Source organism: Zingiber officinale, chromosome 4B (assembly GCF_018446385.1).
Source record: "Zingiber officinale cultivar Zhangliang chromosome 4B, Zo_v1.1, whole genome shotgun sequence".
NCBI classification, from domain to species: Eukaryota; Viridiplantae; Streptophyta; class Magnoliopsida; order Zingiberales; family Zingiberaceae; genus Zingiber; species Zingiber officinale.
Genome location: NC_055993.1, coordinates 13,922,178 through 13,994,266, shown reverse-complemented (window position 1 = coordinate 13,994,266; position 72,089 = coordinate 13,922,178). Strand labels below are relative to the sequence as shown.

Below are 72,089 nucleotides of genomic sequence, written 5' to 3'. Positions count from 1 at the left end.
CATGGTTGAGTCCGAAATGCATTTCTGCTTAACACTCCTCCATGAAATGGCTCCACCTCCTAAAGTAAACACATGGCCTGATGTAGACTTACTGTTATCCCTATCTGATTGGAAATCTGAATCCGTGTAACCCACAGGAAGCAAATCGTCTGCTTGATAAACTAGCATATAATCTCTAGTCCTTCTCAGGTACTTTAATATATGCTTTACATGTCCTGTTTTCTCGGGTTACTTTGATATATGCTGACCATGCCCACGGTAAAACAGATATCAGGTCTCGTACATAGCATTGCATACATTAGGCTTCCTACAGCCGAAGCATAAGGAACTGCTTTCATGTCCTCTATCTCTTTTGATGTCTTTGGAGACATCTCTTTAGATAGAGCTACTCCATGTCTAAAAGGTAAGAAACCTTTCTTGGAATCTTGCATGCTAAAACGAGCAAGGGTTGTATCTATATATGAAGCTTGGGACAGACACAACATTCTTTTCTTACGATCCCTTATAACTTTGATCCCAAGAATGTGTGCACAATCTCCTAAGTCCTTCATATCAAATTGTTTGGACAACCATACCCTTACGTCTGATAATACCTTGACATTGTTGCCAATTAACAAAATATCATCTACGTATAGTACAAGAAATACCACCACGTTTCCGTTACACTTCTTATATACACAAGATTCATCCGGACTTTGAATAAATCCATATGACTAGATTACTTCATTAAACCGGATGTTCCAAGATCTTGAAGCTTGCTTTAGTCCATAAATGGACCGATTGAGCTTGCACACTAGATGCTCTTTGCCTTTTTCAATGAACCCTTCTGGTTGCTTCATATGGATGTTCTCTTCAAGACTTCCATTAAGGAAAGCTGTCTTGACATCCATTTGCCAAATCTCATAATCCATATGAGCGAATGGATAAGAGTATCCAGATAGACTTAAGCATGGCTACCGTGAAAAGGTTTCCTCATAACCGATTCCTCTTTCGAGTGTACCCTTTCGCAACAAGCCTAGCTTTGAAGGTTTCTACCTTCCCGTCATCCCTCTTTTCCTTTGTAGATCCACTTGCATCCAACGGCTTTTACACCATCGGTGGTTCTACAAGCTCCTGACCTTATTAGAGTACATAGACTCTATTTGAATTCATCGCCTTTTGCCAAGATCGATCATATCTTGGAGTGCTTTCATATGATGGGGATCGGGTTCATGTTTACCCGGATCAAGTCCAAGACTCTCCCAAAACATGAATATCTCAGTGCCTCACAACCCTCCCACTACGACGAGGCACATTCGTGGTTGTGTATCATGTGTGACACGTGTTGCGTCTCTTGTGGTACTTCATCTTGTCTTGTTGGTACTCAAGTAGACGTGTCCTCTCTAAGTTCTTCTAAAACAATTTTACTCGGGCTTGTGATCCATTATATAGTCTTCTTCTAAAAGCGGGCATTGGTGCTAACAATGACCTTCGGTCTTTAGGACTATAAAATAAACCTCATTTCGTTCCTTTGGGATATCCCACAAACACGCGAACTTCTGACGAGATTCTAACTTATCAGCATCTGTTTAGACATGTGCTGGACTACCCCAAATCCGAATATGTCTTAGACTGGGTTTCGCCCATTCCACAATTCTATGGGAGTAGAAGAAACTGATTTAGAAGGTACTAAGTTCGGAACGTGCTGTTTCCGGATCATATCCCCAAAACGAATTTGGTAATTCGAATAATTCATCATTGATCTAACCATCTCCATAAGAGTCCTATTCCTTCGCTCGCCACACGTGTTCCAGGTGAGGACAATTGGGATTGAATCCCGACCTTCGATAAGTAATTCCTAAACTCTCCTAAGAGGTATTCGCCACCACGATCGATCGTAGTGTCTTGATACTTTACCTAATCGTTTTCCACATCAACCTTGTATTCTTTGAACTTATCAAAGCACTCGGACTTGCGCATTAGGTAAATATATCCATATCTTGAATAATCATCTATAAAAGAGACAAAATATTCAAAACCTCCTCTTGCCTGGACAGACATAGGACCACACAAATCAGAGTGAACCAATTCTAACACTTCTTGGGCTCTATACCCTTGGCCTTGAACGGCCTCTTGGTCATTTTACCTTCTAAGCAAGATTCACAAGTTGGAAAATTTTCAACTCTAATGAACTTAAAGTCCATCGGCTATAAGCCTCTGAATCCTACTTAAGTTAATATGACCAAGCCTTAGATGCCAAAGATATGCTTGGTTCATTTCTGAAGGTTCTTTTCTCTTATTAGAATTAGAAGATGAATTATAAATTTCCATGTTTTGCTTTGTGGAAGAATTTGGATTTAAAATATACAAATTGCCAACTAATGCACCGTAACGTATAATCACTTTATTTCTTTTAATAACTACATCGTTCTAAAGAAAAACTGAATATCCATCCAAAAACAGTTTAGAAATTGAAATTAAATTCTTTCTAAAACTGGGTACATAAAGACAATTTCTTAAAACCAAATTTCTATTCCTATTAAAAGATAAGTAGACGTCTCCCACTGCAACAGCTGTCACCTTAGTAGCATTGCCCATGTAGACGGTAATCTCTCCTTCAGTTAGTCGTCGGGTTTCCTGGAACCCCTGCAAGGAATTGCAAACATGATCAGTGGCTCCCGTATCTACACACCAGGTGCTGGTAGATAACACCGCTAAACATGTTTCAACAACTAGAGCATGAGATATACCTTTTTTGTTTTGATTCCTACGAGGACAGTCCGCCTTCCAATGTCCCGTTTGCTTGCAGAATTTGCCCTTCGGCTTCTTCACTCCGACTTTAAATCCGTACTCTAAGATTTATTCACTTTCTTTGGTACCGACTTGTTTCTTCTTCTTCTTTCCTCTCGGTTTAGAAGTAGAACCATTTTCAAAGAAAGTGAATTTGAGAATTGTGATGAAATAATCCTTGAAGTTCTGTCAGTAGTTCCCCTAATGAATAAATCCTTTTATTCATATTATAGTTCAGGCGGAACTGCTCAAAGCTTCTAGGTAGCGTTTGGAGAATCATATCGATCTGGGTTTCCCCATCAATTTCTCCTCCAATGATCTGTATCTCGTTCAGATAAGCCATCATCTTTAGGATATGATCCCTTACAGGAGTACCCTCTTGCATGGTGGCAGTCATTATCTTTCTCATGGCTTCTTGCCTAGAAGCCCTATCCTGATGACCAAAGAGTTCCTTGAGATTGTTCATAATATCATAAGCTGTTGGTAAATCTTTATGCTGATGTTGCAATACATTTGACATTGAAGCCAAAATGTAACACCGCGCCATCTCATCTGCCTTTACCCATCTCTTATGATATTCAATCTCCTCTTGGGAAGATTCACCAGTGGGTGCATCAGGACAAGGTTCAGTCAGTACAAATTTATAGCTTTCAGCAGTCAGAACAATATCCAGGTTTCTTTTCCAATCTATGTAATTTGGTCCAGTAAGTCTATTTTGTTGAAGTATGATGGATAGTGGGTTGAAAGTCATCCTAAGAATCACAAATAACTTTTGGTCAGAACTCTAAATTTAGAATAATATTGATTCCTCAAACAATACTATTTTAAATTAACCAACACCTCATAACACCGTGAATTTTGTATGCCACGTTAGTGTGGACGTATACAATTTCAACATTTGTAAAAGGAGGGTTTTAACCCATTAATTTTATTATCTTGTCAACCTAACTTTTTGACAAATAAAATTAATAGTTGGTATTATTTGGTCACACAAATAATAGCAGTGACTCCGTTGGGGAGGATACTATTAGATGTGTCTAAGTGTACACCATTACTTGACACTAAGTCCATTAATAAGATTATGCCCCTTCCGTTGGGGAAGATCACACGCTCTTAATTAACTTCCTATAGTCATCCAAAAATGGAAGTCTGTTCTAGTAATCCACAAACAAGCTCATCCGTTATGGAGGAAGGAACTCAGAGCCAACGCGCAAGCTTGTTTGCATCACTTACAAACCAGTAATAGAGACCATGGGATTTACTTAAAAATCCCTCTCCCACTTAGTTATTTATAAATGAGGAATTTTAACTATGCTAGCCTACTAAACTTGTAAACTAACATGCACACACAGCACAATATAAAAGCAATAAATAGAAAATCTAATTTTCAACTATTATGGCTTTTATCTTTAATTGTCCTCCGTGTGTTGTCATCCGAAGCTGCTGCCATATTTGGCCACCGCCACCGGGTCTAACTGTCGCATCCATCTTGCTCCTAGTTCCGCTGCGCCTCTGGTCCTTAGAAGGTTCCACGCTTTGCAAGATTCGATCCGCGACATAAATAGAATTTTACATTTTTGATCCTATATTCCATAAAAGGAATGTACATGTATCTAGATCAAAAATAAAATCCTAATAAAACTAAATACAGCTCCTGCTGTATTTTAATACAATCATGCACACACATATAAATGCCCTTGACATGTCCAAGGGTCCAATCACACACATAATAACTAAAAGCCATAATAGTTGGATCCTGCATCCATAGAGTTAGCACATCCTACTATTAACCTGCCTAAATTATGTATGACATGTGCATAATTAACCTAATACCAAATACACAGAGGCAAAACCTCGCTCTGATACCAATTGTTGGTTGCTACTTGAAAAGCCTATAGGTTCCACTGCACAAAAATTTTGTACAAAGGTCTGAACCTTTTCCTAGCTACCATGTGTTCTTTTAAATTAAATTTTGGATCGCCTGCGGAACTTAACACGTTTGATCCAAAACTTAATCTATTTGTTCTTTTAGGTTTTGACTTGGATCTCCTGTGGAACTTAACACGTTCGACCCAAGTCTCCTTAAGTTATTAATTCCATTAAATATTAATTTCCATAAAAGGTTCCCAGTACTGACGTGGCGAGGCACATGGCCTTCTTGGATATGGGAGCAACCACCACCGACTAGACAAAACCTTTAATAGAAAGCTAATATTTAATTTCCTAAAATAACTTTAGGTTAACCAAAGAGAACAATCAAATCACAAGGAAAAGAAAGAAACAAAAGAACACAACATCGAAAAACATATTCGAAATACTAGAACGTAAGCCTCTTGTATTTGATATTATTTCCATAAATAACTAGCATGATGCGGAAAAGGAAAAACTACTAGTTATACCTTCTAGAAAGACCTCTTGATCTTCTACCGTATTCCTCTTCTAACCTCGGACGTTGTGTGGGCGATCTACCAAGATGAGAAACCACCAACCACCTTCTTCTCCTCCAAGCAAGGTTCGGCCACAAAGGAAAACTTCACCAAGGAGAAAAACCAAAAATACTAACCAAGCTCCAAGAGATGCTAGCTTCCTCTCCTTCTTCTTCTCCTAGTAGTATCCGGCCACCACAAGAGCTCCAAGGGAGAGGGAGAGGTTCGGCCACCACAAGAGGAAGAGAAGGAGATGATGGCCGGCCACACCAAGGAACAAAAGAGGGAGAGAAATAATAGATGTTGTGTCTCATGAAGGCACCCTCACCCCTTCTTTTATATTCCTTGGCCTAGGCAAATTAGGAAATTTAATTACAATAAAATTTCCTTAATTTTCCTTGACATGAATTAATTGAGAAAAAAAAAATAAAATTTCCCAATCAACTTGTAATGGCCGGCCACAATCAAAAGGAGCAAATTAGGAGAGTTTCAATCAACAAATTAAAACTTCCTAATTTGTTTCCGGAAATTTTAAAAAATAAAATTTCTCTTTAAAAATCTCTTCATGGTTAATAAAAGGAAATTTCTATAATTTTAATTTTATTAACATGTGAATAATTTTAAAGAGAAAATAAAACATCTCTCCAATGTACAAATAAGGAAAGAGATCTAATCTCTTTCTTTAATCTTTTGTAGATCTTTTACAATAGAGATATTTTAATTTTAATTCTCTTTAAATTATATCTTCCACATAATAATAAAAATTAAAATTAAATTTCTTTTTTAATTTAATTTGGCCGGCCCCCACTAGCTTGGGTTCAAGCTAGGGCCGGCCACCCAAAATCATACCTAGGCCGGCCCTAGCTTGATCCCAAGCTAGCTTGGCCGGCCCCTATTGGGTGGGTATAGAAGGTGGGTATAGGTGGGTATAGAACTCTATAAATAAGAGGCTACGATAGGGACCGAGAGGAGGAATTGGTTTTGGTCTCCCGATAAAATTAAGCATCCCGTGTTCGCCCCGAACACACAACTTAATTTTATCAATGATAATTCATTCCACTAGAGAACTATCATTGAACTACCGCACCAATCCCAAATTACATTTTTGGGCTCCTTCTTATTATGAGTGTGTTAGTCTCTCTGTGTTTAAGATATCGAATGTCCACTAATTAAGTGAGTTACTGACAACTCATTTAATTAATATCTAAGTCCAAGAGTAGTACCACTCAACCTTATTATCATGTCGGACTAAGTCCACCTGCAGGGTTTAATATGACAATCTTTATGAGCTCCTCTTGAGGACATTATCAACCTAGTATCTCTAGGACACAATTTCCTTCTATAATCAACAACACACACTATAAGTGATACCATTTCCCAACTTATCGAGTTTATTGATTCATCGAACTAAATCTCACCCATTGATAAATTAAAGAAATAAATATCAAACATATGTGCTTGTTATTATATTAGGATTAAGAGCACACACTTCCATAATAACTGAGGTCTTTGTTCCTTTATAAAGTCAGTATAAAAGAAACGACATCTAATGGTCCTACTCAATACACTCTGAGTGTACTAGTGTAATTGTATAGTCAAGATAAACTAATACTTAATTACACTACGACCTTCTAATGGTTTGTTCCTTTCCATTTTAGTCGTGAGCTACTGTTTATAATTTATAAGGTACTGATAACATCATCTTCTGTATGTGACACCACATATTATGTTATCTACAATATAAATTAAATGAACAACTACAAACAAATGTAGACAATTAGACCAAATGTGATTCTTTATTCATAATGAATGTTTACAAAGCTTAGGCTTTCAGTATACACTCCAACAATCTCCCACTTATACTAATGACTAAGCTGCCATATCTTCTACCATATATCTGATTCCCATTCCCTCCACATGCCGATCGAAAGCTTTCGCCGGAAGGGCCTTAGTGAAAGGATTTGCCAGGTTATCCGCTGATGCAATCTTGGCGATGACAACTTCTCCTCGCTTCACGATATCTCGTATCAGGTGGTACTTGCGCTCTATATGTTTACTTGCCTTATGAGCTCGTGGTTCCTTCGAGTTTGCAACTGCACCACTATTATCACAATAAATTGTGATGATTTTGGGCAAACCAGGAATCACATCTAAATCCATTAGAAAGTTCCTGAGCCATACTGCTTCTTTAGCTGCCTCAGAGGCTGCTACATACTCAGCTTCCATGGTTGAGTCCGAAACGCATTTCTGCTCCCAATGAGTATTATGTCATCCACATACAATACAAGGAAGACAACTGTGTTCTCAACAATCTTCTTGTAGACACAGAGTTCATCTTCATTCTTGATGAAACCAAACTGTTTGATCGCATCATCGAATCGAAGATTCCAGCTCCGAGAAGCTTGCTTTAGTCCATAAATGAACTTATACAGCTTGCATACTCTGTCAGTATGCTGTGGATCTATAAAACCCTCAGGTTGTGTCATGTACACATCCTCGAGCAAGTTTCCATTCAGAAACACGGTTTTGACATCCATCTACCAGATCTCATAATCGTGGTATGCTGCAATAGCAAGCATGATTCGAATGGACTTAAACATCGCTACTGGAGAAAAGGTTTCATCATAGTCAATACCATGAATTTGTTTGAAACCTTTAGCTACCAGACAACCCTTATATATAAGTCTATCCATGTCAGTCTTTCTTTTAAAGACTCACTTACACCCAATGGGTTTGACCCCTTCAGGTGGATCAACCAAAGTCCATACTTGGTTGGTGTACATGGATTGCATCTCGGATCTCATGGCCTCTAGCTACTTCTCAGAATCCGGTCTCATCACAGCCTCCTGATAGGAGGTAGGCTCATTCTCAACGAGCATAACGTCATCATGGTAAGACAAGAGAAATGAGTATATCTCAGGCTGACGACGTACCCTATCAGACCTGCGAAGAGGTATGTCTACTTGAACTAGTTGTTGTTCCTCAACTCCTTGTGGAACAATCTCATCATCCACAACACTTTGTGGTTCCAGTTCAACTTCCATCAAGGCTTTAGTGCTATGGTCCATATCTTGAATTTCTTCAAGATTGAACGTACTCCCACTAGTTTTTCTAGAAACAAAGTCTCTTTCTAGAAATACCCCAGTCTTAGCCACAACTACTTTGTGTTGACTAGGAATGTAAAAGTAATATCCCTTCGTTTCCTTGGGATATCCAATAAAATAGCACTTATCGGATTTGGGTCGCAGTTTGCCCGAGACTTGACGTCGAACGTAAGCCTCACAACCCCAAATCCTCATAAAAGACACCTGGGCATTTCTCCCAGTCCATATCCTATATGGTGTCTTTATCACTGCCTTGGATGGAACACGGTTGAGTATGATGACTGCTGTGTCCAGAGCATAGACCCAAAGAGATATAGGAAGATCTGTGTGACTCATCATAGATTGCACCATATCTAATAGGGTACGATTCCTCCTTTCGGATACACCATTCCACTGTGGTGTTCCAGGAGGAGTGAGTTGGGATAGAATCTCACACTCAGCTTGATAGTCACGAAACTCATGGCTAAGGTATTCACCACCTCGATCTGATCGAAGTATCTTAATACTCTTGCCAAGCTAGTTTTGTACTTCATTCTTGAATGCTTTGAAATTTTCAAAGGATTCTGACTTATGTGTCATCAAATACACATAATCATATTTACTGAAGTTATCAGTAAATGTAATGAAGTACCTATAACCACCTCTGGCAGTGACATTGAAAGGGCCACATACATCATTATATATAAGTCCTAAAAAGTCAGTCGCTCTCTCGCTGTGTCCACTAAAGGGAGTCTTGATCATCTTGCCCAGTAGGCATGACTCACATGTCTCATATGATTCAAAATCAAATGAGTCCAGCAAACCATCCTTATGGAGCTGGGATAAGCGTTTGTCATTTATATGACATAAGCGACAATGCCAGAGATAGGTTTGGTTCATTTCATTTGATTTGAACCTTTTGGTACTTATGTTATAGATGGGGTTCTCTAAGTCTAGAATGTAGAGTCCATTGATCAAAGGTGCACTACAATAGAATATATCGTTTAAATAGACGGAACAACATTTGTTCTTTATTATAAATGAAAAATCTTTCTTGTCTAAACAAGAAACTGAAATGATGTTCTTAGTAAGAGCAGGCGCATAACAACAATCATCTAATTCTAGTACAAGCTCAGAAGACAGAGATAAATAGTAAGTTCCTACAGCAATAGCAGCAACCCGTGCTCCATTGCCTACTCATAGGTCCACCCCGCCCTTCGTCAATGCTCTGCTATTTTTCAGCGCCTGCACATTAGTACAAATGTGAGAAGCACATCCGGTATCCAATACCCATGATGAAGAAATAGATAGATTGATTTCTATAATATATATACCTGAAGTAGAAGTCTCACTTCTTTTCTTCTTAAGATCTTCCAGATATACTTTGCAGTTCCTCTTCCAGTGCCCGGTCTAATCGCAGTGGAAGCAGGTAGCATCCTTGGCAACCCTTCCTTTGGGTTTCAGTGTCTTGCCTTTGCCCTTGGTTTAGGACTTTCCTTTACCTTTAGGCTTGCCCTTGCCTTTGCCCTTTTTCACCATCAAAATGGAGTTGGGTTTTACCTTCTTAAGGTTGAGCTCAGCAGTTCTTTGTTGGGATCTTAGATGGCTAGAGGGGGGGTGAATAGCCTCTTTGAAAAACACTAAACAGAAATTTCTTCAAGAACTTTGTTAGCACAGCACAGCGGAAGTAGAAAAACTTAAAACGAAAGAAAACAAACACACAGCAGACACAAGGATATACGAGGTTCGGGGATAACTTGCCCCTACTCCTCGGCGTGTCCGTAAGGAGGACGACTCCTTGATCTTTCGGTAGATCACACCCCGGACAAGATCCGGCTAAAGATGTCTCCTTCTCGGTGGAGCAACCTCTCAACAAAGTCTCAGATGATTATAGATTTAAGCACAAGACTTACAGTGGCTGAGAAAAATATTAAGATGAGCTTACAGCCACGCGGAGAAGAGAACAGAGCAGAGAGCACACAATCAACCTTCTCAGCAAAGAGCTCACAGCTTCACCAACTTGCTTTCTCGAAGGCTTGATCACAAAAGACAGAGAATTCAGAATGCCTTTCTGAACTCCTCTTCTTCCTTCTTATGTCTCTCTGCTTCACTGGCTCGAATCACCGCCGTCTGCAGAATCGCTGCTGCCAGCCAGGCGTAGCCAATCACACCTCCTCCTCTTCTGATTCTCTGAACCCATGCCAATGGAAATCACTGGCGTCTCTGGATACGAACCAATAGCTAGAGGTCAAACTGAGCAGCCCAATCGTAATCAGATTTCGTCAGTGAACGTTGATGCCTCAAATGCATCTGTTGCAGCAAATTACAGTGAAAAGGGTACTTGTCTCCTTCTCTTAATGAAGCTTAATTTGAATCCAAACATGAGAATGTGACCTGCAACCTGCAAGCTAGAAAGACTCACAGCAAATGATTAAAAACAGATAGGTGAATACAAATACGGCAATCAGAAAAAGCGCATGCAAAGCAAACAATACCGTGGGTCGGTCTGCAGACCGAACCACGCTTTCTGGATCATCGCTGATCGGTCTGCGGACCGATCAGGAACTAATCTGATCGGTCCCCAGACCGATCAGGCGTCGCTCTTTCCGAAGGTGCGCAGCTTCTGATCGGTCTGCGGACCGATCAGGTACTAATCTGATCGGTCCCTAGACCGATCAGGCGTCGCTCGTCCCAGTTCTTAAAGCCTCCTGATCGGTCTCCAGACCGATCAGTAAAATCTCAGTAGGCTACTGATTGATTTCTGATCGGTCCGCAGACCGATCAGTAAAATCACAGTGGGCTACTGATCGATTTCTGATCAGTCTACAGACCGATCAGTAAACGTTCAGTAGCCACTGATCAATTCCTGATCGGTCGGCAGACCGATCCAGCTTCTTGACTCAGTCCGGGTCGAGCCCTCTCTGACCTAGTCCGGAGAAATGAGCTCCCTAGCCCTCTCCGACTTCATCTGGTCCTAGAGAACGAGCTACCGAACCCTCTCTGACTCCGCATGCCAAGTTTCCTTCTTGGACTTTTCAACACCAGATGTCCGATCACCCTTGATCCATCTGGATTTTCCCTTGCCCGGCTTCACTCACCAGGACTTGCACCTAGCTTCACTCACTAGGGTTTTCACCTGGCTTCACTCACCAGGACTTTCCAACTGCTTCAATCAGGTCAACCTAGTCAACCTGGATTAGTAATTAATCTGAGTTAATTATCTGATACAAACTTAAATCAGTGTCAACAGCAAAACAACATCCAGGTCAGACTGTATCAACAATCTCCCCCTTTTTGTTGTTTGACAACACGATTTAAGTTTAGATCAGAAATGCTCATATACCCATAATTTTAGGGAAATCAGGATCCTCCCCCTAAGACGGATACACCACCAAGTCAAGGACGGGAATCAAGATCCTTCCCGTTATCCTCTCCCCTAAAATCTTTAGATCATACATTTCTAAACTTAGGTATCCTCTCCCCCTTTGTCAAACACCGAAAAGGTGCAAATGAGGTGACAAAAACTAAAAAGGCTCCCCCTTAATCCATACTGCCTTCTTTTAACTGACCTAGAGTTCCCTCTAAGGTCACAATACGACAGTAAGAAAGACAAAAGATACAATCAAATCATGGCATAGGAACAGCATATTATTAAAAAAAAACATAGAAAATGAAGCATAATAAGGAGCAAGCAAATATAAAACCGAGTAGCATAAATATATGAGTAGCATCAGAAGTGCAAACATCCAGATCAGACTAACAAATAACATCCAAAATACATACAGACAAGGTATATCAATCAATGTCCTCAACATGAGGAGCATCATCATCATCGGCGGGAAGGGTGAAATCCTGAGGCGGCACGCTGGAGGATGGATAGCCTGGGTAAGACTGCGGAGGCGGGTAGCGTGCCATCCATCCGAGTAGCAACTGCTGTGTCACCACCTGATGACTGCGCATATCATCGAAGCGCTGGTCAATATGCCCGCGCAGGTCATCGTAGAGCTGGTCAATCCGTATGCGTAGTCCATCGAACTCAGCAACCACCATCTCCTCGTGACGATCAAATCGGCTCTCCAACTCAGCGATCTGCCAGCGCAGGTCTGGATCCGCCTCGCCAATGTCAGCAGGAGCAGCTGCAACCTGTCGTGGAGGTCCCCGTGGCAACTCACCTAAAGCTCTCCCATCCTTCCACTAAACATCCCCATTTTGCCCTATGATTCCAGACTTGGAAAATGCCCGTTTCCCAAGTCGGCAATCCTGCCTGACCATTTTGATTATTCTACCCTTAGAGACATCAACCTGAAGGGTCTCAAGCCAATCAGTAATTATATGCCCATAAGGCATATAAATAGTGAACCCGCTAGGCTGAGAATATGATATGATCGAGGAGTAGATGCTCGACATGATATCAAAATCGAGACGCCGACGCAAACCATAAAGCATAAGACAATGATATGATCGGATCTCAGATAATGGTTTAGATGTGATAGGTAGAAGGCAGTTCGTGACAATTTTAAAAAGAATGTAATCTTGAGGAGATAATCTCAAGGCTGCAAAAGTAGGGAAGTCAACATCTAGCTCATCTAGCCCTTGTCTAGGCTGTCTGAAGAAGTACTCATATATATCGTCAGGTGAGATATCAAACGGTGGAGGTAACTGATCTGGTAAGTCAGGAAATATCGAAAAGACATCACCGGAACACCTCCGACAATTGAGATACTCAAAGAAAGATGAGATACTGAAATCAAGAGTCCGCTTAGCAACTCTTGTTTTAAAACCTTGATCATTAGTCTCATGAAGGTTATTATAGAACTCAGAGACCAAGTCATAGTTGATCTCCCGTTCCAAGTAGACTAGTGAATCGAGTTTGTAGTATGCTATGATTTCGGACACTTGTGGGCAAAATTCGTCCATGAATTTTCTATCCACGGACCTACAAGGGAGTAATTTGAATGTCCTTTGTTGAAAAGCTTGCTCAGACTGGCGGTTTGGGAATCTACTGGAACTAGCTGGTTGGGGTCGGGAAGAAGCAGCAGGAGTTTTGGATTTGGATGTCTTGGTTGGTTCCTTAGAGGTTCCCTCACCATCAGTGGGTTTCTTCCTAAGGGGATAGCAATGTGGTAAAATGGGGCAAAGAGTGAGCAACGGAGCCACCAATAATCAAGAACCGAGACAAACACAACAACAGAAGATGAGAAATGAAAACACAATGCCAAGTTCTATAGAGGTAAGAAGGTACCTTGGTGCCATTTGAACTTTAGGCTAGGGCTTCCGAGGGCTGGAGCTTCGGCGTGCAAAGAGAAGAGAAAAGGGAGGACTGGTGGGGAGAGTCGGCTAGGGTTCGCGTGAATGAGGGAAAGAAGGGATCGGGAGGTTTTAAGGGTTAAGATGGGTGTACAGTGAAGAAATGATCGGACGGTTGTCCGATCAGAAGGTATCCGAAGCCCCCTGATCGGTCACCAGACCGATCAGGGAACCTCCTGACCGGTCTGTAGACCGATCAGAAGGTGATCAGTAGCATTCAGCGAAGCTGATCGGTCCCCGGACCGATCAGGGAACTTCCTGATCGGTCCGTAGACCGATCAGAGATCGATCAGTAAGCCCCCTAAGTCCCCTAAGTCACAGACTTAACCAATGGAACCACTGATCGGTCTATGGACCAATCAGAAGAGCCTTATGCGTATCAGATTATCCTGATCGGTCCCTGGACCGATCAGTGAGCCGCATAAAAATAACCTGATCGGTCCCTGGACCGATCAGATTACAGACAGAAAGATTGGGAAGTTTTTGGATCGGTCTGTCGACCAATCCATCTTCTCCTGATCGGGCTGTAGCCCGATCAGTGTCTGATACTGAAATTTTCAGTGATTTCAGTAACCGAAATCTTTATATATGTTTGATAGTTCGTAGAAGTTTCTCCAGTAAAACTTTCAAAATCAATATCTAGAACCCTGAGAATCTACAAGCATAACTATGTCCTAACGATGGGCTCTTATGGTGTGAATTTGTTTATAATTTGAGACTTTCATATTCGACTACAAACACTGAGATTTCAGACAAGTTTCAAGTTTGTCAAAATAGACAACTTGTCCTAATTTGCAATCAAGGCATGAAAGCTGAAATTCTTGATTCTTGTTATGTTTAGTTTCAAGTTTGTCAAAATATATCCAATTTATTATTATTTCCTTTAATAACCTATCGTTTTATCAATCAAAAGTCATGACATGAACCAAACAACAATACCAATCAACACATTAACCATCAACCATGATTAGAAAAATTTCTAGGCAAATGTCCAACCAAGATTCCTTGGTTGGAATATATGAGTAAGATCTAGGAACCAATTACACATCAATTATGTAATGGTGTTCCCCATACTCAATTAATGTCTCTTCAACCTAATTATTCAAGAGATGCATGATACATTTTGAATAATTTGGTTGTTCCTAGCATCTCACCCCATTTCTAGCAAACAAAAATATTTTTTTTAAACCTTATAGTTTGTGTGAGATGTTCCCAAGTTGCCCAAAATCATTCCCAATTTCTTTTGTCATTTTAATTTGTCCTTATTGATCATGATGAAGTCCTAAGGACCTAAGGAGCCAAACACATCCCCAACTCCCTCCTTAAATGACTAAATTCATTTTCCGGAAGGGGTTTGGTGAAAATGTCGGCTAGGTTTGACTTTGACTCCACATATGTGAGCACAATGTCACCCCTAGCTACGTGATCTCTAATGAAGTGATGACGCACTTCAATGTGCTTGGTCCTTGAATGATGGACTGGATTTTTAGTTAGGTTGATCGTGCTAATATTGTCACATAGCACTTGTACACCCTTATAAGAAAGTCCATAATCCTCTAGGGTGTGTATCATCCACAACAATTGTGATACACTTTCTCCCATGGCAATATATTCGGCCTCGGTCATGGAGAGAGCAACACAATGTTGCTTCCGACTTGATCAACTAACTAATGATGAACCTAAGAATTGGCAACCCCCACTAGTGCTTTTCCGATCCAATTTGCACCCAGCATAATCGGAATCGGTATAGCCTATCAAGTCAAAAGACTCTGTACGAGGGTACCATAGACCTACTCGAATTGTGCCCTTAAGGTATCTCAATATTCTCTTAACTGCAATTAAATGAGATTCCTTGGCACAGACTTGATACCTAGCGCACATGCCCACAGCAAAGAGTATGTCCGGTCGACTAGCTGTGAGATATAGAAGACTACCAATCATGCTTCTATATTGCGTTAGATCAATTGGTTTTCCACTCTCATCATTGTCAAGGCGAGTGCTTGTCGCCATTGGAGTGGACACTTCCTTAGAGTCACTCATATTGAATTTTCTAAGCATCTCTTGAGTGTATTTTGCCTGATGGACATAAATTCCATCTCGAGTTTGTTTGATTTCAAGTTCGAGGAAGAACGTCAACTCTCCTACTAGACTCATCTCAAACTCACTTTCCATGTGAGAAATGAATTCATTCAAATAGCCCTTGTTATTTGAGCCACAAATTATGTCATCGACATATACTTGGGCTACAAAAATATTGTCACCATCTCTACGCAGAAATAGTGTTGGGTCTATTTGGCCTCTCACAAAACCCTTTTCTAGTAAATATGTTGACAACCTTTCGTACCAAGCTCGTGGTGCTTGTTTAAGCCCATAGAGAGCTTTCTTGAGCTTGTATACGTGGTTTGGAGCTTCGGTACTCACAAACCCCGGTGGTTGTTCAACGTAGACCTCTTCTTTAATGAAACCATTTAAGAAGGCAGATTTAACATCCATTTGATAGAGCTTGAAACCTCTATGTGCAGCAAAAGCTAGCATCAAACGAATGGACTCTAATCGGGCCACGGGAGCATAAGTCTCATCATAATCGAGACCTTCGACTTGACTATAGCCCTTGGCTACAAGTCTTGCCTTGTTTCTTACAACTTCTCCCTTTTGATTTAACTTATTTTTGAAGACCCATTTAGTTCCAATAATGGTGGTCTTCTTAGGTCTAGGAACTAAGTCCCACACTTGGCTCCTTTCAAATTGACCTAATTCGTCTTGCATAGCTATGATTCAATCAGGATCGTGCAATGCTTCATCAACTAGTCTTGGTTCAATCTCTGAAATCAATGCAACTTCATTAGACTCATTTCTAAAGAATGACCTAGTCCTAACCCCTTGTTGGATATCTCCCACAATTTGGTCTTGGGGATGACTAGTGGTTATCCTAGATTGTCTTGGTGTTTGTGGTGCCTCATGAATGGTCTCACTAGGCACAGGCAAGGACTCAATATCAGGCAAGGGATCAACCGGAGCCCTTTGTTGCCTTTGCTCATCGTCATCAGAGTCAACCTCGACTCTTTCTTCATTTTGATCATTCAAACTTAGATTTCTAAGTTCAAGTTGAATTTCTCCTACATCCCTTGATTGTTCATTTGATTTAGGGATTTCTTCAAAAGCTACATCAGAGGACTCTTCAATCAATTTAGTCCTATTGTTGTAGACTCGATAGGCTTTGCTGGTGAGCGAGTACCCGACCAGTATCCCTTCATCAGCCTTGGCCGAAAATTTTCCAAGATGGTCCTTGGTGTTCAAAATAAACACCTTACAACCAAACACCCTAAGATGTTTAATTGTAGGTGGTTTCCCAAACCAAAGTTCATGAGGAGTCTTTCCTAAAAACCTATGTATCAGGATTCGATTTTGCACATAGCAAGCTGTATTCACAGCTTCAGCCCACAAGTAACTCGGTAGTGAGTACTCATTGAGCATGCTTCGTGCAGCCTCTTGTAAGACTCGGTTCTTTCTCTCCACAACCCCATTTTGCTGTGGGGTCCTTGGAGTTGAGAACTCATGTCTATACCCTTTTGCTTGACAAAATTCTAAGAACCTATGGTTTTGAAATTCACCACCATGATCACTTCTAATGGTTTTAATTGTTGTTGATTTTTCATTTTCAGTTCTCCTACAAAAAGAAATAAAAATATCTATGGTTTGATCCTTATGTTTCAAAAAGAAAGTCCATGTGTATCTAGTAAAATCATCAACGATTACCAAGCAATATCTACTTCCATTCAATGATATTACACTATTGCAATCAAATAGGTCCATGTGCAATAAATCTAAAGCAGTAGATGTACTTACAATGCTTTTACCTTTATGAACACCTTTTGTTTGCTTACCCTTTTGACATGCATCACATAGTTTGGTCTTGTGGTACTTGATGTTGGGTAAGTCTCGCACTAATCCTTGGTTGACCAACTTCCGGATGTTCTTCATATTGACATGTGCCAACCTTCTATGCCATAGCCAAGACTCTTCTTCTTTTGACATGAAACACTTAATCAAAGCATTAGTAGCACTTTTAAACGATACTTGATAAATATTATCAACCCTTGTGCCTACTAGTACCGTGTCAAGTGTGTCAATGTGTTTAACCAAACATTGACTTGAATGAAATTCAATTGTGTAACCCGTATCACACAATTGACTGACACTTAGGAGATTAAAAGTCATCCCCTTGACTAGAAGAACATTCTTGATGTGGAGACATTCAAATATATGAATGTCTCCAACCCCTATAACCTTAAGACTACCATTATTGCCAAAAGACACATTACCTCTATTTTTATTTTGTATGGTAGAGAATAGTGACTTGTCCCCTGTCATGTGCTCAACAAACCAAGTTGATAGACGCTCCCCCTCGACCAATGCCTACAAGACACGAAAGACGGATGTTTTAGGTACCCAAATTCTGGGACCTAATGCATCTACAATGAGAGACTTAGGCACCCATGCCTTAGTCACCTTCTTCCTAGTCTCATGAACCCTAGAAACATGTGTTCTATGAAATTGGGTTCTTGACACTAAAGAAATAAAGCTAGACTCCTTAGGTTGGTATCCTAATCCAGCCTTGTTGTAAACCGCCCTTTGGGCATTTAGAATCATGTCTAAGGTCTTAGAGCTGGTTGAGAATTTCTCAAGCATTTTCTTGAGCTTCTCAATTTCACCCTTCAAGGTTTTGTTTTCATCCTCTAGGGCCTCTTGATAAAGGTCATCGACCTCATCTTCCCTAAGGGCCCTTAATTTCTCTATTTCATCTTTTAGCAGTCTAGTTTCTGTTTTTGATTTTTTAAGGGAAGTAGACAAATGTGCAATTGTTTTATAACACTTTTCTAAATGGGGAGATGTTACCTCTTCATCATCCGAAGATGATGAAGTCGCGGCTGAAGAGCTTGAGTCCTCACTCTCGGACTCGGACTCCTCTCTTGCCATGAGGGCTAACTGCCGTGTACTCTTCTCCCTCTTCTCTTCCTCAGATGAACTTGAAGAAGACTCATCCCATGTGGCTTTTAGAGCCTTCTTCTTCTTGACTCTTTCCTCCTTCTTTTTGGCTCGTTCCTCCTTCCTTTTTAATTTCGGACACTCGCTCCGATAGTGTCCCTTTTTGCTGCACTCATAACATGTAACATTAGTTTTGTCTATATTTTGTTCACTAGGTTTACCTTTCCCTTTGTATCTTCTGCTCCTTCTCATGATTCTTCTCACGAAGTTGGCCATCTCGCTTGATGATGATTCACCTTCATCATCGAACTCGGAGGAGGATGAAGATGAAACAATTTCTTTCTCCTTCTTCTTTTCTTTCTTCCTTCTTCCCTCCTTGCTCTTTTCTTCTGCAACCAAAGCAATACCTTTCTCTTTTTGCCCTTTGTTAGCAAGTTCATGTAATTCCATTTCACAAAAAAATTCATCTAACTTAACAATGGAAAGATCCTTGGATACCTTGTAGGCATCCACCATAGATGACCACAAGGCATTCCTAGGAAAAGCTTTTAGAGCATACCTTACGAGGTCACGGTTTTCTACTCGTTCATCCACCGAATGGAGACCATTGATGATCTCCTTGAACCTTCCATGTATCTCACTTACAGTTTCATTTTCCTTCATGACAAGGTTCTGTAGTTGGTTTAGGAACAAATCCCTCTTGGCGATCCGAGAGTCTCGAGTCCCTTCTTGGAGCTCGATGAGCTTGTTCCATAGATCCTTCGCACTTGTGAAAGGACCAACCTTGACAAGTTGATCCTTGGCTATCCCACATTGCAAAGTGACAACCGCCTTGGCATCGGCTTGTCCCTTGCGAGTTTGCTCGGTTGACCATCTCGATGAGTCAAGTTCCTTACCTTCTTCATCCTTTGGAGGTGAGAATCCCTCCTTGACGGAGAACCACATGGAGATATCGGTCTTGAGGTAATACTCCATGCGGCTCTTCCAATACTGGAAGTCTGCTCCATCGAAGAAGGGTGGTCTGTTAGTGCTGAATCCTTCCTTCATGGCCATCTTGTTGCTCCTTGGAATGTTAGTCCAGATGAAGAGCACCAGGCTCTGATACCACTTGTTGGGATCTTAGATGGCTAGAGGGGTGGTGAATAGCCTCTTTGAAAAACACTAATCAGAAATTTCTTCAAGAACTTTGTTAGCACAGCACAGCGGAAGTAGAAAAACTAAAACGAAAGAAAACAAACACACAGCAGACACAAGGATATACGAGGTTCGGGGATAACTTGCCCCTACTCCTCGGCGTGTCCGTAAGGAGGACGACTCCTTGATCTTTCGGTAGATCACACCCCGGACAAGATCCGGCTAAAGATGTCTCCTTCTCGGTGGAGCAACCTCTCAACAAAGTCTCAGATGATTATATATTTAAGCACAAGACTTACAGTGGCTGAGAAAAATATTAAGATGAGCTTACAGCCACGCGGAGAAGAGAACAGAGCAGAGAGCACACAATCAACCTTCTCAGCAAAGAGCTCACAGCTTCACCAACTTGCTTTCTCGAAGGCTTGATCACAAAAGACAGAGAATTCAGAATGCCTTTCTGAACTCCTCTTCTTCCTTCTTATGTCTCTCTGCTCGAATCACCGCCGTCTGCAGAATCGCTGCTGCCAGCAAAGCGTAGCCAATCACACCTCCTCCTCTTCTGATTCTCTGAACCCATGCCAATGGAAATCACTAGCGTCTCTGGATACGAACCAATAGCTAGAGGTCAAACTGAGCAGCCTAATCGTAATCAGATTTCGTCAGTGAACGTTGATGCCTCAAATGCATCTGTTGCAGCAAATTACAGTGAAAAGGGTACTTGTCTCCTTCTCTTAATGAAGCTTAATTTGAATCCAAACATGAGAATGTGACCTGCAACCTGCAAGCTAGAAAGACTCACAGCAAATGGTTAAAAACAGATAGGTGAATACAAATACGGCAATCAGAAAAAGCGCATGCAAAGCAAACAATACCGTGGGTCGGTCTGCAGACCGAACCACGCTTTCTGGATCATCGCTGATCGGTCTGCGGACCGATCAGGAACTAATCTGATCGGTCCCCAGACCGATCAGGCGTCGCTCTTTCCGAAGGTGCGCAGCTTCTGATCGGTCTGCGGACCGATCAAGTACTAATCTGATCGGTCCCCAGACCGATCAGGCGTCGCTCGTCCCAGTGCTTAAAGCCTCCTGATCGGTCTCCAGACCGATCAGTAAAATCTCGATGAGCTCGGTTGATTTCGATCGTCCGCGCCGATCGGTAAAACGATGGGCTCGATCGATTCGATCGGGCCGATCGAAACGCTCAATTCGATCGGTCGGCGGACCGATCAGGTATAAGAGCCACCGATCGGTCCGCGGGCCGATCCAGCTTGACTCGATCGGGTCGAGCCCTCTCGACCTAGTCCGAGAAATGAGCTCCTAGCCCTCTCCGACTTCATCCGGTCCTAGAGAACGAGCTACCAACCCTTCTCGACTCCGCATGCCAAGTTTCCTTCTTGGACTTTTCAACACCAGATGTCCGATCACCCTTGATCCATCTGGATTTTCCCTTGCCCGGCTTCACTCACCAGGACTTGCACCTAGCTTCACTCACTAGGGTTTTCACCTGGCTTAACTCACCAGGACTTGCACCTAGCTTCACTCACTAGGGTTTTCACCTGGCTTCACTCACCAGGACTTTCCAACTGCTTCAATCAGGTCAACCTAGTCAACCTGGATTAGTAATTAATCTGAGTTAATTATCTGATACAAACTTAAATCAGTGTCAACAGCAAAACAACATCCAGGTCAGACTGTATCAACATTCTTAACATGCTTAGCAGCTCGGGCAGGGGTTTATCTATTTTGTTCATATTGTAATTTAGAACAAATTGATTGTAACTATCCGGCAAGGATTGCAAGATCAAGTCAGTGGCCAGCTCTTGGCCAAGTGGGAATCCCAACCTCTGTAGGTTCTCTATGTATCCAATCATCTTGAGTACATATGGACCTACGGGAGTCCCATCTTGCATCTTGCACTGAAACAGTGCCTTAGAGATCTCGAATCTCTCATGCCTTGCTTGTCCTTGATATAGTTGACGAAGATGTTCAACCATATCATAAGCAGTCATCAACTCGTGTTGCTTCTGAAGCTCAGAGTTCATGATTACGAGCATGAGGCATGACACATCTAATGCGGCATCTTGATACTTCTTATAAGCATCTCGGTCAACTCACGTGGCAGTGGCAGGAGGTGCCTCCGGAATGGGCTGCTCCAGGACGTACAGTTTTCGTTCTTGTGTGAGAACGATTCTCAGATTTCTGTACCAGTCCAGGAAATTAGCTCCATTGAGCTTGTCCTTGTCAAGGACAGAACACAGGGAGAAGGTGTTCGTGTTTGTCGATATGGCAATCTACAACAGAAAATTACAGAAAATAAATATCATATTCCACTAATCATTTAATTAGGTCTTTAATCAAATGATACTCCCACTGAATTATAAAACTTTTGTAGAATCAAGCCATGGATGTGGTCAAACCACACTTACTAGATTCTAACCAATGAGCTATAATTCATGCGGGACAAGATCCACATCATACTACGCCTTGAGTTAGCTTTGGCTAAATCGCCCAAGACTTAGTATGATCGGTAGATAACGAATTTATCAATTACATCTCTATGCAACTGCTGTTTATAGGATCAAAAATCTCATTTACATTAAAACTTGAGTTAGCTTTGGCTAAATCGCCCAAGATTTAGTATAAATGTGATTTTTTATCCTATCGTCCAACGATTGGAAAAATGCCTATAGTTATATCTGATCCAATTGAGTTAACTAGTTATACTCAATCTAATTGAGTTTGTACTTACCCAAGCCTTGATAGGCGGGACTAAGATTGTCCCTCCGCACCCTACCAAGATAATATGTGTTGCTCTGCTTTGGCAGATTCAACAACATGTGATCGAGGTAGTGATGGGTATCAAACCTTGGTAGGCATTTCGAGTTGAGTTGATTTAGATCTAATCTAATCGTGGATTCGTATCTTATACGCATCAAGACACTAATTATCCTACTCTAGCATGCATCACATACACACAAGCAATGATAATTATAATTAATTGTGATAAGGTCATGACCCTTCTACGATCTTCTCAAGCCAATGAGAAGATCAGACGGTCAACCTAGGGTCAACGGCTTCTCCAAGCGCCTCCTTTGACCACCATGTGTTGACAGTGCCCTTCTCGTAACTCCTTCTTGAGTGGACCTTCCACCGCCTCATTTTGTACATTACAAAAGGTGAAACTCGAGTTACATTCAAGTGTAAAACTATTTTACAACAGGAATATTAAAATAGAGGAGGCACGACACACATGTCGCATATCAAATACAACACGCACAATCCAAAAATGGCACGCAGGCCATATTATGAATTACAACACATTTGTCCAATCAAATTGGGTTCTTGGGCCATGACTATCACAAAAATTATACATAATTCTAAATTATGTAATTTCCATAAATTTCTATAATTTTACTACTAATTTTATGATTTTATGAGTCGCAACTTCCCGACGGTCCCGTTTAGCGATTTTCAGGCGCGATCGCTAGACAATGCCCCTTGCGGGGTTAGGGGCAGCACCCCTTCTCGCGAAATGAGTCACACGAGTGTCCATTTATGATCTTACAGCGCCTTGAGCCGCTGTCCCAAAATAATTTAGGCGAGCCCTTGCCGATTCGGAAGGTTTTTCTCGGTAGTCGAAGCCTACAAGTGTCCAAACACTTGTTGCTTCACCTCTACGAGAAAAATACTCATAAAATACATAAAAATAGCAAATTTATAGAAACTTACAGATCTGATATTTTTCATAAAAATACAAAACGAAACAAGTACATGCTACGCACGTGGCTCTGATACCACTATTGGGACTTTCGGGCCGTAAAAATCGCTTTTTGTGTTACGGAAACCCCGAAGTCTTGCCACGGATCAGTGCGAAGATATATAAAAATTATCATGTACATGTTTCCTAATCCTAGATCTACACTAGATCTACAAGAAAGGGGTTTATACCTTTGAAGCGAAGCCCTTCGTAAATCCCGCTCGTCCAGAAGGGTTGCCGGATCTCGAGAGTGTCAAATGTACACTCCTCTATGTGTATCCACATGAACAATAGGTGGAGAAAAACACAACTAAGAGTGTGCTAGCACCCTTAGAAGGTCACGACAATGGAGGAAGAGAGGGAGAGAAGAGAGGAAGAGAAGAGGAAGAAGAAGACATCTTGAATGAGCACACAAATGCAATCACTCACACATTCAAGTGGTCGGCCACAATAGAGAGGTTATAAACCTCCATGGGATACCAAGAGTCATGGCTCTTGGTCTCCCTCATGAGGTGGCATTTGGTCAAGTCAATCTTGACCAAATGATATGTCTTGATGATGTGTAACACCATCATTGGCCGGCCTTATGCTAAGTCACAATGACATGACATTTAGTCAAGTCAAAGTCAAGTCAAACTTGACTCTTCATCTTCCCTCTTAAGTCAAGTCAAACTTGACTTAAATTCTCCCATGGTTGATCAAATCTAACCATTGATTCAAGCTAATTTGATTTAATGAATCTTTATTCATTAAACGAAATTGATTTAATGAGTCATAATCTAAATTAGACTCATTGGACATATGAATCAAATTGAGTCCAACTCAATTAGTTTAACTTGGATTACTCTTAATCCAATTTGGTTCATCACATGAACCTAATCCTCTTGGTTCATCATATAAACCTAATCTCCATATAATTGTCCTTTGTGTGTGACCCTATAGGTTCTTATAACGTTGGCAATGCTCCTAAACCCATTTAGAAGCATAAGTAATGAGTGGTATCTAGCAACACATCATTACTACCCAAGTTACAAGAATGTTGAGATCCAACATCACCTTGTGACTACTAATTGTGACCCTTCACAATATATGATAATGTCCTTCTATCATTGACATCTAGATTGATTAAATGAGGCATAGACCGTGTCATCCTCTAATCAATCTATATCTTGAACTCCAAGTAGACTCACTCTAATCAAATGAGCTCAATATCTCATATTGACTCATTTGGGCATGGCCATGCACTTAGTGGTCTCACTCTATCAAGAATGATGATGTCACTCCCGTCATATAGGAGGGATAGATCCCATCTACATCACTCATATTCCTCCGCATAATTTATTACATACCCAGTAATCGCCTTTATAGTCCACCCATTTACGGGTGACGTTTGACGAAGCTAAAGTATGTAACTCCTTATGTAGGGAACCATGGTGATTTCAGGTCCAAGGACTGATAGTCATACTAATAGTCACATGAGAAAGTATATGACACTCATATAACGATCCATGATACTTTCTCATGGCGGGTCATTCAATATACATTCTCCAATGCATACCCATGTGTCAACTTGATATCTCTATATCCATGACTTGTGAGATCAAGTCATCGAGTTGACCTATATGCTAGTCTCGTTGCATTAACATTGTCCCTGAATGTTAATATTTGACTAGGAATGATTAAGAGTAGTGTTCTCTATATCATCTCACTATGGATTCAACCAATCGATTGATAAAGTTAAGAACCTTCTACTCAAGGACGATATTATACTTAGTTATTTGGCACCAATACAAGTATAATAACCATAAAGAAATACCTTTATAAACATATAGGAATATGATACATAAAGTCCATACAACAATCATCACATGATTGGCTCTAGGGCTCTAACTAACACGAAGATACCGACCGGACGATCGGAAGAATGTCGATCGAGTGAATAGATACTAGGCGAATGATGCCGAACGTGCAACCGTGAAGATACCGATCGGACGATCGGAAGAATGTCGATCGGGTGAATAGATGTCGGGCGAATGATGCCGAGCGGACGCATCACCCGTGAACTGAATGGAAGCGTAGCCCAGGAAATACAGGCACACGGACACGAAAGTCTTTAGCTGAGCGGGCATAGAGCCTGTGAGATATCCTGGTCCGAAACCAGTGGACCTACTCTCGCCTGCAATCATTAAAGATGTTCGACCCCGAACGGGTGAGATAATAGATCTGATAAGATGACCCGAGCCTAGTGACGACCACTCGACCCCGGACGGGGGAGATACAATATCCGAAGCTGGTCTGAGACCAGTGACGATCACTCGACCCCGAACGAGGGAGATACAATATCCGAAGCTGGTCCGAGACCAGTGATGATCACTCGACCCCGAACGGGGGAGATATAATATCTGAAGATGGTCCAAGACCAGTGAAGGATGCTCAACCCCGAACGGGGGAGATAGAATATATCTGATAAGCTGATTCGCGACCCGTAAAGACACTCGACCCTAAACGGGGGAGATGGATGCTCTGATAAGCTCGACCCCGAACGGGGGAGAAAGAATATCTGAAGCTGATCAGCGAAGGCGGGATTTAACGATGCCGCTCGACGGTCTTCAAGCCGAGAATTTATAGTCGCCGGTTTGACTCTAGAGTTTAACGTCGCCGCTCAACGACCATCAGGCCGGGGTTTTTATAGTCGCCGGTTCGACTCTAGAGTTTAACGTCGCCGCTCGACGGTCTTCAAGCCGGGGTTTTTATAGTCGCCGGTTTGACTCTAGAGTTTAACGTCGCCGCTCGACGGTCTTCAAACCGGGGTTTTTATAGTCGTCGGTTCGACTCTAGAGTTTAACGTCGCCGCTCGACGGTCTTCAGGCCAGGGTTTTTATAGTCGCCGGTTCGACTCTAGTGTTTAACGTCGCCACTCGACGGTCTTCAAGCCGGGGCTTTTAGAGTCGCCGGTTCGACTCTAGAGTTTAACGTCGCCGCTCGACGGTCTTCAGGCCGGGGTTTTTATAGTCGTCGGTTCAACTCTAGAGTTTAACATCACCGCTCGACGGTCTTCAAGCCGGGGTTTTTATAGTCGCCGGTTCGATTCTAGAGTTTAACGTTGCCGCTCGACGGTATTCAAGCCGGGGTTTTTATAGTAGCCAGTTCGACTCTAGAGTTTAACGTCGCCGCTCGACGGTCTTTAGACCGGGATTTTTATAGTCGCCGGTTCGACTCTAGAGTTTAACGTCGCCGCTCGACGGTCTTCAAGCCGGGGTTTTTATAGTAGCCGGTTCGACTCTAGAGTTTAACGTCGCCGCTCGACGGTCTTTAGACCGGGGTTTTTATAGTCGCCGGTTCGACTCTAGAGTTTAACGTCGCCGCTCGACGGTCTTCAAGCCGGGGTATTTATAGTCGCCGGTTCGACTCTAGAGTTTAACGTCGCCGCTCGACGGTCTTCAAGCAGGGGTTTTTATAGTCGCCAGTTCGACTCTAGAGTTTAACGTCGCCACTCGACGGTTTTCAAGCATAACTCAAACCCGCCCGATCGGCCTGGGGTCTTCGATAATGAGCTCACGGCTCGGATAATATACGCCCAACCGATCGGCACGGGGTCTTCGACATCGAGCCGGTGGCTCGGATAATATACGCCCGCCCGATCAGCATGAGGTCTTCGACATCGAGTTCATGGCTCGGATAATATACGCCCGGCCGATCGGCACAGGGTCTTCGACATCGAGCCGGTGGCTCGGATAATATACGCACGGCCGATCGGTACGGGATTTTCGGCATCGAGCCCGTGGCTCGGATAATATACGCCCGGCCGATCGGCACGGGGTCTTCGACATCGAGCCCATGACTCGGATAATATACGCCGGGCCGATCGGCACAGGGTCTTCGACATCGAGTCGATGACTTGGATATGATGGAAACCCGGTCGATCAACACGAGAGTCCTCGCTCAAGAAACTATGATAAATTCTATGACCGAAAGAGAATATAACTGGAAGACTGACATGCCGACCAGCAGAAGATCTGACTCAATTTCTCGACTCCCGAACACCCGTGGAGTGAGGAGGATACGATATACTCGTCGAAACCCATCAAGGCAATGAGGATGGCGGAACTTTCAGGGTCGTCCGTCTTCACGTTCCAGACCAGGTGCGTTCCCACAGACGACGCCAATTTGATCCTGTCGGGAAGCTGAGAAGACGAACCTGCCAGAATGTCGTGTCCGGAATGTTGACCGCCTCTCCATGACCTGGATGGTGATCTGTTCTCTATGTTGACCAAGTCGTCCGAAGTCCTCTGGTCAACAATACCTGCAGCCAGCGACCGGGTTGCCCCGGCCTCTGGTACCTCGATGCTCGAGGTGGATCCCGCGAACATATAAGTAGCCTCATAAATAGAGCAATAAAATAAGTGACGGGTACGAATAAGGAGTACAATAACGTACCCTGGCCCCGGGGGGTGCCCTCGGATGGATGGGTAAGCTGATCGCGGTACTGATCGAGTCGTCGTGGCCCTGTAATCTATGTATGATGCCAAGCTCCATGCTTGCCCAGACAACCAAAGGGAGGTGCCCTTGTTCAACTCCAGTCATGAGTCAACGAGTCATCAAGAGTGTGAAAGCATGAGCATAAAATGGAAATGGTCCGTAAATGGCATCAAATTTTAATGATGCATGAATTGACTCCCAAAATGCTGGATTGCTATGAAACTGGAACTTCTCTTGAATACAAAGATGGATGTCAGTGGCCAGCAATGAGAAAGCGCGACTTTCCTAAGGAGGTAGACAGCCAAAGCAGTAAAGAATAAAACACAAAAGACTATGAATCAACTTGGCCTAGGGTTTGCGACGTAATGTCCATAGCCGATCTCGATTCGCCACCCTCATCAATCTCATATCTTCCACGCAAGGCCAATCCATAAAGGGGAGCAGGAGCTTGTGGTCGGTCTATCCGGCGGCGGCGTCGCGAGGAGAAGGGAAACGGCGGCAGTCGGCAGCCGGTGTCGACGCTGGCAAGGAGGAGAAGAGAAGAGGAGCGTCGGCGACGAGGGAGAGGGAGGGAAGTTGGCCGGCGTCGGCGTCGACTGCCGGCGCGAGAGGGCTAGCGACGCAAAAATCTCGAACTCCCTTCCTCCTGTTTCGTGGCCACCACCTCCCTCCGACCCCCATTTCCTGTTGCTACAGTGCCTTCCTTTAAAGACAAAAACCCTTATCTTATAAAAAGACCCCCTTGCCCTTCCTCTTCCCCCTATTTCCATCCTATGCCATAACTTGCATCCGGATCAATCTCTATATACAGTATTCTACAGTCATAGGTACGAGTGAGTATTATGTATACGTACAAAGATATAATCTTCTTCTGATTTTTTTTAAATAAATTCACGTAGTGTATTAATAATAAAATAAACTCATAAGCTTGGGAGATTTATTGGGTTACTAGTCAGAAGATGGGTCACGAACAGGAAGCTAGTCTCTTAGTGAATGAGTTATGATAGTATTCTAGGGGAGAGGGAGTTGAGCCTGGTAAGTAATTGACAGGCTGGACGTAGGGCTCCTGAGAACATATCCGATTGACATTAGTCGGTCGAGATGAAATGAAGAGCAAAGCCACATAAATATCTGATTGAGCAAAAACCTAAGCCCCTCAAAGTGCTCGATCGAGATAAAATAGGGAGGAGAACCTCGTATCTATCTAGCTAAGCGGAGAGCTGAGCAAGATGGGGAACTTCCACCGGGCAAGTTCCTCAATCTTTGTTCTACTTTAAACTTTTGACTATTATCTACTCCGATCCCTTTACCTGTGGATCCAAGCCATATCATATAACAAAGAATTTAGTACAAGCGTGAATGGAAAAGAGTACTTCCATGTGATGTTTCTATAATACATCATGAATATGACATAACCGAGGTAAATACCTCCTTTATATATTAGTCATTATTCCAAAGACTAATAGTCACCTATGACTTACCTTCTCTGTATTGATCCTGAGATAAATTGATAGAGATACTGAAAACGAGCATATTCATCTTTTTATCTTCATATAATAAATCATGAATGAAGATCATTTGGCTCCCCATGTAAAAGGTCATTACCTCCTTTCCAAATCATATCAGACAGTCTCGGAAGAATTAGGGTGAGGTGAGGCAATCACCATTTTACTGTAATATACATGAAAACAAAGGTTATAAGAAAATCAAAAGTAAATTAAAATCCTAGGCTCTTCTTTTCCTTCCACTTAATTTGCAATGGCCGAAATTAGACCTGTATACATTTCTCTACAACCCAAACGGATCAAACAAATGTTTGGGGAGTTGGCTCCTGTGCAGATCTTCTCCATAATACATCAGTATTCCCCTCATGTTGCCTATTGTCGTCAATCTCTACAATCCTACAATGTTCACTAAAATTCCTACTATGTTCACTATCGTCAGAATACAAAAACGACCCCCCGCTCTACCACCATCTGATCAATTTCCTTCCTGAGGAACTAGTATTTTGTCCAGGATCTGTCACTGGCATCGTGACATCTGCTTTGGAGGAATGCCGAGAGCGAGTAAATCCATCATAATTCTCAGAGATTCTCATGGGGCTACTGGGGCTGACACAGTCTGATTCGCCAGACATGTGCTCCCACAAGTCTTCTGTGGTCGTCGACTCCTTTGTGCTCACTGTACTGCAAGTGGAGCTTTCATCGAAGAGTGAAGAATTGTCACTGGCAGAATCATTCTGGTGACCATAGAGATCTGATCGATATGGATATAAGTATTCCCCATAGTCAGAAACTAATGAGCCACCAGGCTTTCCTTTACTGTCCCTTGTGATCTTCCTTGCTTGTTGTACAAACTCATGAGCCCTCGCTTTCCTCACAGAACTTGGAGCACGAGGCAAACACCTAGTTAGAAAGACATATTTAACTTAGAATTCCGAAAACTCGAAAATGAACATGCAGCTTCAGTCAATTTTACTCACCTGGAATAAAGAAGCATATATGCACCTTTTGACAAAACCTTCTCAATGTCCACAGGCTTTACCTGTACCAATAAAACGTTGAGATCCGAGGGCCATTGATTATTGGGTGCACATGTTTGCCATTAGAACAGTGATAGAAACCAGGACATTGGCTATGTAGATATATATACCACCATTTTATGAAGAAAAAACCGACACATTTTACAGGTCAGAAATCATATGCTATGGACAATTTCAAGAATTTACTTTTCAATTATCTAACAGGCATACTCATCATCTTATATTGACTAACAAGGCATATTAAATGGAATTATTCCAATATCAAATCAAATTGAAAGAGTTGATACGGAATTCAGATAACCCTAACAAAAGTCTACACCTCTATTAAATGCCACAGTCAATTTTGTCAAAAAGCAAAGCAAGCAGATTAGGAATTAATAGAATATACCTTGCTATCATCAATCTCATACCACATGCCTTGTCTATCCTTCACATAGCAGATGTAGTGACCAGAAGAGGAAGTGTTAGTGACATTCAAGTGAACAATTATCGCATAAAGCCGATAAACAGGGGATTTGTCATCGCCACTCATATAACGTGCTAAATCGAGATATTCAGGAAACTGGATAGCTTTGTTGATCTTGCAAAAATTATCAGACTGTAACAATACCACCAGAGAGTTACAAAACACAAGAAAACAAAACTCTTGCTGAACCAAATCCTGAATGTCAAACAGAAAAATGATTTTATGATTCATTACCTGAAATCTTTTCAACACAATGGTGAGGACATTAGGAGCCTCCAATATTGTCAATTTCTTTTTTGCTCGCTCATAGGAGTTGCATCTGTCAGCCAGAATCATCATGCACATTAGGAATCAAGTAATAATTGAATTTTTCTTAAAAGTAAAAAGGAATGAACCATCCAAAGAAGACTGTTTAAAATGTATAGAAACATTTCATCCAACAAAAATTAATAGATTGACCATAGAGAACGGTCATGTTCAGCACAATCATTTATAAACCATGAAAAAAATCAACCTGTCACACTTATATTTGTTTTCCCCATCCAAAGTTTCTGACGATGTAAAACGAAGTAGTGCTTCATCAAGAGTTGAAATATCGCCACCTATCTCAACAGTGAGATCCATCATCCGTTCACAATGTTCAGACTTGCCCTTGCATCTAGCACATCGTAACTGCATATTTATCATCCACCATTAACCATATCCAGTTTTAATAACAAGATTAGAATTTCAAATACAACTGTTAATTATCACATGAAGCTAATCCACTAAGTTACTTTGGATTGCAGATAGCCACCAAAAGTTTGTTGTATTAGTGTTGTCTCCTCTGCCAATAATCCATCTGGTTTTGCTACAGCTTCCTTTAAGCAAATAGACTGCATGACTTCAATAGCATACCTGACATAGAACACTCAATAGATGCCTACTTAGCATTTAAGAAAAGGAAATGTTTAATTGCTAAAGTACATCTTGAGATCAAATATTTTATAATTGCAGAAATTCAGTTTGCGAAGTACTTTGTAATACAGGATACTCCACAACGTACGTATTTAGTTTAGCAAACCAAACACAAAAAAGTTAAATTCTAACAGGACCAAATAGGGAGGAGCAGGACAATCAAGACTCAGTTTCCTAGATATGATCAAATGAGGATTTATATACTTGAACCTTTGAATTGGATTTTAAGACCATAAGTCTATAATTCAGTGAAATCTTAAGATATATACCTTAGAATAAAGTAGAAAATATAATACTAATGCTTCTTGTAAAGTTCATTACCAATGATTTCTAACTATTTATGATGTATGCTCAATGTGTTTAAGCAACTTTAAACACTACATGTGATTTTATGCTACTGAAAATTGATAGTATCAAATATTAATCTCTGACATGAGTTAAAAAATAAATGTGTATATTTTACTATATTATATATTCATGTATACAAATGCATATATTAATATATTGCTATATTTACTATGTGTTAGTTAAGACACTTGTCAGATCATGATTACATTTGTTGAAGTACTTTGGAGCTGAATCCTTCTTGGAGACATTCAAAAGGACATGTATTGGAAAACCACCTCATTTTGTCATCTATATTCACCAGCTTCTGCTTTTAACTTCTCCAGTCTCACATCCTTCTGTTCTTAATCCTAAAATCTTCTCATTTATCCTTCTCTTGACCTAGGCTTGGTCCAAGCCCACAAGTGCATGGAGTCGACATTATAACCAAATCACGACTTTAATTACCATGGTAGTGAGAAACATTAACTCACACTGTACATCCCCATGTGTGGAAAGACCATTGCCCTAATTTGTGGTGCAGCATAAGAGTCAGATGTTAAGCCAAGTAGCATGAGAAAGACATGCAAAACATAAAACCTTAATTGAGTAGAATTGGAACTGTCTCTAGAATGTATCGTAGATTTATTTCATGATTTATTCTTTTCATAAATTATGAAGCTTAAATAAGAAGAAAAAGTACTCACAAAGCAATACCAACATTTTGCATCCAAAGAACCACAGCACAAGAAACCAAGCAAGCAGATCCAAATCATGACTCAGTGATCCAAATTTATAAATAGAGTATTATCGAAGAGAATGAAAATAGTAAATAAAAAAATACAATGTAGGCTCATAGAGTTCATATCAACATTCATGATTCATCATCTAGATTTAGTCATTACAAATCATGAATTTATGACCCAAATTTTACAAGAGAATGCTATTTTCATGCGCTAGGATAATAATAACCAATTATGCTAAAAAAATGAAAAATACATAGCCATATGATAGATTTTATGTGCATACCATAACACTATGCTCATGGTGTTTATCTCAACATTAATCATATTGGCTTCAATCAGATGAGAGAATCCAGGTAACTGAGGATTAGTATTCAGCAACTTTGTAGGGCATAATGGCATTTAAACTCACCTTAAGAATTCATGGGCATCTTCCTGCTGTCCATGACCAAACTTACTTCCAATGTTCTGCAAATGAGACAGAATTCCAATTGGAGATAAAGGAGACTTCCCTTCCTTTGCATTCCTCACAAGGTTTTCAAGTTCGCATGTAAAACACCATTCCTGCTTTGAACCTACAATAATTGTACAAAATATATTTAAAAGGTCATTCTTCAAGCCTAACAAAAAAATTAAAAATAGAAATAGGGTATGAGCATACATATTCTAGAATGAAAACCTTCGAGAAGATATGCAGTCAATGGCCGAGTAAATACCAAACACTGGAGAACTGCATTAGCATAGCAGCTGCATCAACAAAAAAAATGTAAGAACATCTGTTTATTGAGCAAGCATGTGCTCTAGATCATACATACACCAAAGAAAGTTAATGCATTTTACGTATAGTAGTCCTAAAATGTCCATTATGCATTAAATATCCAGGTAGATGACACACCAATCAGAAGCCTATGAATTGTGAAATGAAACATGCATAAGTGGTTCATGTCTTTATTTTGTAGACATCAAAGATGGATAACATGAAGGAAGTTGAGTAGAACAATTACTAGCAATAACTCCCAATATTTCTAGTAAATTTCTTATTAACATTTAAGTAAAACTCTTCTTCGGTATCAATGATCTTGTTTGAGCTTATTAAATTAGCATCTTAGGCAACTAGTAGATCAACAACTTATATTACTCAAACTCATACAAACACAAGTATCCAAGACGAGAATGGATCCAAGACAAGTCAAAAGGGACACAAATTTTGGACACTAGAAAGAGGACAATTTTTTTAAAAACTTATTAGCATATATATAAAATTTATATATGCCCCTCCCAACAATGTGAGCAACCCCTCTCCTGAAACAGTGGCAGTCCCTTCTCTCTTCTTGTGTGATGCTGCTTTGTCTTCCTCCGAGAGACACACAGGAGATAAGTCTCCTCTTCTAATTCTTCTTCTTCCTCGTTTTACTTTCACTCCTATTTCTCCCTTACATTACCCTTTAGGCAACTCTATTCATCCTTTGCTCAAGTTGTCTAAGGAAATGCATGGATTTGTTTGTTGGAAATGTTTTTCACAGTGGTACCGTGTCGCGTCATGTGGACATATGTATGGGATGTTGATGTGAGAATCGATGAAGATCATAGAGCTAGCAGAGGTGAAGAACGTATGAACTGAATATGAAAAAAATCCTTTTCTCTTTCATGTTCTTTGCAAGACAAGCAGAAATAATAAATATATGAAACAAAAATCCAAGCACTAACACAATAGAATTTGTATGGTTCAAACTCTTCGGTTCCTACTCCAAGACCTATGAACTATTAAGATGAGTCATCCATTTGAAAGCAACTATCTTTCTCCTTATCAGAGGTGGAAAAACCTCGTGCAAAAATATTCTTTACAATAAAGATAAAATGCAAAAAATTAACAACTGTATTAAAAGATCAAGAGTTTAAAGGTATAAATCTTAAGAAATAAAGTTGTGGAGATCCTTGATAATGATGGCTCTGTTGTTCCTGATTGAGATCCCCTTACTCCTCTATTTATAGTCACTATGCTTGGAAAAGCTTTACTGAGTTGTTCTTTTACTCTATTTAATTCCAATTAACTCATCTAATCAATTAAAACATTGATCATGGGATCCTTATCTAGCAGTTTTTATCTTCCAGTAAACTCAAATCTATCCTAGTCAATTGAATAACTATCAGTCAACTCAACTCTAGATAAGGTCTTCTCTTTGAACGATCTTATTTTTCAAAATACAAATAGTGCTTCAGTCGACTAATCAATTGACTAAACTCAAACCAATCAACTGAATCACTTTTAGTCAACTCAGCTTGAAATAAAATAATTTTATTTGCAAATAGAGTATCATGAATCAACTACCTAGTTAATTAATTCAACTCTCTAGTCAATGCATTATTGACTAACCCTAAAATACTTTATTTCTTGTTGAGTTTATGCCTTAGTAGAAATCTACTAAAAACCCATGATTACATTTTTTTTTGTAATTTCTCACATCTCACTAAGATGATCTCAAGTTGTTGCAACCTTGCCTTGCCTAGGAGTTCACCACCTAGCAAATCCTCAACCTTGTCAAAATTGTCGACACAACTTACAGCTCTTCATCCTATGTCGATCTCTGACAGATATCTAAGCCATCCAGTCAAACCAACTTAATTGTGCAAAGTTATCAACCACAACTCAACCTCGTCAAGGCACATCAACTTGGCCACGCTTAGTCAACAAACACAACTCGAGCTCGTCAAGGCATAAGCTCCACAAGTTTTGTGTGCATCCTGCCAAATTCATGCACACGAGTAACACAAATAAACCTACCTTAGTGGAACATGACCACTTAGGGCATGATTGCACTAACATGGAAGGAAACAAGTCCAATCATAACAATCAACCACTACAAGATAAAATTCACACAATATGGGCTAGGATTGGTGAATCTTCTAAATAATATTTTATTGGTTCAGAAAAATATTATACTTTTGTAAGTTAGCTCCAACTATTTGGGGTTAATAAGAATCCTCTAACTTTGTTTAGTAGGTACATATGAATCTCGGATAATTCTTTGGCATATTGCAACAAAAAATAGATTGAACTCATCAAGCTAGCCCATCTAGTTAGATAAGACAACCAATTGAACAAATTATCAAAGGTAAGATATTTAGAAGGGTTCAAAATAATATATGGTGCCAAAATTATAACTCATGCTAGACTTTTCCAATGAATAACTAAAGGCTGAATGCTACTATTGGTGGGACTAACATGTTACAGCAGCACTAGCAATAGCTTTTTATTTTATTTTTACAAGAAACTCACATCTAAACTTTGTGTGGCAACCATTAAATTTACTAATTAACCGACCCCAGTACACACGTGTCATGACTAGGCATCAGCACTAAGTGGCATGTCCATTTTGCACAGCAATTCACTCAAATAGTTGACAGTAAAACTCAAAAACCTATTTGATTGGATAAGATATAAGAAATGGTAAGACAAGGTTGCAGGAATTTTAAAACATTGGAACCAACAAGGCAAGTAAGAGCCAGAGGAATTGTTATAATTTGTGGGTATGCACTAGGTTTATACCTATTTCCGCAATTAGTAAGACCACAGGGCTGCAAATTAACCTTGTCAGAGTTGTAGAATTTGATGAAAAGGTCATATGGAAAAAGCATCTGCAAAGTTAAAAGACTAAGTTTGAGCAATCTAAAAGTATGCATGTCTTTCTATACCTTTATGTAAATCTAAAAGAGCTACTTACCAACTCCGAATAGTAGTGCCTTGAAACTTTAGAAGATGTTCTATGAGCATTGCCATTTGAGGATGATTCATAGAGTGAAAAAGACCGAGTAACTCCATTAGTAGAATAGTGATCTAAAGTAGCTGCAGAGGATCTGGTGGTTTTGGGATTTATGGGCTTTACTTCAGTGCTTTGTCCATTAGCAACATATCTTGAGATTTTCTTGTTTGAAACTAGAGTCCCATTACTTTCCAAGTTAGATATAGCTTCTGATGATGAGGATTCATGAGAATAATTTTCAGATATCGAGTATGTACTTGGATGAAACCCGTTACCAACCCTCACACATACTTCATTGCTTGCATGATCAAGTGATGAAGTCGCTTTTAAGTCAGATGTGCCACTAGGAACCAAATCATCCGCCTCTACTTTAGATGTAGATGGAATCTCCCTTGAATGATCCGAGAACATACTGTTATTAGCCAAAGAATTTGACCTAGCAAGTTCAGGAGTTGAAGACATTATAGTAGCTCCATTGCCAGTGTCAGCTACACTTCCAAGGCTACTAGTAAAAGATGAAGATTCTCCTGCCCCAGCAATATTTGGAAGTGATTTGCCATCATACCAGGCATCATTAGGAGAATTAATGGTATGAGAAAATGCCAAATTAGCGGGTATTATTGATGGAGCAGAGAATGAATCAGAAATGATTGTCTTCACAGAAACATCCTTAGAACTAATACCTTCATTGTGGACCCCATTAAGATTATCCATAGAATAAGAGGATATAGATGCAGCAGACCGCTGAGAAAACCTCTCAACTTCTTCAGTACCCTCTTTGGGTTCTAGCATCTTCTCCGCTAAACCAGACTGTTCAGATTGAACTCCTTCAAGACCCAATTCATCTTCCCTATTATACTTCTCACTAACAGGTGGAGGTTGGCATTCGTCCTTGTGACCTCGCCTCCAATGAATAATCTGACACTTACCAGAGCTGCAATGATCATTGGATGAAATATAAACCATGTGAATTTACATTGCTCTATGTTTTTGCTGAAAGAGAAAGCAACATTTTAAACTAATAGGAAGTAGGAAAAAAAATGCAAATCTTCAGGTTTTGAACATCAATCTCCAACATAAACAGTATCTCTTTTCAGACCCCAAGACGCATAAATTAATTCAACCGATGCAAAATTGTTGAGTCAGCAATACCAGTTAGATTAAGGAAGTAAAACTAATTTCTTGTTCCCTAACATAACTAAGTCTCAAAATAAAGTTTTCTATGCACATGCATCTATGGTATAATTTTGTATTTAGTGGTGCATTTTCTATTACATCATGTAACAAGGATTTCTTTTTAAAAAATGAAAAATTTCCTCTTTATCAATGTGATGTATACACCAAAACCATGCAGTTAAAGCTATCTCGAAGAATTAGAAAAGCAATAAAGATAAGGGATCAAAGCTAGCAAAAGAATTGTTGGTGCAATTGGGGAGATTATGTTGTGCAATCGATCTCTAAGAAGCTTGATTTAAGGGGAGGCTGTTAGATACAACCATACTCGAGTTGGGCTCTTTTTGATGTCATTGATGAATCCATTGGCATATTGTTTAAGATATACAAAATATGTTGGACAAAATTAATATGATATTTTTACTTATGCCACAATCTTGATAGCGACTAAAGGTGTGGATGGGCCAATTTAGTAGGAGAAAATCCAAGAACACACTCCTGACAAGTAAAATCCCAACAGGTCAAGGAAAGGACTAAATGTTTGGAAAAAAAATCTTGGAAAGTGAGCTCTTAGCAAGTTGAAATTTTGACAGGTCGAGGAGGATTAAATGTCTACTAAGGAGAAATTAAATGTCTAGTAAAAAGTTTCAGAAAGTGAGCTCTTGGTAGTTGAAGTCTTGACAAATCAATGATGACTGAATGTCCGGCAATAAATCATGAAGAATAAGCTTTGGCAAGTCGAAATCCCAGCAGGTCAAGAAGATTGGATGCTTGGCATGAAGTCCTAAGTAGGAACTCATGGCAGTTTGAGATCACAAGGTGGATCTCCTGATAGGTTCGGCAAATGCTGAAGATCATTTATGTGTTGGAAGAGATGCTTGTCTCCTTGAAGGCTTGTCAAGGGGGTCTTGAGGGATGGAGCATGATTAGCATAAAGACATGTGAGATGAATGAGAGTGCTTTTGGGTAGAAACTTTTCTACTTAGGCATATACTCGACTAGAGAATATGTAAACAAGTGTTCTAGGTCAAAGCTAATGAATTTATTTAAGGTCAAGAAAGTTCAATCGACTAATATGCATATTTTGCCAATTGGTTAGTTGTGTTTGTTGGTGCAATATCCCCTGGGTCAGGTTGACCAGGTTGACTAAGCTTGAGTGGGCTCAAGCTTGAGTCTTGATGTTTGGATTTCGATGTTTGACAATACATGGAGATTGCAGATGCAATCGTCCGTTTGGGGAAATTGTTGATACAATTCCCCTCTGGTCAAGGTTGACCAGTTAGATGTGAAGAAGAGTCAAGTAGGTCAAAGGGTTGACTGTATACTGACTGGAAAAGTCCTAACTGAAGGTTGGGCAGTTGGAAATCCTGGTGAGTGAAGTCAGGTGAAAGACCTAGTGAGTGAAGCTAGGCAAATGGAAGCCCCGGTGAGTGAAGCCGGACAGTGAAAGTCCTAGTGAGTGAAGCCAGGCAGGTAGAAGTCCTGGTGAGTGAAGCCAGGCAAGTAGAAGTCCCGGTGAGTGAAGCCGGACAGTGGAAAGACCTGGTGAGTGAAGCCAGACAAGTAGAAGTCCCGGTTAGTGAAGTCGGGCAGTGGAAAGACCTAGTGAGTGAAGCCAGGCACGTGGAAATCCAGGTGGGGCAAGGTTGACCGAACATCTGGTGTTGAAAAGTCCAAGTAGGTCAAAGGGCTGACCGGATACTTGGTACGTGGAAATCCAGATGGGTCAAGGATGACCGAACATCTAGTGGAAGTAAGTCCAAAGTAGGTCAAGGTTGACCGAACATTTGGCACGAGGAGAAAAGTCCAAGTGGATCAAAGGGATTGACTGGACACTTGGTGAAGAACTCTTAGCAGATCAAGGTTGACCGGATGCCAGGCATAATGTTCCAACAGGTCATGGTTGATCGGATGTTGAAATTGGAGACCTTGGACTTAGTTTTAGGCAAGTCGAAGATGGTTCAATCGATCAACCGATTGATTAAACCAAAGTTCAATCGATCAGTTGATCGATTGGAGGTGCGCTGTGAAGAAAGATGGCCCAATCGATCGATCAATCGATTAGGAGCTTATGTCGCGCACACAGAAGCTTTCCCAATCCATCAACCGATTGATTGGGAACCTCCAATCGATCGGCCGATCGATTGGGGATAGACTGGATTTCTTGCGCGATCACGAGAAAGTCTGAATCGATTGGTCGATCGATTCAGGCTATTTCCAGAGAGCACAGAGGCGCTCTGAATCGATCGACCAATCGATTCAAAGCCTCCCCAATCGATTGAGAGTCATTCAATTGATTGGGATCTGACTGTTGCGCAGGTTATAGCTGTTGGCGAGCGTCTTCTTCGTGAATTCCTCTCCATCGACAAGCAGACGATCTCAGCGTCGATTCTCACGAGCTTCTCCACACTTCCACAGTCAGTTCTTGAAGGCTCTTGGAGATAAGTGTAGTTACACTTCTAAGGTTCAAGAGGCAACAACAAACAACAAGTAAGCAAGAAGAAAGAGTTTTTCTTTGTATCTTTATATTTTCTTCTTGCGTGTGATGTATTTTTGTTGTGTGGGTTTGTACGAGGCTTCTCCGCCTTCGGCTGCAACCGAGAAGGAGTATTTTATTAGTAGAGAGCGTGTCGTGTGTGGATCCTTGGATTAGTCACCTCTTCTTGAGGTGGATACCAAGTAAATCCTTTGTGTTAGCATTATAAGTTTGTAACAACCATGTTGAAGGTTGATCCAGAGGAGCTGAGTGGAAGACAATTGAGACAATTAAAGGGTTAAATAGTTAATCAACAATAAGTTTGAGTCGACTCGATGAGCATTAGTCCCATGGATAGGGTTTCGAAATTTGGTGGTTCAGTCGACTGAAGGCACACGTAGTCAACACAATCACCAACAAAAGTAATCGCAATATAAATGAAATAGTCATGGATCAACACATTGTGTTGAAGGTAATCAAGAGGAGCTGAGTGGAAGGCATCTGAGTTGACTAAAGGGTTAAATAGTCAAAATAATAGGTTCGAATTGAACAACATTCGCTGCTGCAGACAGGTTCCAAGATTAGTGGTTGAGTCAACTGTTAAGGTTGATTCAGTCAATTTATGGCAATTAGTTTCATAATATAAATATCAAGCAAAGACACTACAACTAAAAAATTAGTTACATCACATTTGCAACTATTTCTCATGTTCATTGCTTCCCATTTGTTGATATTGTGCTAGACTCAGTCTACAAAGGATCTTTTCAATTAATGGATTCTGCCCAGCGCATTATTACTAAGGTCTTGAATTAGCAAGAGCATTTGAAAAGAATTTGAATTTATAAGTTGCTTCTATTCATCACAATCTCAACAAGAATTAAGTAGGTGTCTAAACGACTGGATATCTTGCTTTTAGAATTAGTTTTTATGGGTCTCCACTAAGAAATAGATCTTTTCTTATATGTTAAAATGATAGAATGAAAATTGTTTGACTAGCTTAACCTAGTTGAGATGAAACTAGTTGTTGATTATTACCCTCTTCATATGAAATGTGAGTCTGCTTTATGATTATACTACATGACACCACATAGTTCCACTTCATTCCAGAATTAAAAAAAAAATGGATCAATGGAGAAGAAACAGATTCATGTTGACTAAGAGGACCAGCTTCAAGAGATGTAAGATTTTGCAAAGAGTAGATACGAGCATGACAAAGTTATGTATATCTACATGACTACATCTGAGCGCAGAGTCTCATTTGTAAACCATATATTGACATAGCTTACTCAACAATTAAAAAAAGCTAGCAGAATAGTTGTACTGCCATAAATCCAAATGAGGTCAGGGAGGATTAATGTTGTTCTATATATAATATAATGTTGTATGTTGTTAGTCGTCATAAGTTTAGATCTGATATAGCTGATCTAATCCAATAAAAAAGATTATGGCCACAATCTAATTGAAAAAAAAAAATAACAAATATAGCAGTCCTAAAATTGTCCTAAATAATATAAAAAATAACAACTGCATTAATTGCACACAATTTCTTTTCAATTTAATAAACATTGATTTTTAGACACAAAAAAGGGCCAAAAATATTCAAAGTTTGAAATTTGGCATGTCTCAATTGTTTTCCCTCTCTTCACATTAGAACAAATGAATATCTGGATCAAGGAAGAAAGCAGAGCTTCACCTTAATAATGTAGGAGTAGCTAGTCTAGAAAGATAAAGGATTTTTCAAGGCTAAATATGAGCATGGCACTGGCAGAACCAACAATGAGAATTATTTGGAGAGGAAATAGCAATACTTGTATAATATGTATCCTGATGTCACTAACTCAACACTTGTCAATAAGCTACACAGACATAAAGCTAAATGAGGTCATAGAGGCATTTGATATATGAATAACATTGACACATGATGCAGCATATCTTGATGGACCTATTTTATTTTCTACCAATAGAGCCTAGACCAGTGCATGACACTGATAAGTAAGAATTAGCTTAAGAATAAGCTTCAAGATATGAAAACCAAGCACCTAATTTCACGTCATTATTCAAATCAGAAAAATAGAGAAGGAGACAATTTCTCCTCCCTCTGATCAGATAAATGGGAGTGCAGATTGTAAGGAGTAACAAATATGTCTTCATCCTTACTAATCAACAAAGAAATGTGCCACGCTTTATTCCACTAACACCTCTATGACAACAGAGTTGGTTTCGTTCAGGATAGCAAATTAGGGCTTAAGCTCTCTACTCTGACAGATACGTTGAGCAAGGTTTTCCTTAAACTCCAAATTAGCATCTTTACAGTCTTACTCGGTCATAGGTAAAAAAAGATTCCAAAACCCACAAAGAACAGCATGAATAAAATGATTAAATTTCGTCAAAGAAAGAAGGGGAAAGGGACTCAATTCTACCTACCAATATCTGACAATCTTGCAACGGGAACATCTCGCCGCGGCGAAAACAGAGCACACAGCACATTCCGGCAGCGCCGAGGGCTCCTTAGCAACGTAAGTAGAATAAACACCAGCAGCTGATGTGGCCGAGTAGGATGCCATGGCTTCCATCTCCGCGACGGCGGCCTCCTGCGCTGCGAGCAGCGCCAACCGCCGGACCTCCGCCTGCCTCGCCTCCGCCAGACGCCATTTCTGGTGCACTAGGAACGCAACAACGGGCCCGACGAGGAGGACCAGAAGCAGCGCCGCTCCCGAAAAACCTAGATCGATGTAGAGGCGCATCTATCGCCGCCGCTCGCCAGCAGACAGCTCACGATCACCGACCTACTATGATGCTGCCCAAGGCGGCGCTCATACATCCCCTGCCACCCCACAACCGACGCCCCAAGATTGCGATGGCCGGATCTCGAGACAAACACCCCCGCCCAATTCGGCCAGCAGCTGGTGTACGTTAGGAATGTCGCCAAATGAAACGCGAATGGGGAGGAGAGAGAGAGAGAGAGAGAGAGAGACGGCGAGAAGTTGAATCACATTTTTATTGGCTAGTTTGTCAAGTGGGGGAGGAGATGGTGACCTTTAGACATTTTTTAAATTAATACACATTCGAATGTAACTCCAAATAGATCACGATTTGGTAGTTACGAAGCACTAGGAATTTAACTCCATATAAATACTAATATGATTTACAGATGGAATTTATTATTATTATTATTTAAATAGATTCAACTATCTCCGTATTTATCCCTCTATGTAATTACGGAGATTTTAAAAAATTCTGAATCAAATCCATATCCGAAAAGACTTTTCAAATTCGTCCTGATTTTTTTTTTCCCATATGACCTCGAACTCAAAATTCTGAATCAAATCGTATCCGAAAAGACTTTTCAAATTCGTCCCTGTTTTTTTCGGAATTTTTTTCAGTCTTACAAAAAAATCTCAAGTAAAACTTTTAAGGATAGACATATAAATGATGGGACTCATAAAAAATGAAATGATGAATCCCATCATTTATGTGTCTATCTCAGCCCCGGTCCTAATAATCCGGAGGCCCGGGGCGAAACGATCAAAATAGGTCTTTAATTTTTTTCATAAAGTAAAATTTATTTATAATAATTTCTTCTAATTTTTTCTAGATATAAAATCATCTATAATATGAGTAATTTCAAAAAAATTTAAAATCTCTTTTTCGATAGATAAAATTATTAATCCATTTAAAACCTTCAGATGCAGCGTGTAGGAGGTGCTGGTGCAGCCGTGTATAGAAGTGGCAAAGGCGCAGCTTCGCTGTGACGCTGTCGTGGAGTCGCCGATAAAAAGGAGAGCAAATAAAAATGAAAAAAAAAAAAAAGCTAAAAGAAAAGTGATGTAATTGTAAAAAAATTTAAGAGAAAATTGAGAAGTAGAGAATATGAAAAAGGAGAGCGCTCATGGAAATTGTAATTTGCTCGAGCTTGTCTGCTTGTGCCGTTGTACGACGACGGAAGAGCAGGTGCAATGGACAAACAGTACCAGATTTACAAAACCTATTTCTTAAAATAATTAATATATATATATATATATATATATATATATATATATATATATATATATATATATATTATATAAACATATACAAGTTGTGGGCCCTCCAAGAGCTTTGGCTTGTGCGGCGGCGGAACAGCGGCTGCACAATGCAAGGTTTACAAAAATTTTAAAACAATTAATATTTATATTATATAAACATCTCAAATTATGGGCCCCTCCCAAACTTGGGCCCTGGGCAATCGCCCAGGACGGCCCGGCCTCTGGGCCGGGCCTGGTCTATCTTTAAGAGTTTTTCTTGAAATTTTTCCTTAAGTATATCAAAACTCTTTTTCCATATGATCTCGAAATAGTGAAAAAAAGTATTATGCTTATAAAGCTCATAAATGACATTCTCAATCGGGGACGAAACAAAGCATCGGATCAATTTATCAAGTGGGAGAGAAACTAGAAAAAAAAGAACCAAGAAGAGTCATTCATCTCAAATGATTTTTATAGTCGGCCTCGTGATAAAATATAAATAAATAAATTACGAAAGATATTTTATCCTTTCACGATGAATCTTTATATAAGAGAAGTCAGACATCTAATTAAATATTTTATATTTTTAAAAATTAATTTTAATGTATATTGAAATAAATATCTATGTAAATATCAATTGTATCAATTCATGAATACAAAGAGTATTATTGCCCTTGGACTATGGTGAATAGAAGAACATCAAATTGTCACTTACATATTGATAGTTTAATCTCTAATTAAAGATTTTCAGGTTTTAAGTTATCTACCATGAACATTTTTTTGATTTATACTAATTAATAATTAGTGAAAAATTATTAGTAAAACGAAATCAATGTCCAAAATCATTGTTACCTAGTTCAACGTAAGAAGGAGCGTAATTAGCTCGAGAGGAGGTGGATAAATACTTGGCAAAGGACACATGCTTGAAGAAGATGACACGTGTGTGCCGATGGATCCTTCGTGCCGAATGAGAGAGATCAACTGTCCGTGACGGGCAAAATGCATTCTGACCGTCAAAATCTGTGTGACTTGCGTTTGTTGTTTTTTAGTTGCTAATAAAATCCTTTGCGTGGATTCACGTTAGATCGGTGACTTTGACAGGCACGTGCCAGGAACCATCAGGATGTGTCACGTGCTCCGGGCGTGACAGCGTTTCAAATGTCCTCAAATGTTGTTTCATAATTCAAATTTAAAAAATTCCCTCTTGCAATTGATGATGCAATTTTGCATTTATGACCATGACTTGTAGAAGGTTTTTATATTGCATTTGTGGATAGATTTCTTCTCCCAGTTGTCCATTTCATGCCATCTTTTTCATAGGTGTTTTTTTTTTTTTTTTTATGGTTTGATTTTAATTTTTAATTTTTAATTCTCAATTTTTAATTTGGGATGCTAGTGTATAATAATTGTGTGACATTGGAACTAAGTCATCCTCTTTGTCTTACTATTTTTTTTCCTCCATGAGTGTAATGGAAGGTTCTCTGACATTGAATATAAAAGAGTTCATGCTCTAAGACCGCTTGATGGATGACCATTGTATAATTTTTTTTTATTTCTATCCATAAAGTTTAGTTAACAAAAGTAAATTATTTGATTGATGAATTTTAAATAGTAATTATTAAAAAAATTAAACTTTCAGAAAGATAGAGAACTTTTAAAACATTGGTTAACCAATCTTGAATGCTTATTAACACACTTTTATAGAGTCTATTTGGTTGACCAGTACTTCAAGTTTGATCGACTAATTTTGACATTGTCTTTTGGCAAATTTATTAATTTGTTGATTTAGAACTTTTTAATCAACAGTAAGTAGTTTCACAATACTTAGACATTAGGATTGACATTGAATCAATATCAAGTGTGATATGACTTTTAGAAGCGTTGACTGTATAGCTTATTTATTCCTACCTAGGTATATCACCCAAACATAAAAAAAAAAATTTAATCTTTGGTTATATATATACTTGCCACTGCATATTATGATATCAACTTTTGAGTTTGATATTTCTTGTTAACTCTAGTGTATCTGATGTTTAACTTTCATTTTATCATCATACATGCCGGAGGATTAGATATTCATTATCTTTTTATTTTTCAAATTAAATTATTTTAATGATATGTATTAAATTATTAAATTCTTGTACTAGTCTATTATGCTTGGTCTCGCGCTTCTTCTTTGATCGGATGTAAATTTCTCGTGAAAAAAAAAACTAAGATATGTATTAGCGACTAGGTAAAAAGACAAACTAAATTTTTTTTTTCGAAACCAATTATATATGGTATCGAGTATTAGATAGAGTATGAATATGAGTTTATCACATCCGCCTCCATACTTGAATTCGAAAATACTTATATATGAATATTTGATTATTTAATTGAGTCTCTATCTCTCCTCCATGGGGTCGAATATTAAATTTCCAATCGGATTCGAAGAAAATTATCATCCCTATGCCTAGGTCTCCTTACAAAAGTATTCAGTTGACTAGAATGTGACAGATATACTACAATGAGATAAGAGATCAATTCTCAATAAGTACATACTCTCAAAAAAAAAAAAATCTCTTACACCCTCTAACCATTTGACGCTAGACTATAAATTGAATTCATGATTTACTTCCTTTCATATAATCGGAAGATGTACTATGAAAAATATCTCGGATGAACTCAATCATCATTTATGCTACAATTAGAGCATGTATAAGCGGTAGGACACTAGTTACATTTCCCACCTATTTATTATCTAAATGATTCATTATAATTGACATTAGAGTAATCCCAATGCTAATCATTGTAAGATAATTGAAAGCCATGGTGTGATGGCTCATAAATTATTGGACCTTAATGCCGTCATCGGCAAATAATTCAAGGGCCGAGCTATTGCCCTACCCGGGCTTAAGCCCGGGCCCAACGAGTTGAGAAAGAGGAGAAAAGAAGAATATAAGAAGAGGAAGGAACAAAAAAAAAAAATAATCAGATAGATGGTCAATCCGGGGTTTTTATTTAGGATCAGCCCGAGTAGGTCGTTGATAAAAGATAATATGTTTATTTCTAGCCGACTGGAAAATATACAGAGTTTAGCAAATCATACTGGAATTGATCCTCTTTTGATTCCTATTAGAATTTTCTGGCAAGTCGAGGAAGCTGTACAGAGTTGATCCGGCAACTGCACCGATCACCGGCGCAACTATATAGAGCCAGAGCCTATCAAACTTCTGCGCTGCAATTGCAGGTCCTAAGCTTCTTGCCGGGTTCATGGAAGGACCAGTCACCTTGCTGCATAAAACGATGATCCATTAAACATAGATCAAGAAAATAAAACAAACAAAGATGATACTGCGGCGATTGCATGCTGATTTACCCAGCAATAATTGCATTAACAAAGACGATGGCTCCTATTGCAACTCCTGAGAGCTCCTTGACCTATCAACCAAAAGTTAGGAGTCAGTAAGGATTAACCTATCCAAAAGATCTATATCTTAATGGAAATGCTAGAAGCCACACCGATCTGCCATCAGCAGCAGCACCACTGATGACGATCATCAAAATGAATGTGAGGGCGATCTCCCATGCAATAGCTTTCAGATTGTTTGTGCCGTCGGAAGGAAGAGTAAGCATGACTTCTGCTGGATCTCCATAAAATAACCATTTCAGTGTGAAACTAGCAAGGGTTGATCCAAGCACCTGAGCCACCACGTAGGGTGGAACCTGAAGGTGATTGATACAAGCTAAGATCAGGTGCAGTTTCAGTAAAAAAGAAGAGAGAATTAGTTCACTAGCTCTTAGGATTGGATGGTACAATAATCCAGGGAAGTTTGCTGACAACAGCAGTAGCAATGGTCACTGCAGGATTCAAATGTGCACCAGAGATGTGCTCAATTGTGTAGACCACGGCTGTTACTACTACACCCCAAGCAAAGGCTACACCGAGTAAACCGATGTCACTTAGGCTTAGGTTGACAAAGACCGATCCACATCCTATAAAGATTAGGATGTATGTGCCTATGAACTCAGCTGCAGCCTGTGAAACACAAGATCAGTTTGCTAAAAACCATAAATGTATAAATTGAACAGTTCAGGAAAAAGAGAAGCTTACCTTCTGTATCGTTGATGGTGTGTTCTCAAGTCTATCATCAGAATGCTCCTCCACATTAGAAGCCATGGATGACGAGGAAGGTGTTAAACTGGTTCAGGAGAGGAATGAAGGACCTTTGACATGTTAATGCACTAGAAGAAAGAAGCTATTTATTCCTGTTATAAATAGATGACTAACGTTCTACATAATCTATTCATTTACTAAAATTGGTACAGAATATTGATGGCTGTCGAAGAAATCTAGACTACGCAGACTTCATGCAGCTCCCCTTCATGAGAAATCACGTGAAGTGGACTTTCTAACCGTTAGATGTTGTGAAGCTAATCCTCATCATAAAACATCATGCTGCAAGAATTAAATTCCTGGTAATCCAATGGCGGTGAAGCTCCCTTCACGCGATTTTAACAAGAGGCTGCACTTCAGTTTTTTTTCCCCTAGACTAAGAACCACGCCGACGAGAAATCAGTTAAACTAATTGTAAATATGTCAATCAATAGTGATATGATTTCTAATACAAGCTTAGCTTCTAAATTGTCTTGAATTTGCAGACAAATTGTTTAATTTTCGTGTTATAGAAGAGCTAATAGACAAGACGTGTAGATATTTCCTATAAGAAATATGCCGTATCCGAATGTATTAGATCCTTGTGTTCTTTAAATACCATAATTTATTCATAATTCACCAAACGATGCTGAAATATTGTCTGATCTTGGTATTTATATTGGACTTAAGATGATTATCTTCGGGTTCATAAGCCAAATTAAACTTAACAAGTACTATGAAATAAAACAAGCCAAAACAGTCAAATTTTGTAAATGCATGTGACTTCCTACTTTAAAAAACAGTTTGGGGTGTATTTATAATAATCAGAAACTTGGGGACCCCAGTTCTGACGACACAAGTTCTTCCAACTTGGGGCCAATTTACTCAGTTTCAATAATTGAAACTCTCTGTTCACTCCCCCGTGGTTTCTCAAACTCTTTGCACTCTGCAAGTTTATTCCCTCTAAGCGATTTTATTACTCCCAAATTTACCTTTTCTCCTCTTCTTTTTCTCTTTGCAAGATCAAGCTATATGTTTCCACTTCCTATATCTTCTTGTCTATTTATTAGCATCAAACCAGATGAGACATCTAACAGTTAAAACATTTTTATTCATTTGTAAAAGAGAAGCTCTAAGTTCAGCCCCTCTTTTAGTTACTAGGCATTCCTCTTACTAGTGAATCAGGTAAATGATAGAGTAATCTCATTTCTTCCCTGCCTTGGCTCCATGGCATCTCGTTTGTTAGAACTATAAATGCAGCTTGAATCTTGCATAGAAAAGTTCGACTACAAAAGACCAAGTTTCTCGGACAAACAAGTTGGGCTAAGTTTGGCGCTTACCATGATCCTGCTTAGAGTGGACTAATGTTGGTCAGTTGGATATGATCAGTGAGCCACACAAAATTACTGTGGGGTTGACGTTAAATCAATAATGAATTGTGAACAAATGGATATTCACACCAAAACGATGTGTTCTTGAAAGATTGATCTTAGTGGCAGAGGAATTGTCAGATAGAAATCACCTAGAACTTTGCTAGCTTATTGTAAATGATATTCTAAAGTTCCCTTTCCATATACCATTGGTGTCTTTGATAGGTCTTAATGTCCATGCCAAGCCAATGATATTCCACATTCTAAGCGCTTTGGTGGATCCGAATTAGCTCTTTAGTGGATTGTCTGACAATCACCTTGGCCAACTGTAATTTCTTCTGATTTGTTACTTTTGAGTCGACCAGATTGATTTAAGTGGAAGCTCGCTTCAAGGTCCAAGCTCTCTACAAATGCAAGCGGGATTAAATATTAGAAGGTTTGACATAATTTTTATATCAAACAAGCAGAAAAAATTCATAGATTTAACATCTGCTAAAATTACTCAATATACGGATGACATACATAGGGATTTGTAGTGGATGATTGTAATAAAAAGCCTGTCAGTTCACAACTCTGTTGTCCGCAGGCACACAATACATAACATGATATGATATGGAAATGCTAACGGCATTAGCTTCCGGTGATTGCAATGGCAAACACCGAGAAAGAAAACCTACAAACGCTGAGATCTTTTTAAAAATGTTAGGATGACAACTGAGGGAGATAAGCATTGCAACCTAAGTTCACTGACACAACTAGCAGGAACGTGAAAGACAACTCAAGGGGAGGAAAGTTTCACGATGAAGGCATTCACAAGGAGGTCTTCAATTAATGCATCTGTTGGTTTGCAATAATGACGGCCAAGTTCCTAGCCATTCGCTGGACATAGATGGAGAAAGTCTCAACTCAAAGGGTCAATGGAGAGATGAGCATTTTGTCAGTAGAAGCTCAGAACAAGGGCTACTAGGTTTTAAGGTTGCATCATTGAGCATGAGCTTATAGAGCTTGACGCCGAGATGGACAAAGTTATAGGAAGAAGCATCACATAGAGAGAGAAGTCACTGATGACCAAGCAAAGACAAAGTCATGAGGTTCAAAACAGGCATGGTCACGTTCCAGACTATTGCGAGAAGTCCTTGCAAGGGAGATTCAGGATTGTGCTACTAGTGTCTTGGTTTCACAGAAGTGAAGGAAAGGAGGGCATGTCTGTTTGTGCCTTTGCTAGAAGGGGGGAAAAGGCTGTGGGGCAATCATGGCTTCAGTGAGGAACCAAAAGCAGGCAAGGTCACAATTGGGGTCTTCACAATAGAAAATCGGAAGAGCGAGTAGAGTGGGGTCAAAAAATTTCACAAGAATGGGACAAAAGGCAGGTGGTAGGAACAAGCAGTACGCATGCAAGAAGAAAAAAAAAAACAACAGCCCGGTGCACAAAGTTGATCTATTGTACACAGCCTTACCCTACTTTTTGCAAGAGGCTGTTTATAGGATTCGAACCGTGACCTTTTGGTCATATAGCAACAATTTTACCATTGCGCCAAGGCTCCCCTTCGCATGCAAGAAGAAAGAAAAGGGAAAAAAAAAGAAGAAAGTGTATAATATAATAGACATACTGTCTTCGAGTCTACACAAATTCAAAGGTGAAAGATAACCAAAAGCTTAAGTACAAAAATGTTGTAGGGAACCACCTAGGCGCATTAATTAATACAACCTATGAAACAAATTAAACGTGAGAAAACAGAAACAGAAAAAAAAGTTTAATCTAACCTCATTCTGATCTAGCATTGCACATGATAACAAAATTTGCATACATCAACTAGTAAGCTTTCAACTATTTGAGAAGATTACAACTAGCAAAACACTGAAACTAACTTGACAGGAGCCATGCACCTTTTGCACCATCTAACAAGGCCTAAAATAGAACTAATAATCAGGGTATCTGGGTTTTTCTTATCATTCCATGGCATTTCAATTATATTTAAAAGAATAAAACCTGTCATTTCATTTCGCACTTCTCTTTTATGCAAATATGCAGCAATAATAAAACATTTAACAAATAATGTAACTCTATCATCAACGAATAAAAAAAGCCTGTTTAGCTACTAAGGAACGCTAACGAAATTAATAGCATAAGTTAACAGCAGACAACTTAATTGTCATTCTATTATGAAAGTTGACTCAAATGTTAAAAGACATAAAATAAGAGTAATAGCCAACTGCAACAAACAATATGGAGATGCATCAAGCTGAAGAGAATTAAAAAAATATGACAATAGAACCAATTATCCAAGAGATCTACCTTGCATAATGTTGGGAAAGGATGTTGTGCACCAACCATACCCTCAGCAGCAACCTGTCAATGAACGTGGTCAAAAATCCAATGTGGATATGTTGCATTTTTTATCAAGTGATTTTTGGAAATTTAAATACCAGCAAGGAACGCATAGTGTTGTAAGTTTGATTATAAATCAGAAAAAAGTTCCAAATACCCATCTAAAGAAATTTATAATCTAGAAGATTAAAAGGAAAGATCAATCAAATCAAGTTAACCGCACAGATAAAATCAAGAAAATTTTTAGTATGGTTCAAAAGGAGTTCTATCTATAAGCCATCAATTAAGCTGCAAAAACATGATGCCCAAGACAATAAATTTCAAAGTATGATTAAAAAAAAATCAGCAAAGATAACATATCTATAGCCATTACATCTTAGCGAAATTTGTAAGTTCTATTCAAAATCAATTCCAAACGCCATCAAGATTACAAACGCCGGACCATTGTCCAAACAAAGGAGAGATAACAAAAGCAATCCAAAATCCATACATTATAACAACGATAAACCAAAAGAAGTTCCACAATTCAAATAATTGATGCATTGGAAGACTTTCTTGGTATTCAGCACCAACAGACAATGAAAACCCATATGTTCTTTAAAGAACATGAATAACCGCAATCACACTACTAAATTAGAAGACAGAAAACAACAATTAGACAAAAAAAAAGAGATAAAAATTAAGGAAACAGTAAAAATCAGTCTTAGACCAAGAATATAATCATTATAAGTCCATTGCATGTGTTATGTTTATATACCTAAATTTGACCATATCAGGCCATAGGCCCAGTCGTTGTTCTTGACATTGGAACTCCCAGGTAAGAACTGCTACTTCCACCTCGTTGAGCAACTTCTTGAATCCCCTGAAAATCTGATGGGCCTTGGAGACTTGGTGAACTTTGGAAACCAGTAGCCCCTTGAAATCCTGTAGATAGTTGAAATCCTGGAGGTCCTTGATATGGAGTACTTCCCATCCCATAGTTTAGAACCTGTTTCACCTGAGGAACAACTGCAGAAGGTACAGATAGCTGGTTACCAGATGCACCAAATGCAGCTACAAAAGCAGGGTTCAAGGTAGCTAGCATGGCAGGTGTGACCCCAAAAGCAGCCGGATTTTGCCCAGCTTCTGCAAGTAGCGCAAGCATCGAAGGATTTGACTGAATCCCCTGGCCAAAGGCTTGTGCGCCACCTATGCTAAGAAGGCCTTGCCCCATGATCGCAGCTTGTTGTAACGCCATATCTGTTGGGGTGCTTGCATAACCAGATACATTCAGAACTCCTGTGCTTGGAGCCATATTTGGTGAAGCCGCGGCATTCTGGTTGGATGCCGCCTTATTCTTGTTATCGAAGGCCCGTTCGCAATGTAGTAGGTGGCCCTCAAAATCTTTTCTTGGCTCTTCGAGAGCCCTCATGGCACCCTCCGCTGTCTTGTAGACAAAGAGAGCAAAACCTTTCGGCTTTCCAGTGCGTCGATCGAAACCGATCGGACCCTCCTCAATCTCGCCGTACTGGGAAAAGAAGCTGAGGAGGTGCGCACCGTTAATACCTGGATGAACGTTCCCCACGTAGATCTTCCTAGATAGGTTGTCCTGATGACCAGCGCTGGGGCCAGGGTTGTTGTGGTGGGCGGGATGAGCAGAGAGTCCGGCAGTGGCTAGCTGACAGGAGATCATGCGGTCGTCTATCAGTTTTTGGCTGCGGCGGAGGGCACGACAGGCAGAGCTGCGGTGACGGAAGAGGACGAAGCCATACCCCTTGACTCGGCCGTTGGCCTTATCAAAGATAACGCGGCAGTCATCAATGTCTCCATAGCCAGAGAAAGCGGCGTGGAGACCTTCCTTAGTGGTCTCCCATCCGAGGCCGTGGACGAAGATCTTGCGGTGGGCGGGATCGAGGTCCGCGACGCGGCGGATCTCGGAGAGGGTGGTGGGGTCGGAGGCGGCAGCGGTGACAAGCAGGGAGACGAGATGTTCTCTAGAGAGCAACTCCAGGAGCTTGGAGACGTCATCTTCCTCCTCGCCGCCATGTTCGTCGTCGGAGGGAGGAACGGGTGTGTACACGACGGGATGGTGGTGGGCCTGGGAGTTGGCATCGGGAGGCAGGAGGATCTCGTCCTCTTGGTCGACCTTTCTCTTCTTGGTTGCCATGGACGCCGACAGTAGCGGATGGAGCGGCGCCGGTTGGGTTCTACGATTCACCTTCCTCTTCCCTCGCCGGCCCATTGTTTGCCCGTAGTTTGACTTCGGCCTCTATCTTGGACAAATCAAATGAAAACTACGGGCCTACCCTACGGCTGCTGTGAGAATGGGTACTTTCAAGTTGGAGTTTAACTAAAACCAAATAGCCATATAACGCTTTGCATATTTGTCGCAAGGCCCACATAAATTTTTGATTTTTCAAAAACTGAATTCTATTTTATTTGTATCTGAACATATATTTTTCTCTTTTTTTACATTTAATTTGTTTTTGATTTGATAAAATTAATGATATTTTTTTATTTTAATAGTCTTAATTATTGTAAGGGAAAAATGATGAATATATATATATATACACCATATGTGATCAAAATCTTAATTTTTAATCCTCCGTATACAATTCTCTTCTCTTTCTTTACATGTAAGATGTCGTTTTTGTTGGTACAGCAGAGGCCGGCAAGAGGGGGATAAATTGTCTAAAAAAAAATAAAGTATATCCTCATCGGAGTTTTCAAAATAAAAGCAATAGTAAATAATAATAAATAAATTAACAGAAACGAAAAGAGACTCAGCTATTTACTTGGTTACAACTAAGAAGGTTGTTAATCCAAAGCAGTAAGAAAAAACGCACTGAAGAATCTCCTTCTCTGAAGGTGGAGAAACCTTTTACACTTTGGAAGCTTAGAATTATTGCTAGGAAAGACTATACAGTTGATTGCTTGAGTTGTATTTCAATTCCTAGCTCCAAGGGCCTTTAAATAACCTTTGGGAACTCTATCCCGATGGTCCAAGGCGCCTCCAACAAGTTTCAAGGTGCCTCCAACTCGGTGTAGCGGATAGAACTCTATCTATTGCGAACGGTCAAATTTGACCAGGCTGAAGGCGCCTCAAAGCAAGTCTGAGGCGCCTCAGTGCTTAAGGCGCCTCAGACTGAGGCTCGAGGTGCCTCAACTTGAGGCGCCTTCAACATTGGTTGAAGGCGCCTTGAGCAGTCTTCTCAGCTCCGTTTCTTCTTTGCTTTGACTTCCGAGGCTCTGTTTGTTTGGGTGATTGCGGCCAACCGAAATAGAGCTCACCCAAACTCAATTTTCGGCCTTATCCTCGAGCAGTCTTCCTCCGCGACTTAACATCCCTCGAACGCCGCGCACGTTCTTCTCGCCCACCGGTGTACTCTTCCGCAGCTCTTTCGTCCTTCGGACGCACCGAGCCCGTCGGCTCCCTTCCCGTGTCATCCTTCTCGCTAGCTGCGTCTTCCGCTCGACTTCCTGCACTCCTAAGTTCCTGCATACTTAGACACAGGGATCAAACACAAAGCAGGACCTAACCAACTTGGTTGCATCAAAACATCCACAGGGATCCAACAATCTCCCCCTTTTTGATGTGCATCAACCCAAGTTCAAGTTAGGGTAAAATAGACTAGTAGTAATTTTTAAATAAAATTACTAAACTAAGATGTTAATCATAAGTTTGCAATAAATAAAATTGCAACTACTTAATTAAGAGTTAACCAGAATTTTTCAAAAATATTTTTAATTTAAAAAAAAATTCTCTCCTCCTAAACTTATACTTCTCTCTCTCTCTTTGATCACATAAAAAACGGGGTAATAATAAGAGAATATGATGATGGATCGAAAGCGCTAGAGGGGGGGGGGGGGGGGGAATAGCGCTCGTGGCTATTTCGTTTTTCGAAATCGTAAAAGCTTGTTTAGAAATAATGCAGCGGAAAGTAAATAAAGTGGACACGAAGGATTTACTTCGTTCGGAGCCTGTGACGACTTCTACTCGAAGGCCCGCGATCCTTGATCGCTTCCGATGGGCAACAACTATTATTCGTTAAAGCTATTACAAGCTAAGTACAATTTAAGCAGTAAAGAATATTGTACCGACAATAAAAAGACTAAAACTGAAGCTCCGGGTTGTCGTTGCAGCACTTCTGAGTCGAGACGTTAGCAGCTTGTCGCACGGAGATTGCTTAGAAGATTGTTGTTGTTGAAGCTGCACCTCAACCCTCTTTTTATATGAGATTCCGGGCACCTGGGACCTTTCCGGGCGCCTGGAGTGTGACGTGGCCAGCCAACTAGGTTGCTTCACGTGGTGAAGTCGCGCAGGGGATAAAAGTTGGTCCCGGGCGCCCGGACCTCCTTTTTCCAGGAGCCGCTTCTCCTGCAAAACAAGGTTAGTTCGAGCAATTGCATACCCTGTAAGACAATGTTAGAATCTGATAATTCATAAGTGAAAAAGAGCTGACAGTCTTCGGACTGTCCGAGTCTGACTTCGGATTTCCAACCGGAGACCATAGGTCGACCCGACGCCTACTGTTCCCTCTACGGGGAACGCGTCCTCACCTACTCCACTCAGGAGATTTACCTGATGCCAGTCCGGTCCTCCAGACCGACTGGACTTTTCGCCTAGGGTTACCACCCCCTAGGACCTAGGGTTACCGCCCCCTAGGGTTTTTCTCTACCTAGGGTTACCGCCCCCTAGGACCTAAGGTTACCGCCCCTTAGGGTTTTCCTCCATCTAGGGTTACCGCCCCCTAGGACCTAAGGTTACTTCCCCTTAGGGTTTTTTACTTGCCTAACCGCAACTAGGACTTTCCTAAAACACTCATTCAAACATGTTAGATCACACACTAACTTAACTTTGAATCCTTTGCCATTATCAAAACTAAGGTTCGATCATCGGATGCTTCCCGCACCAACAATCTCCCCCTTTTTGATAATGGCAACCGAAATTCAATGTTAAGAAAAAATATGCAGTTATGTATAAGCACAGGAAACAAGATAAGAGTGATAGCAAGATAAGCATAAACATAGCTCCCCCTTAATATAAGTTATTGAATTTTTTACTAATAAACATAGCTCCCCCTTAATACAAGCTCCCTTTAAAATTTTTTCTTTGAGTTTCTCTACTCTTTCTTTGAATTTGAATTTCTCTACTCTTTCTTTGAATTTGAATTTTTCTACTCTTTCTTTGAATTTCTCTACTCTCCCCCTTTGCCATATATCAAAAATGAGCTAGTTTTGAAAAACTTAACTTTTCAAGACAGAATTTAGCAGAGAACATTAGGCAAGGAGCACGGCAACATTTTTCAAAATTTTATCAATTGAGAAAATTTCAACTTCAGAAATTTTCCGGAAAAACATATTCAGGTTTTTAAAGAAAATTTCCAAGAAACATTTTTAACTTAAAGAAGTTAATTGGCATTAGCTTAAAGAGATTTTCTAACTTAAAATTTTTAACGAATTTTCGAAAAAGTTTCAGCTTAAATAATTTTCTAACAAAAATTCCAAAAAAAATTTTCAAAATAGAGGACACTTGAAAGTTTTAAATTTGGAGAAAGTTTTTGAAAAATAAGCATAACCTAAAGTTTTTGAAAGTTTTAACTTGAATGTTTGATAGCTTGCCATTTTGTTATAGTGAGGTATCAGAGCCCTAAAGTCCAAGCATGAGTCAAGATTTGTTTTGATCAAATATCAGATCCCTTAAGTACAGACATGGTTAAACTTATTATTTCCTTCACTAACTGTCTAACCGTTTAGCTACTTGCTGATTGCCTAGAGGGTAACAGTGTTCACTTGGTTAGTCAAGTCAAGTCAAATGATCCAGTTAGAGTTGACTAAGGATGGAAGACTTGATTTGATTACTTTTAATCACGTATTTAACGCCCAGACTCATATTGATGCACCAAGATAAGCATTCTTGAGTCCAGGTTGTACCCTATGCATCTCACTCCGTTCTATGTTTTACAAACACAATCAAGATATACCTAGGTGTTTGTGAGATGCTCTGGCTGAGTCCTGGGGGAACATGATTTCTAGGGGAAATCCTAGGCTAAATCCAACTTTTGAAAGTCTAGTAAAGTAGTGATTTTGAAAAATCAAAGTTTTGCCTAGAATTTAAAAAATGTGATTAAAAGACTGATCTATTAGATTAAGGTATAATCAATCAAGTCTGAAGTAAAAAGTCGACATAGATAAAAGAGTCATAATAGAGCTGCTATATGCTGTACTAGAGTCATAATAGAGCTACAGTCAGAGCTACTGAGATGATGAGGGAGGTGGTCCGGAACCCAGCGACCGGAGTAGTGTCAGGAGCTCAGTGTGACGAGCCCAATCGTCCTCTCGTAGATCTCAGCGCAGGTCAGAGAGCTCCTGCCGTATGTCTCGTCGTAAGTCGGAGACCTCCTGTCGGACCTCTCGTCGAAGATCGGAGACCTCTCGCCGCATGGCCTGATGAAACTCGGAGCTCTCGTTCTGGAGACTCGACATAGCCCTCTCTAGTCCGGAAACTCGATCAGCTAGAGTGCGGGGAGCTGGGTGTGGTGCTCGAGGTGGTGGTGGGGCAGGACCAGCCTCCTCAGGAAATAGTGCCAACATGAACTCATCTTGCTCTGCCTCCCCCGCCTGCTAGTGCTGTGCCCCCCTTCGCCAGGACATGGTACCCTCATCGTCTATATGGATATTTGCTAGGGAAAAGTTCCTGGCTCCTATGATGTCAAACTCGGTCATGTGGCAGATGTCACCCCTGGTGACATCAATGTGCAAGGAGGACATGTAAGCTGTCAGAATGTGACAGTAAGACATATGTACTCGTCTGCTGGTCACGTATCCAGCTGCGTAAATAATAGTGGAAAAGATGTGTAGGCTGATGTCTATGTCTAACCTATGACACAGGGCATAGAGAAGAAAGGAGTGAAATGGTCTCATCACCGCAATGTCGTGAGTGGTCAGCGGTAGAATACAAAGCACTAGAACCCTATAAAGGGCGTAGTCCTGAACTCTAAGGGTAACTGACCTAAACTGGGTCTCAGTGGGATCACGCTGGTCCTCAAAGAAATACGAATAGATCGTATCGAGGGTAATATGTGAGTAGGGATCTCCAAAAGGTAGCTCCCTGGGAGGATAGCATAAAAAGGTGCAGGGTGACTCTCGTAACCCTAGAAACTCACGAATGGTAGTGGGAGATAATGTGATATCCGTGCCAGCTGCCCTAGTGGTATAGGAGAAGTCGTCTATTTTTACTAGGTTGTTGTAAAATTCGGCACATAAACTTATGTTTATTGGGCTGGTGCACTCAACAAGGTTTCACAACCTATAGTGGTTTATAGCCTCAGAGACTGGAATACAAGAGCGTAGAAAGAACGCTCTATCTATACACTTGGTTCTAATGGCCATGTAATTTGTTGACATAAACTTAATCCTAAGTTCGTCGGTGGGAAACCTAGGGTCAATGCTAGGTGTAGAGGGCCCAGCACTAGATTTAGAACGCTTCCTAAATTTCAAACTAATATTACACTAAGAAATAAACAAGCATTATAAATTGGAATAAAGTTTAGGAAGGGATAGAAATTTTACCGAGGAGCCATCGTAAGAAATTTTAGAACTGATGACCTCGGTTGATTCGAGACTTCGTATTAATCACGAAAAATTTTACTTTGAAAATTTTGCCGGAAAGGCTTAGGGAGAACTTGGTGGTGCAAGGGTAGGGGGCGCCCCCTGCCCCCTATTTATAAGGGAGTCCGGGCGCCCGGGGTCGTGTGAGGCGGGGCGCCCGGGTTCTCTGCGGGCGCCCTGGGTCCGAATACCGGGGGCGCCCGCCCCTGGTTTTTGACCCCTGCTTGTTCCTTTTTTTTTTTTAAATGTTTAAGTTGATTTGATTTTCAAAATGTTTAAGTTAATTTGATTTTGAAAAAATATTTAGGTTAATTTAATTTTGAAAATATTTAAGTTAATTTAATTTTGAAAGTGTTTAAGTTAATTTAATTTTGAAAATGTTTAAGTTAATTTGATTTTGAAAAATGTTTAAGTTAATTTGATTTTAAAAATATTTAATTTGCTTAGTCATCTCACCCGATCTATGTTTTCAATCAGGGTATCCTATTATTCTGTGAGATGAATTAGTTCAAATTTTTAGGGCTTAGCTTAACTTTATGTTAGATTCGGGTTTAGCTTTGGGTTAAACAAGTAAGCATTCTTTGGATAAACTTCTGGGCTATGGTGAGTCACAAGGAGCTCATTAAAGTAACCAAGCCTTTGAGGTTTTCCAAATAGTCCTACCCATTGAACTTAATACTAAACCTTGGTCTAACTAGTTAGGATCCATTTAAGGGTAGCTTCGGTTAGTTCCACTTGGCCAAATGCACCAGGTCGAAGTCATATCTTCCTAGACATGCGATGCCCAAGTTTTCCCAACGTACTATCATCCAAAAACTTCACCAGTACTGTGCTTCAAGTTAAAATTTAACCCTTTTTAATCTATCCTTATTTACCCATCCGGGTAATCTACTCTTGTTTACCCATTTCGGGTAGATTAAGTTCGGTTACCCTGTCGGGTAAATAGATTTCGGAGTTGCCAGCTATTCTGGACCCTCCTTCTATTTGATTTTTGAGTTTTAAATTTTATTAATAATTAACTTTGAATTTTTCAATTTGAATTTTAAATTTTAATTACGAATTTTGAGTTTGAATTTAAATTTTAATTACGAATTTTGAGTTTGAATTTTAAATTTTAATTTCAAATTTTGAGTTTGAATTTAAATTTTAATTACGAATTCTAAGTTTGAATTTTAAATTTTAATTACGAATTTTGAGTTTGAATTTAAATTTTAATTACGAATTTTGAGTTTGAATTTTAAATTTTAATTACGAATTTTGAATTTGAATTTTAAATTTTAATTACGAATTTTGAGTTTGAATTTTAAATTTTAATTGTTTTTCTGCTAGTTCCCCCTGGATCATAGCCTCGATAAGGTTTATCGAGGTAGTGTATTTGATCCTTAGGAACCCAGTAATGTCCAAGTCCTACTTGATTGATCAGATTGGACTTGGCAACCCAAGCTTGGACTGATTTACTATTTGGTTTGTTTATTAAGGATAGGTAAGATTTATATTTCTTTTTATATCCTATTCCAGTTCGATTGTAGCTTGCCCTTTGAGTTCCAAGAATCAAGTCAAGATTCTTGGATCCCAAGGAAAATCGCTCTAGGGTTGTTTTCAAATCCTTGACTTGACTTTTCAGATTGGAATTTTCTTCCTCAAGTTTTTGAACTTGAGTTGAGGTTCCAGTCTGAACTTGATCAGTTAAGGATTCGTTGTTGGGCGTTTCTTTAAGGAGTGTTACCTCCTTTAGAAGCGATTTGATTCGAATCTTGGACTTAGCTACTTTATGCATTAAATAATTAATTAAGCTATATAAACGACTTTTACTTACAGAGGGGTTCGGCCCTTCGGAAACGGATGCGGATCTGTGGCTTCTCTCGGACTCGGCTTCCGATTCGTCCTCACTTCCGGATTCGTTGGTGTAGTCCCGGGCTGTCAGTGCGAGAAAGTTCGTCTGCTCTAGTTCTTCGTCGTCGGATTCCTCGGAAGAAGACTCGTCCCATGTTGCCTTCAATGCCTTCTTTCTTTTGGGTTTCTTTGGATCCTTCTGGTTCGGGCAATTTGCCTTGATGTGACCCTTCTGATTGCACCCGTAGCAGGTCACTTCAAATTTAACCTTCGAGCTTGGTTGGGCTTCTTTAGACTGGATGGTTTTTCTGAGATCCTTTTTGTTGAAGTCCTTCTTTTTGCAGAGCTTCTTTACTAAGTTGACTATCTCGGTTGTAAGTTCATCGTCGTTTTCCGAGTCTGGTTCTTCTTCTGACTCTGGTTCGGTTCTCCGCTTGATTCTTGATTCGCGCGTTCTCCCTGTTCCTGTAACCAAAGCCAACCCTTTCTCGGTCGGGCGTGCATTAGTCTGTTCATGAAGTTCGAATTCTGCAAAAAGTTCATCTAATTTAATGGTAGATAAGTCCTTGGAGACCTTGTAGGCATCTACCATGGATGCCCACAAGGTGTTCCTTGGAAAGGCGTTTAGAGAATACCTTATGATGTCCCGGTTGTCTACCTTCTGTCCAATTGCATGAAGACCATTGAGCAGATCTTGAATCCGGGCATGGAGTTGGGCAGCTGTTTCACCTTCCTGCAATTTGATGTTAAATAATTTATTAAAAATTAAGTCTCTTTTACTTACTTTGGTGTCGGATGTCCCTTCGTAAAGTTCAATTAGCTTCTCCCACAATTCTTTGGCGCTGTTGAAGGGGCCGACGCAGCTGAGTTCTTCTTTTGATAAGCCACACTGGAGGGTGCAGGTTGCCTTGACATTAGCTTCCACCTTCTTGATCAAAGATGCATCCCAGTCCTCGTACGGTAGTGGTTTGCCGGCGCTATCAGATGGTAGTTGGAATCCGGTTTTGACAATCATCCAGACTTCAAAGTGAGCCTGGAGATATGCCTCCATCCGACCCTTCCAGTACCCGAAGTCGTCTCCGGTGAATAGCGGAGGGCGGGCTGTACTGTAGCCTTCTTGAAGGGCCATTTCAGATTAACCTAAAACGAAAAACAACCAACTAAATGTCCCAGGACTTGGTTCTGGCTTAGTAGTGCGGAAGGAAAAAAAATGGATCACGAACTCGGGTGGTGTTGCACCAATTCCGAGAAAAACCGATTCGAGGGAAAAAGAATTAGAATATAGCTATGAGGCTAAATTCTAATTGACTCCGAAAATATAAAAAAATACCACGAAAAAATATTTTGAATGGTAGTTGCACCGATTCAAAATGACCCCGCTCTGATACCAATTGATGGATCGAAAGCGCTAGAGGGGGGGGGGTGAATAGCGCTCGTGGCTATTTCATTTTTCGAAATCGTAAAAGCTTGTTTAGAAATAACGCAGCGGAAAGTAAATAAAGTGGACACGAAGGATTTACTTCGTTCGGAGCCTGTGACGACTCCTACTCGAAGGCCCGCGATCCTTGATCGCTTCCGATGGGCAACAACTATTATTCGTTAAAGCTATTACAAGCTAAGTACAATTTAAGTAGTAAAGAATATTGTACCAACAATAAAAAGACTAAAACAGAAGCTCTGGGTTGTCATTGCAGCACTTCTGAGTCGAGACGTTAGCAGCTTGTCGCACGGAGATTGCTTAGAAGATTGTTGTTGTTGAAGCTGCACCTCAAACCTCCTTTTATATGAGATTCCGGGCGCCTGGGACCTTTCCGGGCGCCTGGAGTGTGACGTGGCCAGCCAACTAGGTTGCTCCACGTGGTGAAGTCGCGCAGGGGATAAAAGTTGGTCCCGGGCGCCCGGACCTCCTTTTTCCAGGAGCCGCTTCTCCTGCAAAACAAGGTTAGTCCAAGCAATTGCATACCCTGCAAGACAATGTTAGAATATGATAATTCATAAGTGAAAAAGAGCTGACAGTCTTCGGACTGTCCGAGTCTGACTTCGGATTTCCAACCGGAAACCCTAGGTCGACCCGACGCCTACTGTTCCCTCTACGGGGAACGCGTCCTCACCTACTCCACTCAGGAGATTTATCTGATGCCAGTCCGGTCCTCCAGACCGACTGGACTTTTCGCCTAGGGTTACCACCCCCTAGGACCTAGGGTTACCGCCCCCTAGGGTTTTTCTCTACCTAGGGTTACCGCCCCCTAGGACCTAAGGTTACCGCCCCTTAGTGTTTTCCTCCACCTAGGGTTACCGCCCCCTAGGACCTAAAGTTACCTCCCCTTAGGGTTTTTCACCTACCTAACCGCAGCTAGGACTTTCCTGAAACACTCATTCAAACATGTTAGATCACACACTAACTTAACTTTGAATCCTTTGCCATTATCAAAACTAAGGTTCGATCGTCGGATGCTTCCCGCACCAACATATGATTTTAAAAAATATTTAGCAAATTATAAGTTAGAAAAATTACTGAGCAAGATGAATTTTTAAACAAAATATCTAAGTAAAAATGATTTTTTTTGGAATTTTAAAAAAATTTCTATGTAAACTGAATTTTTAGAATTTTTCAAAATAATTTCTAACTCAAAATTAATTTTTTAGAATTTTCCAAAAAAAATTTCTAAGTAAACTGAATTTTTAGAATTTTTCAAAATAATTTCTAAGTCAAAATTATTTTTTTTTGGAATTTTTCAAAAAAAGTTTCTAAGTAAACTGAATTTTTAGAATTTTTTAAAATAATTTCTAAGTCAAAAATTTTTAGAATTTTTCAAAAATGTTTGAAAAAACTTTCAAAACATTATTTAATTCTAGTTTAATGCTTTTTCAGAAAGTTAATTAAATATTTTATTTCAATATTTCAGCTTCCAGGTCGTGGCGAGACACTAGGCCTTCTTGGTTATTGGAGCAACAACCACTTCCTTAGACAAAACTTCATAAAGAAATTTTAACGTTTAATTTTTCTTCTGAAAGCCTTAAAAAAATTTTTTAATCTAGCAAGGATTTTGGAATCCAGTATAGATTTCTTCCTACTGGGTTATTCAAAAATTTAGGGGGTACATAATTTCTGGGGGCTTTCCTAAGTTGCCCCTGATGTTTTCTAATATACCAATTTAATTTTCCATAAATTCTTAATTTTGATTTTGGAAATTTATTTAAGCATGCATCATTATTCTTCAATTTCTCAATTTCAACTTTTAAAATTTCATTTTCTAGTTTTAGATTATCATACATTTTTAGTGGACATGCTTTTGCTAGGTTTAATTTCAATTCAACATTTTCTTTTTCTAATTTGAATAAGTCTTTAGAAAGAGACTTAATAAATTTAAACGACTGAGTAGGGGTTAGAGCATGTACCTTACTTACCTGACTTGGTGATGCTCCCCCTTCATCGTTGCTTTCTTCGTCTGAAGTTCCTCCCCCTTCATCTATGCTCATTTCTGAGCTTGACTCTTTTTCCAGCTGATGGTTAGCCATTAGTGCTAACATAGAGAAGGCTTCGATGTCTGATTTGGAAGAAGACGAATATGACCAAGTGGCCTTCAGGTTCTTATGCTTGGAGGATTATGGTTTCTTGTACTTTGTCTTTTCCTCCTCTTTCTTCTTTTTCTTTAATTTTGGGCAGTCATTTTTGATGTGTCCTTCTTTATTGTAATTGTAACAACGAACCGTTCTTTTTTCTTTGCTGATGTTTACTCGACTGCGATCTAAATTTATTAGATTTAAAAAACTTATTAAATCGTCTTACCATTAATGTATCTTCGGATTCGTCGATCGAGGCTTCGGAGTCAGAATCGTTTGTTCTTGCCTTCAAGGTAATGTTCTGACTTGCTTTCTCCACTTTATTGGGCTCTGCAATCCGAGATTCGTGAAGTTCAAATGTAGAAAATAAATTTTCTAAAGTACTTACCTCGAAATCCTTAGAGATGTAGTACACATCTACTAAGGAGGCCCACTTTGGAGTTTTGGGGAAGGCGTTGAATGCGTACCGGATTGAGTCTCGGTTCATTACTTCTTCTCCAAGGTTGCTTAGTTGAGTTATTAACTCCTTAATCCTTGCTTGGAGTTGCACTACCTTCTCGTCGTTGTTCATCCGAAGGTTCGTTAATTGGGTCCGGAGGATGTCGCGCCTCGCTAGCTTAGCTTCCGAGGTATCTTCGTGAAGCTCCAAGAATTTTTCCCAGAGGTCTTTCGTGGAGTCGTAGCTCCGATTCGACTTACCTCTTGTGGTGGCAGCACGCTAAGCAGGTGGAATTCTGCCTTTCCGTTGGCGATAAAATTGGCTTGTTCCTTCTTGCTCCACGTGTTTTCTTCTTTATCTTTTGGAACTGTATAGTCATATTTCATAATTAAGCAAATATCAAATTCTGTCTTGAAAAATACCTCCATCCGGTGTTTCCACGTCGCGAAGTCTCCGTCGAACTTTGGGGGATGAATATTCGCTCCGGGCATCGTCTTGATCATTGTACGTCAGTCGGCGGTTAGTCCTTCTGAGACGGTCTGACTCTGATACCAATTGTTGGTGCAGCGGAAGCCGGCAAGAGGGGAGTGAATTGCCTAAAAAAAATAAAGTATACCCTCCTCGGAATTTTCAACTCAAAATAAAAGCAATAGTAAATAATAACAAATAAATTAACAGAAACGAAAAGAGACTCAGCTATTTATTTGGTTACAACCAAGAAGGTTGTTAATCCAAGGCAGTAAGAAAAAACGCACTGAAAAATCTCCTTATCTGAAGGCGGAGAAGCCTTTTACACTTTAGAAGCTTAGAACTATTACTAGGAAAGACTACACAGTTGATTGCTTGAGTTGTATTTCAATTCCTAGCTCCATGGGCCTTTAAATAGTCTTTGGAAACTCTATCCCGAGGGTCCAAGGCGCCTCCAACTTGGTGTAGCGGATAGAACTCTATCCGCTGCGAATGGTCAAATTTGACCAGGCTGAAGGCGCCTCAAAGCAAGTCTGAGGCCCCTCAGTGCTTGAGGCGCCTCAGACTGAGGCTCAAGGCGCCTCAACTTGAGGCGCCTTCAACATTGGTTGAAGGCGCCTCGAGCAGTCTTCTCAGCTCCGTTTCTTCTTTGCTTTGATTTCCGAGGCTCCGTTTGTTTGGGTGATTGCGGCTAACCGAAATAGGGCTCACCCGAACACAATTTTCGACCTTCTCCTCGAGCAGTCTTCCTCCCCGGCTTAACGTCCCTCGAACGCTGCGCACGTTCTTCTTGCCCACCGGTGTATTCTTCCGCAGCTCTTTCGTTCTTCGGACGCACCGAGCCCGTTGACTCCCTTCCCGTGTCGTTCTTCTCACTAGCTGCGTCTTCCGCTCGACTTCCTGCGCTCCTAAGCTCTTGCACACTTAGACACAGGGATCAAATACAAAGCAGGAGCTAACTAAGTTGGTTGATCACATCAAAACATCCACAGGGATCCAACAGTTTTCTTCTCTTTTCTATATGTAAGATGGTGTTGATTTTCTCAAACAAACATTAAGATGGAGCTAGTTTTTAAAGACCAGCTCCAACGTTGATGCTGGTTTGTATAAACTAATATTGTAGTTTGTGTTGATTTGTACAAATTAATTTTAATGTGTTAATGTTGGTCTTTAAAAATCAACATATTAAAATTGATATTTAAAGAATAGTTCTACGTTGGTACTGGTTTATAAAATCCAGCACCAAGTTGTATATAAGAGTGAAAAAATAGTTACATGTATATTAGAAAGGGAAATAAAAAAAAATTAGCCATATCATATCGTCTAAGTTGGATGTTATCTATCACGCTCAGGATATATTGTACATAGTATCATTCTTTTTATATATATATACTTTTGGATAGTCTTATGATTTTTTCAATGCTCTTTACTTTTTCATTGATGGTTTTTCTCCATGTTTTTCCTTTTACAACATCCTCAAAATATTATGATTCACAAATAAAAAAATATAAAATTACAAAATTCATAAATATCTGCCAAGGAACATACCTTCTATACTCGTTAATGAATCAACATCTTTTACTGTTGCTTTAGTTATAAAAATAGATCTTTCATAGGTACTCCAATAACTTTTTCATTTTCTCATTTCCATATTGTTGTTTAATAAAAAAATCACATCTCTTGAAAGCATATATCTTGAAAGCATTAATTGATTAGTTATTTGATTGAAAAGTCTATAACCATTTGACTCAATGATATAAGCAATGAAAATAAGTTTTTCTCCTTTTTATCAAACATTTCTCCATTTTGAAGAATAACATAAGCAACAAGTACAAAAACCTTAAATTGACTTACAATTGGTTTCTATTATGCCATTCAAAAGGAGTTTTATTTAGAATTACTTTTTAGGAAAACGGATGAGAATATGTATAGCAGTAATTATAGCTTCATCCCATAATTTATTGGGAAGTCCTCTACCTTTAACATGCTTATGGTCATTTATATAATTATTCTATTTTTTCCCTTCGATTATTGGTTCGATAGTATGAAATACAATCGAAAAGTAAACTGTAAATGATTTACATGGATCTCCCAATGAACTCGTTGAAGATATCGTCGAAGACATCGTTGCTGCTGTCGCCGAGAAGATCACCACTCGGAACCTCCTCGAACTTTTTCATGAACCAAATCCTAGCCTCTGGACGCTCTCTAACACTCGCTAATCACCTCACAACTTCGTTGCGCTCTCTGAACACCTCCGCTTCATCCGCTGCTCCTTTCTCATTGCTTGGATGCTTCTTTTATAGGAAGGTCGAGGAAGACGAAGGGGAAATGACACCCCTTCATCTCCTTGGCGTTTGCAGCAACAAGACATTTGCAGCAACGAGAGAGACGACCCCCTTCGTCTCCTGTAATGCCCAACATCCACTCATCCAAGTCAATTCATAAGGTTTTATGGTCACATAGACCATGTCAGTCACATAGACTACAAGGTGATCATGTCACGAAGACCAGAGCAAAATTAGTCACGAAGACCGTCACACCTTACTTAGCTACTCCATAGAACGAATCAGAGACATAAATGCCCATAGAACGAATCAGAGACATAAATGACTTGCCTTTACCCTAGATTAAATTATTTACATCATTATGAACATCTCTAATCTCTTATATTGACTATATGTCAAGAGCATGTTCAACATCTCCAATCAAACAAATTATTCACAATTACATTTTATGTACTAAACTAAAAATATAACTGGTACCAGTGAATAAATGTTACAGATGTAAATCAATCTTAATCTTCCTTTTTAGCTATAATCTATTCATTCTAATCAGTCACTTTCCTAGTTATGCTTCATAGACTGAATCATCCATAGCCAATAGGAAACATGCTAAAGTAGCAGACACTGATCAAAACTTTAAGTAGACAACTAAATAGTCACTTAGGGTAAGATTGAGATTAACTTATAATCTCAAGGGTCTCACATAGTAGAGAAGCAGGGATCCATTCTCCTACTACCCTTCTTGTCGCCATAGCACATGTGGTATGAATCACATGCTAAGCGCATGTTTTTTCCAAATTTAACATCGTACAGATTTTGATCTAGATATACCTAATGTCTAATTCTGAATTCAACATATGAATTCTAATATGACCTTTAAGCAGATTCAGTAAATGGTGGGTACATTTACTCCAATCATTACACAAATGATCTCATCTTAATACAATTATCAAGGCGACCTTAACTTATGGATATGTCTCTATTCACAGCTACATAAGCTGCCCCATAAGCAACGGTCTTACCTCTATTTGTACTTAACAAATAGAGATGATTGTCCATGTGAGTGGACCAATCTCAATCTGCAAACATGCTTATCGAGACTTTTATTCGAATATAACAAAGACATATACACTGAATAGATCATGACATTTTTCATTTATCAAAATGTCTTTACAATTAATTACATTCTTCAAAGTCCCAAAGACTTCACATGTCCATGAAATGACTCTTTAGTCAATGGCTTAGTAAAAGGGTCAGCAAGCATATTCTGTGTAGAGATGTACTCAAGAATAATCTTTTTCTTGTCAACAATTTCCATTACAAAAATATACTTAATTTCTATATGCTTGCCTTTGCTGTGAAATTTGGGATCCTTGAAAAAAAGTTATCGCAGCTTGACTGTCATAGTACACTGTAACAGAACTCCCACTGCCCTCAGTAATCTTCAGATGCTTCAGGAACCTTCTTAGCCAGACAGCCTTTTGCACAGCCACTACACAAGCCACATACTCAGCTTCCATTGTCGACAAAGGCTACACAAGCCTGCTTCTTGTTGTTCTATGAGATGGCGCCACCATTCAGCAAGAAGACATAGCCAGATGTGGATTTTCTATCATCAAGGTCCTCTGCCCAATTTGCATCTGAGTAGCCATTTAGGCTCATATCTAATCCTTGGAAATATAGACAATAATCAGCTGTTCCTTTGAGATATCTGAATATCCTCTTCATCACTTTTCAGTGTCTCGATCCTGAGTTTGACTGGAAACGACTAACTAAGCCAACAGCATAGCTTATATCAGGACGAGTACACAACATAGTGTACATCAAACTACCAATATCACTGGCATATGGTTTCTTCTTCATTTCGGTTATTTCCTCAGGAGTCTTGGGATACATACTTTTGCTCAAAACAGTACCTTTCTCTATAGGCGTCTATTCAATGTTGCAATCTGACATATTGAAGTGTTGTAGCATCTTAGTGATATAAGCTTCTTGAGACAAACCCAAAAGCCTTTTTGATCGGTCTCTAACAATCTTCACTCCTAAGATGTACTCTGCTTCTCCCATATCTATTATGTCAAATTGTGATGAAAGCCAGGATTTAACTTCTATCACACACTTTATGTCGCTTCCAGCTATTAGCATATCATCAACATATAATGATAACATGACAAGTTTTCCTTTTTACCTTTCTTAGGTAAACAAAATGATCCTCATTGACCATTTCGAAACCATAAGATAATATTACTTCATTAAATCTTATGTTCCATTATCTTGATGCTTGCTTTAGCCAATATATAGACTTCCTAAGTCTACATATTTTTTTCTCTTGACCTTCAGCAACATAACCTTCTGGTTGTACCATATAGATTTCTTCGTCAAGATTACCATTAAGGAAAGCCGTTTTTACATCCATCTGATGTAATTCCATGTCATATTATGTTACTATAGCTAGGATGACACGTATTGACACAAACTTCACAACTGGGGAGAATGTCTCTTCAAAGTTAATACCCTCCATTTGGGTATATCCTTTTGCAACTAATCGAGCTTTATATTGATTAATCGATCCATTTGCTTTCCTCTTTACTTTGAGAATCCACTTATTCCCAATAACCCTTCGGCCTGGAGGAAGATTGACTAAATCCCAAACTTGATTCTTTCTCATTGACTCCATTTTTTTCATCCATTGAAATTTTTCATTTTTTTTCTAACTGAGCTTCTCAAAGCTTCCTCAACTCTTCGAGATTTCTCATCATCAATCGGGAGAATCATCAATGCCTCATTCTCAATATCAAACCTTCTCCGAGGAATAATCTGACGACTACTTCTTCGAAGATTAAATTGTTGAGAAACTGACTCATTCAGTGGCAAATTACTCCCACTAGGTTGACTAAATTCAGACATCTCCTGATCTGTTGATAAAGGAATATTATCCTCCTTCTCTATCTCATATAGAGGAATTATCTTATCAACTTCACCTCATGTTGGGAACTCAGTTTCAAGAAAAGTAGCATCTCTTGACTCTATTTCAGAGATGGTTCCATCTTGTCGCTCACCAATAAAAGCATAACCCTTAGAAGTCTCAGAGTACCTTATAAAGATACACTTCTTACCTCTGGGGTCATAATTTTCCATGTTCGTGAGTCTTATCATGAACATAGGTAGCTGCCCCCCAAGATCTCAGATTACTTAAATCCGGCTTTCTGCCTATCCAACGCTTATGTGGAGTAGATGAAACTGACTTTGAAGGCACTTTGTTAAGTATATAGGCCGCAACTAATAATGCATCTCCCCAATAGGAGATTGGAAAATTAGCCTGCGCCATCATAGACCTAACCATTTCAAGAAGAGTCTTATTTCTTCTTTCAGCAACCCCATTTTATTGTGGAGTTCCAGGGATAGTTAGCTGTCTAATAATCCCTTTCTCATTACAAATTGTCTTGAATTGATCAGACAGATATTCACCTCCACGGTCAGTGTGCAAGGTTTTAACCTTGCGTTCTAATTGATTCTCAACTTCGTTCAAGTAACGAATAAAGCAATCAAATGCTTTAGATTTGTGAGAAATCAAATACACATGACCAAAATGTGTGAAGTCATTAATAAATGTAATGAAATAAGAACTCCCATTTATAGCCTTCATATTCATTGGACCACTAATATCCGAATGAATTAATTGCAATGGTG

The 72,089-nt window shown here is 39.9% G+C and overlaps 4 protein-coding genes across 4 annotated transcripts; all 4 read right to left on the bottom strand.

Annotated features, from left to right (window-relative positions):
* Positions 1–29,653: 29,653 nt before the first annotated feature.
* LOC121974768 (ubiquitin carboxyl-terminal hydrolase 17-like) lies at positions 29,654–43,358 on the bottom strand. The gene is made up of 11 exons (XM_042525988.1): positions 42,807–43,358; positions 36,695–37,667; positions 36,520–36,608; positions 33,634–33,719; positions 33,385–33,547; positions 31,725–31,845; positions 31,463–31,620; positions 31,183–31,267; positions 30,871–31,080; positions 30,423–30,484; positions 29,654–30,345 (listed from the first exon to the last, which is right to left on the bottom strand). The coding sequence occupies exons 1-11, from the start codon at positions 43,124–43,126 to the stop codon at positions 29,907–29,909; spliced, it is 2,706 nt and encodes a 901-aa protein (XP_042381922.1). The 5' UTR covers positions 43,127–43,358; the 3' UTR covers positions 29,654–29,906.
* Positions 43,359–47,402: 4,044 nt separating this feature from the next.
* LOC121974767 (nodulin-26-like) lies at positions 47,403–48,152 on the bottom strand. The gene is made up of 3 exons (XM_042525987.1): positions 47,888–48,152; positions 47,745–47,806; positions 47,403–47,659 (listed from the first exon to the last, which is right to left on the bottom strand). Exons 1-3 carry the CDS (start codon positions 47,999–48,001, stop codon positions 47,461–47,463), a joined length of 375 nt encoding a protein of 124 aa, XP_042381921.1. The 5' UTR covers positions 48,002–48,152; the 3' UTR covers positions 47,403–47,460.
* Positions 48,153–48,158: 6 nt separating this feature from the next.
* Positions 48,159–48,545, bottom strand: LOC121978126 (probable aquaporin NIP-type). Its single transcript, XM_042530504.1, has 2 exons — positions 48,480–48,545; positions 48,159–48,404 (listed from the first exon to the last, which is right to left on the bottom strand). The coding sequence occupies exons 1-2, from the start codon at positions 48,543–48,545 to the stop codon at positions 48,159–48,161; spliced, it is 312 nt and encodes a 103-aa protein (XP_042386438.1).
* A 3-nt stretch (positions 48,546–48,548) lies between these two features.
* On the bottom strand, positions 48,549–54,522 carry LOC121974766 (UBP1-associated protein 2B-like). The gene is made up of 3 exons (XM_042525986.1): positions 52,978–54,522; positions 52,188–52,241; positions 48,549–50,295 (listed from the first exon to the last, which is right to left on the bottom strand). The coding sequence occupies exon 1, from the start codon at positions 54,439–54,441 to the stop codon at positions 52,993–52,995; it is 1,449 nt and encodes a 482-aa protein (XP_042381920.1). The 5' UTR covers positions 54,442–54,522; the 3' UTR covers positions 48,549–50,295; positions 52,188–52,241; positions 52,978–52,992.
* Between the last annotated feature and the right edge of the window lie 17,567 nt (positions 54,523–72,089).

Bases quoted from the DNA above. Each gene is read 5' to 3' on its own strand.
- LOC121974768 (XM_042525988.1), bottom strand. From the start codon at position 43,126: ATGCGCCTCTACATCGATCTAGGTTTTTCGGGAGCGGCGCTGCTTCTG. The intron at 31,621-31,724 runs GTAACTTAGTGG...ATAAATATGCAG, and splicing joins GTGGCTATCTGCAATCCAAA to TTACGATGTGCTAGATGCAA. The intron at 30,346-30,422 runs GTGAGTAAAATT...CTTTCTAACTAG, and splicing joins TATATGCTTCTTTATTCCAG to GTGTTTGCCTCGTGCTCCAA.
- LOC121974766 (XM_042525986.1), bottom strand. From the start codon at position 54,441: ATGGGCCGGCGAGGGAAGAGGAAGGTGAATCGTAGAACCCAACCGGCG.
- LOC121978126 (XM_042530504.1), bottom strand. From the start codon at position 48,545: ATGGCTTCTAATGTGGAGGAGCATTCTGATGATAGACTTGAGAACACA. The intron at 48,405-48,479 runs GTAAGCTTCTCT...TGTGTTTCACAG, and splicing joins CACCATCAACGATACAGAAG to GCTGCAGCTGAGTTCATAGG.
- LOC121974767 (XM_042525987.1), bottom strand. From the start codon at position 48,001: ATGCTTACTCTTCCTTCCGACGGCACAAACAATCTGAAAGCTATTGCA. The intron at 47,807-47,887 runs GTGTGGCTTCTA...TTTGGTTGATAG, and splicing joins CTGCTGCTGATGGCAGATCG to GTCAAGGAGCTCTCAGGAGT. The intron at 47,660-47,744 runs GTAAATCAGCAT...CGTTTTATGCAG, and splicing joins GTTAATGCAATTATTGCTGG to CAAGGTGACTGGTCCTTCCA.